At 29.4% G+C, this 72089-nt stretch overlaps 1 protein-coding gene across 1 annotated transcript; it reads left to right on the forward strand.

Annotated features, from left to right (window-relative positions):
* The first annotated feature begins 9063 nt into the window (after nt 1-9063).
* Nucleotides 9064-59657, forward strand: LOC147806289 (uncharacterized). The gene is made up of 7 exons (XM_087169107.1): nt 9064-9190; nt 18787-20523; nt 43027-43503; nt 45154-45270; nt 50394-50621; nt 53613-53855; nt 58153-59657. Exons 2-7 carry the CDS (start codon nt 19435-19437, stop codon nt 58204-58206), a joined length of 2208 nt encoding a protein of 735 aa, XP_087025233.1. The 5' UTR covers nt 9064-9190; nt 18787-19434; the 3' UTR covers nt 58207-59657.
* Nucleotides 59658-72089: the final 12432 nt, after the last annotated feature.

Here is a 72089-nt window from a genome sequence, read left to right on the forward strand (position 1 = left end):
GATATAAATCTTCTTACACTTTGTGGTAAAAATTGCTACAAAGTTCGATAGGCACTGTTAGAAGTTTTAGGAACATTTTAGGAACGTTTTAAATGTATTTTTTCAATCTGCAGAAACCTAAAAGGGGCTCTACATCTGGGATTCTAAGTTAAAATTATGTTTTCTTGAAATTTTTTTGTATTAAGGAAACTTTTGATTACGTAGTGTTCTTAGACAGAACAACACTTTCCAAAAAGATAGAAAACAAAGAGGGGTCTATTTTAGACAAGAATAAATAGTGTTTGATCAATTTTAGAACTTCCGTGAATTTTTCTTCAAAACTTAAATGCAATAAAATAATGTGATTTATGGCTTTGAAAAAGTAATTTAAAGCTGCACGTTTCTCGGTTTTAATTTTTTTTAAATGAGTTTTTATTGTAGGTTTAAACTGATGAAAACCTATTAGGATAGCTCTGTAAAATTCTTTTGATTTTAATTGCATGAAAATAAAAATACTTATAAAAAATTTGAAAACTAACTGTAACTACTTATCAAAACTATTGATTGCAGAGTTATATTGGCATACTTTTGTAATAAAAATTTCATAGAAAATCTAAAGTAGCACATGTTTTACATCGTAAATTGTGACTGGGGGACTTCCTTGTATTTTACATGTATCAAAAGATACTACCAAATCGAGTAAATATCCATCATTAGTTTATTTGCAAAAATTAAACAAGGAGGATTGCAAACATATTTAGAATTTTCCCTCCCCGTTTCCACCTTGTCGTCAGTTGAGTTTTGTCGGGAGAATAAAGGCCTCTTAATACGGGGTCAAAATGGGTCATACTATTAGACCTTATTTTTATTACACGATACGGTAGTTCAACTTCAAAGGAAACATAGTAAAATTTAACACTGTACTAACTTTGCTGCAGATAAAAATTCCATAATGGATCAAGCTATCGATATTACGTTGCAACATTGTGCCAAAAAAGTAAATGAAAATACTTTCTAATTTAAACTAGGGTAAACTAACCAGTGAAGAAGCACTTAAGCTTCGCTTGCCTTTTAAAGAATCATAATAATTTTAAAATTCGTAATTTTAGTTGACAGTGACAACATATGACGTTAATGACAGTGTCAACATGTTTGTTACTAATTACAAATTATGTAAAATTTTTTAGAGAACTTACATAATATTGTTTTAAAGTTTTGGAGGTTCACATAGCAAGTAGTATAAGAAGACCAAGTGAAGGAACAGCTCTTACCAGTGAATGAACACCCAGTAAAGGAACACTTAATTTTGGTTATTTCTTAATGCTCTTTATGAATTTATATGCCATACAAATATTTAAAAACAAGCCTATTCTTGAAATTACAACATACAAATACTTGGAAAATGTTAACTTTTTTTTTGTAATCGTAAATTGAAAATTAAAGTGTCAACATATTAACACATACTGTTCATTCACTGGGAAATCTATACCCAGTAAAGGAACATGCCTGTTCCCTCACTGGTTAGAAGTTGTTTTTTGTATTTTTGATATACTTTTGATGCGGAACATCACTAAAGGTACAAGAAAATTTAAGTTTATCTTTTATTTTTATGATCTTAGAAAAAAAAACAGTAAAGGAACGCTTGTTCCTTCACTGGTTTTTCATCGTTTGGTAATCCAGTAAATAAACACCCCCTTATTTCCGTACTTGCTTATGCTATGATGCTTAAAATAAATAAAACGCAACTTCAATAACTATATTTTGAATTCTCTTCTCCACAGTGAGAAAAATAAAACTACTACATGCAATTAATTCTACTTTAAACAGATAAATGCAAGCACTCACCTTATAATTTTATCAAAGAAACAAGGTGTTGCACAGATAATAACAAATTTAATAATTTTTCCTGAGAACACTATGTGACCAGGTAATTCAATACATTGTTAGATGACTTCCTATTAATTGGCAGTAAGCTATTGCTACCAATCAACTCAATAAGCTACCGAAAAACTTTCAAAATCTTATTTTTAATCAATATACATGAAATGTTCCTTCACTAGGTCGTGTTCCGTCACTGGTTGGTTTACCCTATAACGATTTAAATAATTTTCCTTACTATCTCGAAACCAGCCTTCTAAGCTGCTAATAATTTAAACAAAACTGAATTAAAAATAGATTTTTTTCCTGTTAGCAAACTAAATTTCACAACCCTTTAAAACTCTTTTGCTGACATTAATAGCTGGTTATTTACTCAGTTATTTGCTGCAAGTGTGATTTTGCATATGTTAATCAAATTAAAAATAATCTAAGCAATCACTAATAGTACATGAAGGATATGTTCAAATTGAAGAATTCAAACGATCTTCCAATTTCATACAAAGCTGTTCTAATCATAATTTGAGTTTTTTTTTTTTTTACTAAAGGAATTCAACTCTGCTCCGCTCAGAAATCGGAAATCAAGATTTACTGTTCCTTACTTCCGAGAATCATTTCATGTCTTAAAAATTTTAATACTTCATTTAATAAAATTAATGGTACTTCTTTTTTAGTGATGCTTATAAACTTTCTTACATTTATTTCAACTTCCTGCAAAACCTGGTATTAACATTTTACCTATTTGCGAAGTTCTTATCTTCCTGATGATATTGTTTAAGTTAGTTTCAATTTTTTCCATCCAGTAGCTTGTTTATTGCCTTCCGAATTTCTGTATTTCCTTCTCTTTGTAAGTATTTCGACAGTGATGACGCTTCTTCATTATAGTAGAGTAGTATAGAGTATGTCTTTTTATGTGGTATTATCTGTACTCTTTTCATGTATTTGGTATCTGTACTCTGTATCCGTTCTCTTTGGTTATCTGTACTCTTGGCGTATTTGTAAGTGAATTGCTCTTAGCAAAATACTGAAAAGATGATGTTTTGATTATTATCAATTTCAACACAAGTGAATAAAAAAATGAAGGGTTTTGCTGTTTTAAATGAGCGACTTTACTTAGCAGATAACATAACATCAAGTAGATAAAAATGCAAAAAAATAATTATTTGGACTATTCATTAAATCCATTAAAAAAACTCGGTTTAGGAAACTCCTAAAACCAAGAACAAAATTTTGCAAGTATAACTCGTAGTAATTTCTGAATATATTTCTGAATATTTCCTTTGTTCACCACATGTTTGGATTTCATGATATTTGCTTGCTGAATATGTAATGCAGTTTAGTGACAAAAATGGACTTTTCTAGTTCTTTCCATATTATTATTTCAAAAATGAAGCGCTGTTCAAAAGGAGAATAGGCGGTAAAAATTCTCGTCCTTTTGGAAAATAGCCAACTCAGAAATAATTTAGTTCGAGAATGTTAAAAACATTTATTTCTGCTTCGCTTTATTTTTTGAGAGAGAAAATTCTAAATTTTTACAGGGATATTAAAATTTGAATTTTTCATCGTTTTTTAAAGATTTTAATAAATTTTTATGCGGATTCCTTTCTTTGAAAAAAAAAGCAGCAACTTTTGTTAACAAGGTATCGTAGAAATAATATTACATGGGATGCTTAGAAGTTTTCACCGATTTTATCAGAAAATTGAAACGCTTAAAATATGCTGTACAGTGCGCAGAATAAAAATACAATACGGATTTCCTGAATAACTTTTGATCTAACAGTCAGATTTTCAACTTCTGGGACTCAATCTTAAATATTCAAGAGGGTTACCTCATTTAGGCTAACTAATTAGTGCAGACGATATTTCCGGTATGAAATCGGATACAAAAATATACTTTCTCTGAATAAGCATTACCTTTTTTTCCCAACGTATTCGGATTTTTCAACGCAAACTGGGAAATATGGTCCCAATAGTTTGATCAGAAAAACGGTCCAAAGTTTGGAACCTTTAATGTTAGTTTTGCCTTTTGCGTATTTCACCATATCTCGAGAATTTTTTAAGCGAATTGAAAACTTTTTGCAAGCAATTATAAAATTCGTTTATCCAACGATAATTTCATGCAAAATATAGCTTCTAGAACATATTTATTTTTTAATTGCTTTATTTAATGATAGCCGAAAAAACTTTTGAATTGAAAAGCATACGATTTTTTTACATCACTTCAAAAAATGCAATTTTAAATGGTAAAACGCAAAATTTGAGGGAAAAGTTAGGTAATAAATTCGAAAGGTTTCTGTGAAATCGAATTTTGAAAAGGGCGCATTTTTTAAATTCGAATTCTTGGGAATAGTTGGATTACGTTTGCTCAACTTTTGTATTTTTCCATCTAAAAAAACATTCTTTAAAATGATGTAAAAAATTGTATACTTCAGTATTCAAAATTTTTTCAACTATTTTGAAATTAATCAAATTTGGTAATAAACTAAATTGGTAAAAATCAGAAGCTTCAAAAATTTGCAAACAGTAGTTTTCCTTATTTTTAGGGTTCAATAACACTCAAAGTTACATTTTAAAAAACTTCGTACTGCGACTTAATTAACGCAATAATATTGTTTTTTAAGTAGTCTATAAAAATTTCAACTCGCATCTATATTAATCACTGACAAATTATTATTGCGCAGTTCATATTAAAAAAAATAAGCCATTTGAAAAATGTGATGTATATTTTCTATAACTACTTGCATTTTATAAAAATATTGAGGCAACACTAAACAAGATATTTTGATATAATCTAAAAATATAAAAATGAAAGTTTGTATGTCTGTCCTTTATAGATTCTTAAACCATATGACCGAGAACGATGCAATTTGGCATACCGACAGTTCGAAGCACGAGGAAGACACCTATCGACATTAGAACATTCTACTGCGAATCGTTTGACCGGCATGTTAGACAATGTTTTAAACTTAACTGTAGACAATTCTATTTTTTTCTAATATTTTAAAGTAAGCGTCAGTGATATTTGCTATCTATTTGATGAAAAAGGAGTTCACTATTAATTTAATTTTAGCTACACTGGTGGACAAAATTAAGAGATGGAAGACATTTTCCCAAATATCTCAATGAATACTGAATATAAATAAATGAAATTTGGTATGGATATAGCTTATTCCATGATAATAAAGTATGCAAAACAAAAATGAAAGTGCCATTCACTGGCAAGACCTATTGCCAATAAATCCAATGTAGTCTGAACTTAAGGATAAAAGATGACAATAAAAGTGAGGCTTGTACAGTGTGTGTTGCCTCTAGTATGGTGTATGGTCACCCCTGACAGACAGACAGCATGCACAACGAGTATGCATGCTGTTAATAAGGGAGTTAAGGAGGACTTGTGGAAGACCCTCCCATTTTTCCACCAGAGCAATTTTTAACTTCATAATGGTTCAGGGGGGAGGTTGGCGCATCGCAATAGCTCTCTCAAGAGCATCCCAGGCAAGTTCAGTAGAATTCAGGTCAGGGGATTTGACTGGCCAATCCATTCGTGGAATATCCTCGCTTTCCAGATACTCATCAACCATGAGATCCCCATGTGGTCGCGCATTCTCACCCATAAAAATGAACTCAGGGCCAACAGCGCCCCTGAAAAGACGCACATAGGACTCTAGGACCTCCTGCCTGTACCTCTGGGCATTTACGGAACCATTGTCAAACACATGGAGCGGTGTGAAGGTATCTTGCATGTGCAAATGAATGTGCGAAAATGATTTCCATCTCTTAATTTTGTCCACCAGTGTATATCAGAAAAATTTAAGGAACAACGTTAACGTGGGAGCATGAGAGGATTACGTCACCCAATTAATATTCCTAAAGTTATCTGAAATCACGTGTCTATTTTGCTTACAGTAATTCTTTTAAAACCTGTTTCTGTAAAAGAAAGCATTTTAAATTCGATGGTAACTGAAATTAAAAGAAAATCATTATGTACAGAAAAGTATCATCTTGCCAAGTGATGCTGAATACAGTTAACCTCTATTCTGAAGAAACGAACTGAGAAAAAACTTGTTTTGGTTAGTTTAATAACGTAAATCCACAGGGAAGGACAAGAGATAATTAAGATGAAAATGTCTGAAATTATTTTAGTTTTATTAATTATGTTGGTATATTTATTATGTTAGCCCCGTTAGTTTTGCGTATGATTTCGTAGTGCTGCTCCGTTCTATTGATTATTTTCTTTTTTCAATCACCCTATACGAAGAATGAGTATTCAGTTAGTTTTTAATTATTAAAAGATTAATAAAAAGTCATTACTTTTATATTTTTCTTTAGTTTGAAATAGCTATGTTCTTGATGAAAAGAAAAAATTTTATAACTTAAAAATGAAATCAACTCGGTACTTTTCTTGTTGAAAACACAGTTTTTTTTTCGAAAAAGTATTTTAATTAAAAATAAACAACTGGCATTACTTTTAAAAACAAAAAGAATAAAGCAATTAATTGCATAACAATACATTGCTTATTTTAATAAGCTAAAAAAATAAGCAAACATTTTTTTTGTTGAAGTAACAACTAAACAATTATGATTTTTTGAAATCTAATCTCATTCATATTCTTTTTCTATTGTCACTTAAAATGCTATAATTAAAAAGTTGTTTAAAATGTAATGAAAAAAATATCGTTAAAAAATATGTCTTTGAAACATAATACTCTAGAGATTAGTTTTAATTAAAAAGAACAATGCTAATAGTTATAATTTCTTCAATCAAAAACATTTATAATTATTATTTCAAATACACCAGCTTCAAGATTTGTTTCATTCCCATTTGTAAATGAGCTTAATAAAATTAAATATTCCGTTTTTGTTTTATTTGTTGCTCTTTTTTTTAAGCATAGTTTAAAATCATTTATTTACATTCACTCATTTAATTTCAGATAGCTCTTCACTTATCAAGAATACCGTTATCAGAAAAATGCCTCTTAAAATAAATTTTGTACAAATTAATTAAAAATTAACAAATAATCCGAGATAAATTTATTACATAAAAGAGAGCATTTACCGGATGTCAAAGTGGCTGTTTTTTTATAATCATACGAGATTATCGTTGGTTATTTACCTGTAAATATTGATAATAAAAATCAAATCACTCTAATTTAGAACACACTTAAATTCAGATGATTTAAATTGAAAGTTTAAAGAAATAATTTGTTTAAATTACGAAAATTCAAAAGTCAGCATCTCTGCAATATAACTTTTTTTTAAAATTTGTCATTTGAATATTACTAATGTAAAATACCACAGTAAAAGCAATTTCAAAAATTTCTTTAGGTTAAAAATGAAATATTTTAAAATAAACTCGCTGAGTTCACCAACCCCCAGGACTACCATCGTAGTTTCACTTCGCAATCCGAGCTCACTTTTTATCTCTCATTGGATTCTAATGTAATTTATCATAGCTTTGTACTATTTTTAAAAAGCAGTCCTTAAAATATTAACTGTATACACCCTGTAAAACAATTGATTTACGGACATTTCAGTACTATTTTGTTTCACCGGGCCGTAAAGAAACGTATCACAACACTACCTTTAATAAATACCTGTAATATTTCACCAATGAAATACATAGGCATCTCAAGCGTCAATTAGAGCTGACGAATTTTTGCAGCTCCCGAAACAGAGTAATACCTATAATATTTATGTAAAATGTATAGGAAGAGAAAAGATGTACTTGTTGGATATACTTGAAGGTATTTCTAATTCTTGTCTTTTAATTCTTCTCTTTTTTTCCCCTCTAATCAATCCTGTCTTGTTGTTCATTACATTTGTGAGATTTCTATAGTTTTTTGCCCTTTTTCCCTTGCATAGGAATAATTTGCAATTCCCAATGAGCACACTTTTTTTTTGTTTTCATTTTTTAAGGGTTCTAAATCTACGCAAGAAGGGTGACCATTACAGAACATCCTGTGTGTATTCGATTAATAATATGTATAATTCTCCTACGTAGCTCCCAAATTTTAGCTGTATTTCTTTTCCGCCGGTGGCAGCGTTTGCTTTGTTTTGTTTACGTTACTATTTCTCTTACACGGCGAATCGACCAATGATTGCCGCTAAAAATGCCTCATGACAAATCTAGCTGAGGTGGCTCAACATATAGCGTTTTAAAAAACGGAAAGTGAAATAACCAGAGAGCATCAGCTGCGGCAATCTCATACTATTAAGCTAGGCAGAAGTGAGTAGTCTTTGTCGATAGATCTCTATTTCAGTATTTTGTCGAAAGCGCTTTTTTTCACGAATTTATATATTACGAATTTATTTGACGATTTTTGATTTATATCACGAATTATACTATAGCACATTTCTAATAGGTTTAACGAATTACATGTCATTTATTTGAGTTCAAATTTATTTTAATGACTTAGTATTTACTAAAAAGATGTAATTTTTTTTTAAAAAAAAGTTTTTTTATGGATTTGAATGATTGTTTTGAATTCTTAGAATTTTGTGCATTTTCAATGTACCTAAGTCAATAGTGAGCGAAGAGATCTTGGTTTGCGAAGCAAACCATATAAGACTGAGCAACAATTTTCGGGGGTTGGCGAGCGTTAGCGAGCAGGGGGCGCAGCCCACTAGTTTTTTTATATTTTTCATCTTTTATTATTTTGAAGGTTTTCATTTAAAAGTATTAAATGCACGAGTATGTTTAAGTAAACTAATATGAGCATTAATCAATGAAGAATTTCCGAAAATATAGCCTAATTTTCTTTTTATTTCCATTGTTATTATTATTATTATTATTTTTTAGTTCGACCATTACAGTTAGTTTATCGAAAATATGTTTACATATTTTATATATAGTCCTTGAGAAGAATTAAGCTAATGGAGAAAAAAAATTACACTTTATATTTATAAAATAGGAATTAAACAGTACATTTAAATCCTTAGTTTGAAAACACTATTTACGATAACTCTGTCATTTTGAAATATCTTCTTAAAATAATTTCATTGAATCATACAAGTTTTGCAAACATTATTATTCTTTAATTAAGAGAAATTTCTTAAACAAAATTATAAAACCAAAAAAAAAGGATAAAATGTTTGAAGGGTGGGGGTGAATTGCGCACGGCCATTTCTGTCCCAAAAACGGAGTACCTGCACCGCCCTAGTGTAAGGTGGGGATCAATAAGACCGGGTCCTAGATCTTCCCCAACACCAGGGCAGATTGCCCTGCGGCATGGAAACAGCAAACACGCATAGAATCTTTACCCAGGAAGGAGTTAAAGCGTGAGAATAATACTGTGTCCGGTCACGGCGCGTGCCCGTTCACGTCCGGCAACTTATGGTAAATGACATTTCCTTATTTTAATTTTTGTTTGATCATAGATTTTTATCTTTTTGTATGTTACAGCGAAACTTTTTTTTCTGACCTTTCTCTGACATTAAACTTTTAAACAAAACTTTTTTGACAACACATAACATCATGGATATAAGTATGATACGTTTTCGACTGTATAAATATATTTAAATAGCCTAATGATGTAGGCTTTATAAATCTTAATCGATACAATATGGCTGATTAAAAGATTATGTGTTTGTTTTTTTACTAATGTTACATCTTTTAAATAAGGTAATTAAATAGCTATACGTGTCTCAGGATGTTTCATAAAGTATATGACAACCTAAGCCCTTGACAACCTAATCAACCCAAAGATTTGGTCTTTGACAGTTTTGTTCTGATAATACAAGATTATTAATACATATTGTATGTATAAGGAGATTGATTAAAAGTATTATATATGATGAAAACAAGAATTAAAAGTGCTTTGGATATTAAGGAAAACCTAAAATAACTATAATTAAAATAACTTCAAATGTTAATGAAAGCCTATAAAATAATTTAGTAACAGTTTAAAGTTATTAAGGAACAAAACATTAATGTTTAGGTACTTGAAATACAATTGCTTTAGCACATTATCGAAATAATATAATATAAACAGATGAACAATATAATGAATTATCTTTAATGGATATTTTTTATGAGTTTTTATAATAAGATTGTATCAATGAATTGATTGTATCAATAAAAATTGATGTACCAATAAATTGATGACATAAAGTTGACCTATACATACGAATAGGACATTTTTAATGAATATGAGTAATCGTCAAATTATTATAAATTTTAAAATAATAGTAAGAAGACTTATAAGAAAAGCTGCATACATAAATTAGGCAAACATAAACAAAGATAAATAAATTTGATTCAAATATTAATGAAGTTGATATAAACACGCATTATATAAATAAATTTGATACATGAAGTTAGAATTTTAGTGCATTTGGAATTTATAGAAAAATCTAATTTTAAATATAAAAGATCTGTTGATTACTTAAGAGATTACAAATGTTTTTGTCTAGCTATCAATAAGAAATAGAATAAGTTTTATGCTTAAAAAATTGATACTATAAATGCTAATAAAATTGTATACTTGAATAAATATTGATAATATAAACTGCTGTTTGTAGAAAATGCAACACCATGAAAGAATCATCAGAATCAAATGAAATTTAATGCAGAAACGACTTGTACTGATACAAATAAATGATGAAATTTTCAAAACAAAAGAAACAAATTAAGCGTCCGAAATCAGTATTTGGTGCAGCCACCACGCGCTGCAATAAGTGCTGCTATACGACGTGGCATGGAGTCAAACAGATGTTGAATATCTGCTTGAGGAAGAGAATTCCATATCGCTTGTATGCGCAACCAAAGTTCGTCTTTGGAAACTGCAGGACGCGGATCACGAGTGAGACGCCGACCAACCATATCCCACACGTGCTCAATAGGCGACATATCCGGCGAATAAGCAGGCCAAGGAAGAAGTTGCATGCGTTGTGCTGAACAGAAGTCTCTAACAGTCCGCGCAACATGTGGGCGTGCATTATCCTGCTGAAAGATAGCTCCAGGGATGCCTTGAAGGAAAGGAACGACTTCGGGCTGTAGCACTTCACGGACGTATCTGTTGCTATTGAGATTACCCTCAATTCGTATCAAATTGGATCGTCCATGATACGAAATCGCACCCCAGACCATAACTCCGGGTGTTCGACCACTATGTCGTTCAATAATACACTCAGGAAGGCAGCGTTGACCGGCATAACGTCTAACACGAACACGGCCATCATGGGTCCACAAATTGAAGCGTGATTCATCTGAAAAGACAACTTGGTGCCAATCAGCTCGCCAGTCTCTGTGCTCAATAGCCCACTGCCGACGCAGCCGTCGATGATCCGCCGTGAGGGGAATCCTGTATAATGGCACCCTTGCACGCAATCCACGGCGCAGCAGACGACGACGAATTGACGAAGCCGACAATTGTACACCTGTAGCAGTAGACCAATGTGCTGCCAGCTGCCTGGAGGAAGCTGTGCGATCATTCACCGCCATGCGGAGCAGGTGTCGATCATCGCGCTCTGACGTCACCTTCTGTCGTCCAGTGCCTGTTTTTCGAGTTGTTCGGTGCTCGTCGGTCCACTGCTTCCAAACTCGCATCACTGTGGAACTGTTCCGCTGCATACGAGCTGCTATTGCGCGATAGGAAAATCCTCCTTCTCGAAGGCCGATTATCCTCCCTCGTTCAAACTCCGTAAGTTGCTTGAATTTCTTATTCTTCCGTCGTGGAGGCATACTCAGGTCTCACTAAACGTTTGCCACTAACAAATAATCATAGACTATTTTCAACGTCCCGCTACAGCACTTTATTTATACGCTTTCAGCATCAATTCAGAGGGCGCTGCGCGCGCCACGCACGCGCGATGGCTCTGAAACTTTGTTAATTTGCATAATATCCTATAATTGACATTTGCTGCGAATTTCATTTGATTCTGATGATTCCTTCATGGTGTTGCATTTTCTACAAACAGCAGTTTAGATTGTGTTAAGGTGCATTTTGAAAATTAGAGTATTGTTAAATACAATTTATTAATTTGATACTTATTTTAAGGTAAATCAAATGTGTTAATTTTTCCTCTAAAAAAAGTATTAAAATTGTATTTGTGAATTGTCTTACTGTAAAATTTTTTTAGAAAAAAATTCGTTTTTTAAGGCAATTATTAAATGTGTGAGAGTTATTTTTTTATATTTAATTATAATCAAAAATTAGAAACTGTCAAAAATATTTGTGATTATAGTTATTTTTTGTTACAATTATTTTATTTATAATCTTATTGTTCTTTTACTATATACTTGTCAGAAAAGTATAAGTAAAGTGTTTAATTAACTATAAATATAAAGATAAGTAAATAGCTCATGGTTTGTATAGTTAGTATTTCTACGGATCGTGAATAAAATTAAACTAATGGGCTTGAACTCTGCTCACTGACCCTCCCGGATTCCCGAAGATTTCAGTGCAATTTTATATGGTTTGCTTGGAAAATCATGCTCACTCTAAAAAACTCTCTGAACTAACTTTATATCAAATTTAATCAACTGATTAAATTAGTGCTGGGAAGATTTCCATAATAAATGAATAGTTTTCTCTTAAGAAGTCATTGCAAAATACTTCAAGATATCAATTCAAATAAATAATGCTTAATATTAAGTACCTAACATACTTAAAAATGTGGATATGATTGGTTCATTAATATGCAAGTAAAACTAAATAATATTTATCATTCGGAAATTAACGATAATTGCAAACAATAATAAATGAACTATAATAAGTCAATATTAATATTTCTGCTCTATCTTTAGAGTAATAATTATACTAAAAATATTTTCAAGTAACTATTAAACACTGACAAATCCAAATATAAATGCCATTCAAATTAATTTATACAAATCATGAACTTGAATAGATATTAAAATGTCAATTAAATATTGCATGTCTATTTTTAATTATATTGATACTGAAATATAAAAAAGTACTGTTGCTGTTTATATTTATCTGAAAAGCACATAAACTAATTTATAGAGACAAACTAATTAGTAAAATACTATCTATAATCAAATGGAGACAGAAAATGTAATTATAAATAAATGATAAGTAAATTTATATCAACAATTTATAACTTAGTTGCTTAAGTACTTTCTTTAGTTAAGCTATTTCGGGATTAAATAAATTTTGAATGGTATATTTATGGTAAAAAATTAACGCAAAAGAATCCATTCTCTAAAATTTTATAAATCAACATTTTATAATTTATCTCCAGAAATCACTACTCTATTTCACTATTTGATTCAGTTTAATCTGCTAATCTAATCTAAGTAACCAGGTGCTTACTTAGAAAATAAGTTTTTGAAAATATTTACAGAATATTGACTGTTTGCTTTTTGTTGTCTTTCCTCTCTATCATTAACGAAACGTGATTTTAATGAGAGCTAAATCTCGAAAATCCGTAAATGCCAAAGTTCACCTGCATAGTAAATTGCAACGGTATAGCAATTAAATCAGATTTAATTCGTTAATCCTTTTCTAAGACTAATTCAAACTAAATGTTTCGAAATTTCAGAGAGAAAATGGTTAAAGTGTTAGATTGTTTGATAACTAAGCATTTTGAACGTAACAAATATTTCAGCAAATTAAATAGTAAGAAATTTAAATTTTGCATAAGTTTATGTTTGCATAGCTTTTTTTTATTCGTTTAGCTTTTCCCATTACGTTCCTAATTAGTGATATTTGATTATTTATATAGCTATTGATAAATTACTTGGCGAAAACAACTTTGGTAAAGTTACCGTAATGTAGGCTAATGACACTTCTGGCAAAAAAAAAAGCAAAAAAAAAAAAAAAAAATCCTAATCCTTATAAATATACAATATTTAAACCAATAATTTGGTAATTTTTCAGTTACTATGCTAATGGTTTATCGGTAGTTCTGGTTTTCAAAATTATAGTTTTTATTACAATACGTTTAGTTAGAAAAAAACAGAAATTTAAATTCAACTGGATAAATTGTTTTTATGCCAGGCAAAAAGGTATCTGAATAAAATTACCAAATTTACCAAATTATATCACATATTATAGAACCATATTTTATTGTTAATTTTTCCGAAGTCATTTCTAAAGCACTTCCGCAAAAATTTCAGAGCTTTTTGGTTTTCCCATAGACCCAGAAATCGGTAATTTTTATTTTATTCCGGTAGTTTGATCATACATTTTTTCATACATTTTTCATACATTTACATACATTTTTCATACATTTTTTCATACATTTTTCATCTGTAGTATGTGTTTCGCCGTTAAAATAAAAGTTAAATAAAATAAATTGATGTTTTTATACAAAAATATTTGAAAATATCCTTTGAAACTTAAAAAGATTTTTAAAAAAATGAATATAGTAGTATTCTTAATTTTTTTTTAAAATCACACAAGAACTCAATATTTAACTTCAAATGAATATAAAAGCAAATTCAAAGCTCTATAAAGCAGTGGTGATAAAAATATCATTGCCAGAAACAGCAAGCGACAAGTGGAAGTGAAAATCATTGATGCATATATCTAAACTCTAAAAGCTTTACTACAGTTGTAACTGATATTTTCCTTTTTTTTACATAAAAACTTATTCTATTTTATGCACCTGCATATACAATTTCTTAAAATAGTTCAAAGGAAAAAGATTTGGATGTAAATTTTATTTTTCTTGCAAATACAAAGTAATTAGTTGATCCAAAAATCTTCCAAAAATATTTCTGGTAATTTGACGCGTTCTGATCTTTCATGGTCAATTCTTCACCGATGGGGCCATTAAATTGCTAAATTTGCAGCATAAAATAATTTTTCTACATATATTTTTAAGTTAATTTTATTCATATCACTTCTTACATACTGTGATTGAAATTAAAACATACATGGAACAACTGGAAATAAATGCTTTACAAGACTTTCATATAGCAGAGCCTTTGCTTTCCTTTATTGACGTTTGATTTTATATATTTTCGTATTCCATTAAGGTGCTTATCATCAATTATAATTCCTTTTTGTATTTCTGTTCACTGATTACGTTTAAATTTTATTTTTCAAAAATAATTTTTATTAGGATTTTTAAAAACTTGATACTACAGTACAAAACAGTTGCCAGATTCTAAAGATAATTTAGTTTTTATTAGCATATCGATTAAAAAATGATGAATTCATGAGCTACTTATAAAATGTTTATTTTAATTCATTATTTCTTTACCAAATCCAATGCACTGTTCACATGACCATCTAAATGTATTTAATTGCCCCCCAAACATGAGTACTTCATTAAAGAAACACTCTATGTCCACTTCTCAATGCGTCATCACAGCGTTAAGTGCACAAAAACTGTAAAACAGCTTGTATTTGCTCCACATAACATTTGAGTGCCCGGTGAAGAAGATTTTGATGAAATTAGCTTACTGAATGGTGATGGCATTTTTGGTAAAAAATGAACAATAATTCTGGTATTAAAAACCGAAATATACATAATTTAAACCAATCATAAAGTAATTGCTTTGTTCAAATGGTAAAGATTTACCGGAAATTATGGTTTTCAAAATTATTGTTCTTATTACCAAACATTTAATAAAATATACTACACTTAAAAGAAAATTTAGCCAAGTATTTTGCGTTTAAGTCATGTTCTAAGACACGATAAAATTACTGAATTTTTCACATCTGCAAAATTTGAAATATCTTTCATTATAAAATTATATTTTATAGTTAATTTTACAAACAATATAAAAGTGCTTCAATAAAAATTACCGAGCTTTTTGGTGTTCGTATAGAGCCAGAAATGCTGCAAATTTTACCATAAACTGGTAGTTTTGATCATACTTTTTTTCTTCCTCAGAGCGGTAATAATTTCTTATCGGCATTTTCAGAGAATACAGAAACTCTGACACAATTTTGGACCCAAAATTGTTTTTCAAACATCGAGGTAAAAGAAGAGGAAAAAGGAAACAGATGGGAAACTAACCGTAAACTGATTGAAAACATTGCTTGTTGAAATGGCAGCTGTGATGCTTTATTTCGATATGAGATGATTGATAAAAAAAAAACTAATATGGTAGCCATACATTTTATCCCGGCCAAATTGATACAATAAAATAAACATTAATAATGATTACAAAAATAACTGATCAGAAAAACTATTTTCTTAATAAACCTTACATATTTTTTTAATGATTTAAAATAGAAGCTTGGCTATAATCTGTTAACCTTCAACTCTAAAACATAAAAATTATTTACACATAAAAATAAATTTTGTAGCTTTTTAAATGTAATATTTCGTAACTAATTCACACGATAGATAATGTGTCATTATGTTATATTAAATAATAGTATTTATTTTACAATACTGAAGTTCTAGTGATAACTAGGAAGTTGTTAGCATAAGTTCGAAAACTTATTTCTTAACATTTCTGTAAAAATGTAAGTATATATTATGTAATTAACATTTAAGGGAAATTTAACATAAAATTTATCATGTAAATATAAGTAAATATGATAAAAGTAAGTAAATATAAACTTATAAAAAATAATTATAACTTATTTACCGCATGGTGTTAATTAAAAAGTAACTAAATAACGTCATCTTGAAATTTTGAAAAGCAAAAGTAATATAAGCAAAAGTAAAAGCGGCACGATGACTCAGTGGTTAAGGTAACGAACTGTCATTGTGAAGAACTGGGGTTTGGTTCCCAGTGGCGGCTTGAAGCCCCCCCCATCTTCAGAACAATGCGTACCAGCTTGTCTGGGAAGTAAAGGCGGTCTGGGAGCAGTGCCACAATCATGCAGTTGCTTTCGAAATTTTATAGCTTCAACGTCTATGACCCCCTGGCCCACAATGAGCTGTTGTGGGAATGCTTTACTTCTTTTATAAATAGAGGAACGACGTTTATATTTTAAAGCCTTTATTTTTAAATAATAATCAAAATCAAGAAAATAATATTAACTAATAAAATATTACGAAGAAATGATAAATAAATGTTACTGGTAAACATCGGAATGTCTTTCATAAATTTTGTGTTGATGATATAACCAATAATATTTGGTTCTTCTTCTTTGATTAATGATTATATCATGTGATTTTTATATCCAATGAGAATGCAAGGCAACTTAAAGCTATACTTATCTTTATGACTATGCATAGAGAAATGTGAATTTACATTATTAAGGCACATTTTAGCGCACAACTTTGAAAATTTCATATAATTTATAAGTCTAGTCGTCGGTCTCGGGAGAGAACTTTAGAATAGCATCCTAATTATTATTGTCGCCAGTGATGATTAATCTCTAGTAATAATTTATATTAATAGTATTGCGATAATGGGTAATTTAATATCGATGCCTTATATAGGTAACTAATGTTCCTTAATAGGTTTTATGGACCACTGAAATATGGAAGCATCTTAATAAGCTTTTTGAACCAATTGAATGGCAATAATAAAATAATGGTTAGTGCCTCATCAAATAAACGAAATATTTTAAACTCGCTCTTTTTCTAAGAATAGTTTTTCATAACTAAGAAAAATAAATATTATCTGCTCTTTTTTATACATAGTTAATGTTTTAGAAGAGAAAGTAAAAAATATTTTGAATGGTATGCAGTAATGAACCATTTATAATACTAAATTAGTACTAAGGCAAAGTATTAGTGGTAATTTAATCCACATTCCTTGCAAACTGTTTCTAGGATATCAAAGAATGTGTCTAGAAAATTAAAAAAACTCAAAAAACTTTTACTTTCTTTTTGCGAATTATATTTTACTATTCATTAGTGAGAAAAATTCTAAATTAAATACCTCGTCAGATATCAGTTTGGCTGATTCCTAATGACATTTTAGATGTTTTAGAAAATCTTTTTCTAATTATTGTTTGATCAGAAAACTCTTTTCATTCTGTTCTGCGATATCTTTTTCCTTCTGCTGTCAAATGGAAACAAGAACTTTATGTCGTTTGCTTAATTGGATTTTAGGAATACTTCTGTTTTGTTTTACTTTGGAAAGAATTTATATCATGCTTTAATTAAAGAAGAATTTTTATACAGGCTGCTCTGATTCGCTAAACTGATCGGTCGCTCTGATTGGTTAACAATTTTTGCTGTTTCTCAATCCTCATTTTTTTTTTTTTTTTTTAAAGCGAAAATTTTATTGGTGTCAGAAATACTTTCCGTTAATTAGTTTTTTTTTTATCCTGTTAAAGATTTATCAGAATGGAATTTTTTTGTATTAAGCAAAAATTACAAAAAAACATCATAAAATTTTTTTTTGAGAATTTTCTGTTTTGAATTGCATAAAGTAGCTAACTATATTTACATATGATCAAAAATGTATTTATCATATTTAAACATAATTCATGTAATTGAAAATGTTTTCCTAATTTAAGGTTCTAAAGAATTGGAAAGTAATAACCTTGTTTTAAAAGTAGTATATTTTTCATTGGAATTTTATATCATACACGGTAAATTTTAGGTTAACTGTACTAATAGAAGTAGATATTAGAGATGGTAGATATTAGGTATATGGTAGATATTAGCGATGTATATTAGAAGAATTATACTCAAAGTGGTCTAATGAAAAACAGAGGTTTCTGATTTTTTTAAAAAATGTTTTAATCACTTCTTTCTGTGGCTTATCATTTATTTCCCGTAACCATTCAAATATTCCTTTCCCTTTTTTATTTACTCTGAAAGTTAAATAATCTTTTTCCAATTTCTGTTAAAGTGACTTAAAAGAAAAAATGTCGCGGTAAAATTTTATCCAACATATCATACTTAATATGTAATTTATGTCGTTTGCAGTATTTCTTGCTTGGAAAGAAACGTAAGCTTCAAAAAGAAAAAAAAAAGTCAGTGAAATTTCACGGTTGATCTACATTGATCCAATCCATCGTTTGATTCAAAATGTATAAAAAAATATATCAATCATTTTAAAGGGAAATGGCAATGATATGTTTTCATTTTTTATTACAGGTTTTCAACAAATCGATGAGAGGACCTCTACAGCGTCGGTACTCGTCACCATAGTAACCAGATGTTTTGTTTAGAAATCTATCTTACTATCTCGATCATTTCTCCCTCACTCAGCTGGGAAAAAAGAAAGGCAAGCAGCAAAAAATATAGCAACGAATAATATCCAAGATTTCCAAACACGTCGCATCATTTTTATTTTTTTCCTTGTCCCAAGAACAGCGAATAATTTACTCCCTGGTGAAGGAAAGTAATGATTTCTAAGAAACATCTCATGTCCCATCCGTGGAAAACATACATGCAAGAACAAGAAACGCAGAAACCTAACCTGTGATAAATAAAAAGCAAAGTAAACATCTCAGTATAGCTCAAAAGAATGACAAAAAAAAATTCCCATTTATTCGCATGGCAGTTAAAACTTCTTTAAAAATACAATGAGGGGACTCGTATGATTCACCACAGCTTCTTTTACTGAGCTAATTTAGAGCGTATGGTGTAGTGGATATTATGAAGCGAGCAAGTTTAAATTGCTTAAAGCACAAACTAATCCATTCCTTATGACGAAAAGCAAAAGTACTTAATTAGGAAAGCTTTTATAAGTATTTAACGTTTTTCACTTTTGTATTACGTATTAATGTTTTGAATAAAAACATGGAGGTAAGCGACGGAGAGGAGGAAAGGGAATCTCCAACAGAGAAAACCGCGTTAGAAAGTCCTGTTGTTATTCCGCAGTATATGAAAAATGTTCCTGTTAAAAAGATACGGCATCCAGCAGAACGTAGTATTGTACCGACAGTTATTATATCCACTATATTTGTGGTTGGTGGCTTTGCCTTTGGATTGCCAGTGGTAGCAACTCTAACCGTAGCTGTAGTTGTGGTGGGTATGATTAGGATAGCAACAACCGTTTGCTGCGCAAGTCGATTGGGCTATGGCTTTGCTGGCTGTACTGGATTTATGTCTGCTACAGATGCATTTTGGTTGCATGATTCCCGCTTTAACTGCTACGTCGCACATTGCCTTTTTTTCGTAGAACGCGGACTGGATGTTCGAACTGCGCGAGAAATTCTACAAAGCAGAGTGATTGAGAAAACAACTGAAAATGGCGAAAGAGCCTTCGCTCGTTTCACTCAAAAAGTGGTCTCAGTATCAGCTGGTTACTGCTGGGTTGATGATAGTGAGTTCGATATCGAAAAGCATGTGTTTGAAGAGGCTCGTCGCATCAGAACTAGACATCAACTAAGAGACCTGATATCGTCTTTGATGAGCCATCCTCTAGCTCCGAATAGACCACTTTGGGAAGTCAGAATGGTGAAAAACTATGGCGATGCCCGGGACACTGTGTTAATAGTTCGTGTCCACCATGCCTTGAGCGATGGGGTAACTTTTATAAAATTATTAGGTAACTTCTTGGCAGATCATCCACAAATGTTGCGAATCAAACCTCGAATCGGTGGTACGACTTTTCCATTGAATGTATTTCGAGCTGCTGTTGTTGCTCCATTGACTCTTCTGACATGGCTTTTAACGCGTAGGGACTATAATCCAATATCTCATCGCCAACCTCTTTCTGGAAAAAGAACTATTGGATGGTCTTCGGGCATCCGTTTTGCTACGGTGGATCGTATTCGTCAGGTGACCCACTGCAGTGTTAACGATGTTCTTATGGCCGCTGCAAGAGGTGCGATAAGGGATTACTTTAAGAAGCATTGTGGATTGCACTCACCACCAGATGTCACTGTAAGTATATAAAGTAGTGTTCTCATAGTGTTTATTAATTTTTAGATGAACATTTTTACAGGTATTAGTTGCACTGGTGAATACCGCTTAAGAATAGTATGCATTTTCTTGGTACCTCTATCAAATTTCGTCCTATAAGTCGAATAATCCTTAAAATCAGCATTAGAAACATAAGTATAAAACTTCAAATTTCTTTAAGTAATACCTGAAAATCCATCCTAATACGAATAAATGTGATTTGAAAATTAAAATATTTTTTTCTTTGACTGATATTTATCTAGAGTTTGTAAAAAAATACCTTTAGTTTTTTTTGCAAAGCGTTACCGTTAGAATTGTCTCTCACATCTTTATTCTATTGTGTACACCAGATGCAGCTACTATTATCAAATATTGTTGCTTTTATACTGGTCCCACTCTAAACATTGACATAAATGTATTCAACCATTTTAAATAAAGTTTCAAATAAGTTTTATGATGAACATTGAAATGTACTAAACATAAACTGAATTTTACTGTAAGATATTTCAAGTTTTTTGTTTAGCCATTGCATGATTCATTAACAAGCAGTGTATCAAATAATCAAAACACACAAACAGAGTCAATACTTTATTCCAAAATGTGAACCATATCTGGTTAGCTCAAATTTCTTATGCACTGTATCAACTTCACATCACTTGCGTTAATAACACTTTACTGACCTCGAGGTTTAACGCACAAGCAGCATATAAATGTTCTTTTCCATTAGAAAATTTAATTTTTTTAATTAAAAAAAAAGAAAGAAATGGCATTTATATAAAAATGAAATTAATATTGAAGATGTGATTACTATGCATATTGAATGCAATATTTAGTAAAGATTTATATTTAAAAGAAGTTTTAAATACACGAATGAAAAAAAGTAATTCCATTTCTCATGACTTGAACGATTTCTGCGATTTGACATTTAGCATTTTAGTTGCATACAAAATATTTTGCTTTGGCTTGGATTTCTTTGTTCATTTAATTGATTTCTGGAATGTATTAAGTAGTTTCAAAAAAGGAAGAAATAAAATAACTATTTGGAAGAAATTATCTGGTGGTTTACAAAGTTAAAAACTTTAAGAGCAAATATTATAATATAAGTTTGTAAGTTTTGAGTTTTATCATTATTTTAGAAAATATTGAATCAAACTACACCACACCAAAAATTACAAAATAGGAAGAAAAAACTTAAAAGAACAGAAAGATAATAGTAAAATAATTTTAGTAAAATAAAGAGTAAATACTTTTTAAAAAAAATTATCATTGATGTTTTCATGTGTTTAATGCAAAAATGATAGAAATATTTTCTTAGTAAATCTTAAAATTAAGCTTTTTGAATATTAATTTTTTTTTTGTAATTTATAAGAATGACATATTTCCTGACTTCAAATAGGAAACAAATTATATTTTTCAAAATATCAAAACAATTTCTTCAAAAAAGCATTTATAGAAATTCCGTGAAGAAGCATAAAATTGATTTTCAAGAGTGGTGTTGGAACTAATCCCCAGGATTTTGATTGGTTATAAACCAGGTTCTTAAAATTGTACAAATGTTTCCTTAATTTTGAGGCAACCATTGATGATTTTAGTAATGGATCCTACACAGTAATGTTCCTCAAAAAGAAGCATGACCAGCAATCCTTAAAGAAGCATAAAATCGATTTTCAAAATTGGGGGTGCTGTAACTGATCCTCATGACTTAGATTGGTTATAAACCAGGTTCTTGAAATTGTGTAAATGTCTCATTAACTTTGAGGCAAGTATTTATGGTTTTAGGAATAGATCCTTCACAGTAATGTTGAGGCCGTCCAGGATGTGCTCGGGAGTAGCTGAGATGTTGCAGTTTTAAGCATGGTGGAGAAGTTTTCATTCCATTTTCTGATCTCATGCCCTTGATGTGACTAATTCTGAGTCTGTAAAGCATTGTCGAGATGCTTTGAAAGACCTCAAACTTCAAAAGTTCCCCAACAGATTTGATAGCATACCGTTGAGGAATAAGGGCTTGACGTTGGCTTCTTTTCTCTCTTAAAATGGAACAATGATAATTTTCATAGAGAGGTGCCATGTTTTCATTAGTTCCAGATAAGTCTTTGGCTTCGGATTTCGCCAAGGCATCAGCCCTTTTATTACCTGGTACTACAATGTGAGAAAAAATTCACTGAGAAACTAGATTTAATTCATCATAAAAAATATTATATGGTTTCATTTTAAGGAATGGAATGAATAAAATTGATGTATGAAACTTGAAACTTTTAAAGCATTGAAGACTGAAAGTATTAAAGGCATTTCCTGGGTAATGGAATGACAGTTTTTCTCATAAAAGAGATTTTTTAATGAGGAGAAAAGTGATTTTTTCCTCATAAATTTTTTTTTTAAAGTTTGGCCAGTGAGCATTACAATTATGAACACTAATTATATGAGTTGTTAATTTGAAGTTTTATTTAAATAAGTTATGAATATTTATTAATGTTTTACGAGATGCCATTTATAAAATAAATTTTTTATTTGTTTTAAATTATAAAACAATAAAGTTTCGGGTTAGTTTTTTTTAAATAATCTATGATATAATTAAAAAAAATTTCTTATTCTTTGCAACTTTGCACAGGAGAATTTGTAAGTTTAAGTATATTCTGCATGTACCAAAAAAGCGCTTTTTTTAATGCTTGGAAGTGTTAAAAATATTTTTCAGGTATAATTTTTTTCTTTAAATAATTTGAAGAAAGAAAAAAGAAATATAAAATAGTGAAATTGCTTTGCGACTTCTTCTACCATTTAGAGTACATTAAATTGTTTTTTTTAATAGTTATGCTATATTTAGCATGACAATGTTTTTTATTTGGTTTATAATTATTCTAATATGATCTATCCTGAGTTTATATTGTATAGTAAGAGTACTTTTCTCGCATTTAGACAGTATATGCAAAATGTCATACTTGGTTTAAAAATTAAATTACATCCTAATAAGGATAGAAAGTATTTAGAAATGTATATTTTAACAAAATAATTTTTTTTTATAAAATATTGTTTTTAAACTAAATTTTGTAATAATTAAAGCAATTAAAGTTTTCCATAAATCAATTGAAGTGTTTTGGGCAATATAATGATAAACAACGTTTTGAATTATTCAAGAAGTTGTGATAGAGTTGTTTTTGTAGTGTTTTGATAATGAAAAACTGTATGATTTATATACAAGCGTTATAAGATATTTCTGTGTATTATGATCTGTTGTAATCTGAAACTCTCTGAAACTTGTAAAATACCTATCAAGAAAGAATACTAAATAATAGTTTCATGAAAAAAATTATACCCCTGGAAAAAATATGCCTTATCACTTCATTTCAAAAAGTATTTTAATTTTGCAGTAATTTTTCTCTTAAGAACACTTAAGTTATTTTGTTAAATTATGCCCTAAACGTTGGAATTACAAATTCTGAATACTAGTTGATAAATACAACCTAGATTTGTTAAAAGTTTATCTTGTTAAAAGTTTTATTTTTTAAAATATTAATAATACTAAATGTTAATTAATTAACAACTCTAAGTGCTTACATTTTTTTTGGTTCAGTTCTTAAGTATTTAATTCTTTTTCATGATAATGTTGAAGGCAATACCCATTTGGCTCATTCCAAATGAAATCGATGAATCGTGATGTCATTGATTTTCATGAACTTCTTTGTAGAAAATGTCTTGATGAAAAAAGGCTAAAATAATTTTTTCAGAATTATTTGGACCAAAACAACGTTTAATGGGGAGCTTTGAAATTTTACTTGAATTTAGAAAATGGCGTAACAACAGATGGTGACTCGTATGTTCCAAATGTCTATAGTTTTTCTTTTTTTATTTATAAGCAATTTTCTTAAATTTGATGTCATTAGAACAAAGCACTAGTCAAGACTGTGTATTTAAGTTATTAAAATGATCAAATATTTACATAATTTTTAAAAAATTTATTAAAATGATTTTAAAGAATTTTTTGGGCCGAATTTCATAAATTTTAACTGGGAAGTAACAACTTTTATTACCTCTGTTTTTTTTTCTCATAATTTTGAATATCATACTTTCAACATGAACAAAATATCAAGATCAGCGAGTGGTTTTTGAGAGGGGATACAAAATTAGTTTTCAGCCAAAATAATTCGAGTGTTATGAATAAAATAATAAAAACCTGAGTTCGATTAAAAAGATTTTATTTGTTTTAGCTGAAAACCACTTTTTGTTTTTTACTGGCCAAATACAAAACTAACCTTTTGATTTTTTTTACATAGAAAACTACCTTACTTAACGTTATGAGAAAGAAGATTGAGTTCTAGAATTTTTGTTTTTGTGCTGCAAATAATTAGCTCAGAATTTATTTTAGCACCGAATATTTATTTTAGCACAGAAATAGTTCATGCTTTACTTTATATTTTGCACTTTATTCTATACCTTAAGCTTTACTTCATTTCTTACTCTACATTTTACTTGACGTTTTACGTTTTACTTTAATTTACATCATTTTACACTTTATTTTTTACTTCACCTTGCTTTACTTTTTTTTATCTTATTTTACATTTTACTACAGGTTTTTTTTTTTAAAAAAAATAGCGCTGCTATCCATGTTAATAAAATAACTAATAACGCGCACCATTTCAAAACTTACTTTAATTCTGCATTTTTTGAGCTCATAAAAATTTGTAAAAATTTGGAACAAAGCAGTAATTTTGATAATTAACTTTGAGGTGGATTGGCAATTTTTAAAAAGAGTTAAATAACTTTTTAAATGGTTAAGTTATTCGTCCGTTCTATAGTCCAGATAGTTCTCCTCAGCAAGATAATATACCTGTATATAGTTTACAATAATCGTTTTGCCTTAAGTTTAAGGCACTTAGACTATGGCTTTCTTATTTTCCTTGGCGACAGAGCTTTCAAAAACCAAGTTAAGGGTGAGAATCACGAGGCGAATAAAAGAACGACAATGCTGGAATTCTGGATACCCTATGCTTCAGCCTATCTCAACCCTAACGTGAGCTTCAAGTTAGAGGCATTGCAGAGAAAGCCAGTTATATACACCGAAGACCCATTACATTATGATCACTCTGCTAATAACATGTAGGACCACCTTTAGCCCTCAAAACTGCTAGCACCCGCCATGGCATTGATTCCACAATGTGCTGATAGGTAGTCTGAGGTATCTGGCACCAAGCGCTCACCAACTGGTCTGCAATTCCCTCACATTGCGAGGGGGTAGCGTGGCAGCACGAATTTGGTTTTCCAATTAGGACCACAAATGCTCTATTGGATTAAGGTCAGGTGAATTTGGGGGCCAAGACATGACTTGAAGGTCACTGAAATGTTCCTCGAACCAATCCAGGACGATTTGACCCTTATGACATGGTGCATTATCCTGTTGGTAAACACCATCCCCCGCAGGAAAAACTGTTGCCATAAATGGGTGAACCTGATCTACAACTTTGTTCAAGTAGCTAACAGACGTCAGGGATTGTTTTATGAGGATTATGGGTCCAAATGTGCCTCATGAAAACATTGTTCCTGGACGAGAAACCATGAAAACCTGGGCGAGCTCATTGATATAGATGGAGGGTGGTCATAATGTAATGGCTCTTTGGTGTATATACGCGATTAATTGGCAAACTTTGTCAAGTTTGCAAGTTAAATAGTTCTTTATTTTTTTATAAAAACTCAAATCTATAAAATAACTGGATATCTGAAATGATATCTGAAAGTATTCTTTTTTACCTAAATATGCAGTTTAATAAAACAGTCTGATAATAAAGCTCCCTTTACATAATCGCAGATAAAAACACTCTAAAAATAAACAATGATTATTTTTTTATTCAGAGTAAAAAGAAGCAGAATAATTAGAAAATTCCATCTCGCTGTAATTTTAAAGATCCTATCTGTCCTTGTTGACTTTAATTTCGATATGCATTTTCATCTCCCCAAAGACCTCGTGTTATTGCGAGCTTCTAACAATCCGTCCCACATACAATGGATTCCATTAGTTGGACGAACTGATCTATCCATTATTTATTCTGACAAGACAACTTTTGCTTTTCAATTTTGTTGTTCCATGGTTTTCTTGCGCCCAACAGAATTGTAAAGGATTAATGAGTTGTCGCCTATAAATGGAACTTTTCCTTCGAAAATGAGCTGCATCGTTTGCGAAACGGGGTGAAAGAAGGAAAAATCCTCATTTTCTTGCATCCAAACTAGATTCTAAGAATTGGCTTCTTTAGTAATTTAGAAAAGTTTGCTTGCTTTATTTTAAACAAATAGGCTTTCTGGAACGAGTAAAAATAATTGAGTCTAGCCTGAATGAGTTGGGATGCTTTCGAGAAACTATTTTCACGAATATAATTTTACAAAATTTAGTTTTGAATAGAAATAACTTGTTTTGTAAAAGTATTTTAAGTGGTTTTAATTGTAATACAAATGGGAATTGAAGCGAGCTTTTAATTGATAGTCAAAAATTTTGCTAACAGTAGTTAATAGCAATTAATAGTTATTTCGATTTAATAATAGAAATCCTAATAAGAGTTAAAATTTACAAACTTAAAAAGATCTATTATAATCAATCATTCCTTCGCTGTTGTGAATTGTGCAACGACACATTTTGAATCTTTTCTGATAAATCAGTTTATTAAACTCTTGATATCATTAACTTTCTCAACACTGTTGTAAGTTCAGGCTAAAAATTTTACTCTTCTGTCTCTCAGCTGTTGTTGGTTTACGTTGCACAGGATCTGCACAATGGGCTACTGGTAACGGTCTGGGAAATAACCTTCAGGATGATCCAAAGCCATGCCATCCCAATTTTGATCCACTACAGAAGGGGTGGCTCCCCTGCTTCGGTAGCTCGACAGCCTGCACGTGAAATTGAGAACTTCATGGTCGAACAGTTTAAGAAAGACCGATACCGTACACCTTCGTTCCCTTTGTAGGCTGATCAAGAATATCACCTACATGCACACTGACCGCAGCCAGTAATGCTTGACTTCGGTGTTCTTTTGGGAACCGTGTCTTAACGATCAGTTCAATGCGGGACCTTTCTCTCAGAGTGTGGGATCGTAAGTGTCGCTATTGAATTAAATAATATGGTATTTCCGTTCCTCTAATTATATTAAACAGTTTTAACTCACAATTCCTGGCCCTAGATGGCGCCACTGGAAAATAAGAACAATCGCACCCCTTCTGCCTGAACAGGCATATGTCAACAACAACAGTTTTAACTCACCCTTTATAAACTGAGTAGTTAAAATGCTGTATTTAAAGTTAACTTGCGTAATTTTTTAATGAGTCCTAACTTAATAGGTTATAGACTACCTAAAAGTCATTAGTTCTATTTATTAAAAAATATAAATGACTTAAATGAAATGATAATTTATGATTTCAGTGTTCCTATTTACATCTGGAATGTTTTTCATTTTCAAATTATCGATAAAATAAATCCTTCCTCGTAAATTATGAAAAGGAATAGAAGTGGGACTCATGCCCTTTCTCAAATTATTGATTTTAATTATCTGGGAAAACGAATTTTCTCGAGAATAAAATATGATGCTGTGACACAATACTATAAACACTAATTTTTACCTCCCTTTAGCATTATTATATCCATATGAGATATTCTAAGTTCAAGGAAGCGACATTTTAGATGTAAAAGATTTTGTTAAAGCGACTCATCTTCATAAGATTTCGACGGTATGATAAACGGCAATTTCGACAAACATTTTACGCTTATTTTCTTTTTTAAAAAATTCACTTAGATGGAAATACATTATTAGTAGATTATAATTTTCTGGTAATGCATTTAATTTTTTCTACATATTTCAACCATGCCATGTTCGAATAATATTCCCAACATATATTTTATTGATTTACGTTTTGAGTCATTCTATATCAAGCTCTATTTTTATTCTTTGCGGTGAGGTGTTTAAATTCTTACTTTTAACTTCTAGAATCTTTAACCAAGTAAAATTCTAAAAATATTTCATTTTAGTTTCTTCCTTACATAGCAAACAGCACGACGCCATTTGGCATGCTTCGAATTTTGGCAAGTTTCAAATAAAAAGTTAGCCGTTAAATTAATTAATATACATGTAAGTTTACTTACATAAATGTAGTTATATAATTAATATAGATGTAGTTATAGCTCTATTGATTTGTATTTTCATTAAAACTTGTTTTCCCTATTTTGACGGAACGAGAAAAAAAGGAACTCATTATGTTAAATAATATTTGGATTTAGCCTATTTACGCTCAGCAAGGATTTTTATTATTTTCAAATGAAGACAAATAATGTTTCTCGAGCCTTTCATGATATACTGGAGAAAAAAAGTAATGGTGTTGGCATATTCGAAAAATTTTAATAAGCCGAGTTCCAATAACATTATTGGCAGAAAGCAATTTTCAAAATTATTAATGTGTTTTCTTATTATGTTTTTTTTCCTACTTAAAATTAAATTTTTCAATGTTGCTTTTAAGTGAAAATGAAATCTAACCTTCTTTTTAAAATAATGTTACAAATCCATTTCGTAGGGGTAAGTGATAAATTTCCAACTATTATTGATGTGATGTTTAATGAAATGTGTTTTGCTATTACTGTGGTGATATTCAAAAAGTATAATTTAGCAACAGAACTTAATACACTATAGGTACCTTATGTACGTACTGTAGCAATAAGTTTTCAAGCCCCTCCCCCAAAAGTACCAGAAGATATTCAATTAGTTTTCTATACTGTTTTTTTTTGTATATTTCGCAATCGATTTAGCACTATATAATAATTATATCGTCATTTAAATTCTATCATTGCATTCTTTTGATTCAGTAAAATAATATTAGTTACAATAGTTATCAGAATTGAAACAAACGAAGACATATGGTAACTCAATATTCAGTTATTACTGAATTTTAGAATAATTACAAGTTTTCGGTACTTTTCGGTTTGATGGTCGCAAGCTGAAAAACGCCAAAAAATGTAGACCTGTACCAACTTTTTTAAAATTCTCTTTAACTTTATTAATTTTTTTAAACAAAAAAAATTAAGCAAAATTTTAAAAAATCTAATTAAATAAAAAAATTTATATAATAATTGAATTTCCTTGCCAGCTTACGGAAAAAAAGCACCAAATTTTCTAATATGTAAACTGCTTATAAACATAAAAATTTCAAACTGTACATCTTAAATATTTATCGCTTTTATCATTTCAAGATACTTAGTAGCAACTGTTCGTGGACGGTTATGTTTCTTTTCCCATCTCATTATGAAGTCATCACCTAAGACTGCATTCAACAGCTCAATTATACGCTTCGTCCCAACTTTATCCATTTTTGTGCGCGTAGCAACAGCTAGAGCCTCTTCCTTAAACACCTTTGAATCTTTAGCACTACCGGATCTTATCTCAGAGAGTGCTTGTATACACAATATCTTGAAAAAAATTAAATCAGAAACTGAATCCATAGTCAGGCGTCTAACCTTTTCGTACATCCACTTGAACACAATTTTACTCTCCATAAATTGAAATTCCAAATCTTCGACACTGCTGCCAGGTTTTATTTCAGTTTGTGTTGCACAACGCATTGTATTATTCTCATACTGTGCTAAGAGATACTCCATCCATTTATCCGCCGCTTTATGGAAGAGTGCCATAGCACCGTCTATGTCACTTAGTTCAAGAAGGGAAAGGCCAAGGCAAGCATAGGGTATAGCAATTCTAATATCGGGAGCACCATGCTCTGTCGCAGTGGCGTATACAAATTCAGCAAAAGCCCCCTTTGCTTCTAGCCAGTTCCCAGAAACCATGTAAACCAAGCCTTTCAATCTGTACAACTGAGACAGTATTATAGGATTGATAATGTTATGTTTTTGCGACGTCCAGCAAGCTACTGTCATGTAATCTTCGGCCGCTTTCAAATTTCCTAAACCTAAAAATACTTCAGACACTAAACACATTGGATAAATGACTTCAACGCCATCTGGTGACCATATATCTTTAGCCATGTTCCATGATATTAAAGCTGATGGATAAGCAAAGCTGGGGTTTTTTTCTAGGACCCATTTTCTTGCTGTTGACTTGGCTAACTTACAAATGTCCTTCTTTTTCTGGAGAAGATTATTTTTCTCTTCGTTTCTGTCAGTCTCTGAAAATGGTACTGGTTTTTCACTTTTTATTTCTTTCATCATTGTGCATACAGAAGGATGAAAGGCTTTCAAATCGATTAGCTTGTGTTCTTGACTGCAGTAAAACGTGACACGACATTCCTCACATTTAGTAGTTGATTTGTTACCGCATAGGTCGCAAAGAGGCACGAAACTACCTTTCGGAATAGCAAGCTCTTGAATTCTAGCGGACATTTCAACTGGAAGATCACCTTTAAGTAATGTTATATCAAATCAAAAACGCAGAGTGGTTTGATACTATCGCTTGTATTTTTAACAATAACAAGCCAATTGCTTTATTTTTCTACACAGTTAAGTTTTTTTCCGAAGCAGTTTTGTTAGCATATGAAAAGAAAATGATGTTCTTTTGATTTAGTTTTTACATAGAGAAGAAGAAATTTTAATGTTTTTTCAAACCGATTTATTAATACTTAAATAAAAACGATAAACATCATTTTGAACTTGCTATTTCAATGGTTTAAGAAGTTAGCTTATAGCTCAAATGCAATCTATATGATATAAACTTAGTGATGAATACAATAAGCCAAAATTTCTACCCATAAAGTTGAGATTCGCGATCGCAACGAACTATAGGGGGCGTTGTTGTATGAGACGCATACCTGCGATTTCTATATGAACCGTCATTCAGTTACTCTGGAGACGTCGTTAATGTAGCGTGTAGCATTGCAACGTTCCTTCTTTAATATGGCTTATTAAATTTAAAAAAGAAAAATGCTTGATCTTCTTTCTTGTACAACCGAAAACAAAATGGTATCTCTTTTTATTAGAGAAGGAACATCCAAAACACATCGGAAAAATATTTGTACATTAACAGAAAAAAATATGTATATTCTTATAAGAGTTAAAACCTAATGCCCGAGAAATAGTATTACTAAATTTAATGATATAACATGAAAGGCCCATTTAAACTTTACATTCTATAGTTTTAAGAATCATATTAGTTCAAAAATTAAAATGAACAAAAAGTATACATAAGCCTCATAATTTTATGAAATTTAATTTTGTAAACAACGTTTTTTGACAACAATTTTTATTAAAAAATTTCAAGTTTCAATAAAAATCATTATTTAGAAACTAAGAAACGTAAAATAAAGAATGTTGACGAAACAAAAACAAAAAAAAAAAAAAAACAATTCTTTTTTGTCGCCATTTTTAGTGCTACGAATATTCGTCTTTGGGATTTGCCAAAAACAAAACAAGATGCAATTTTATTTTTTCAGGAGGGAAATATTTTACCGAAAAAAACGAAAATGTACCAATTCCCACAACATAAAACTTTATCTTGGTAAACGTACGTTTTGGAAATGTTATTTCATTTGGAATCTTATTCATCAGAGTTCATATGGCGATATGATTGTTTTGAATCTATGCTAAACTCTATATCGGCTCATTTTCCACCGAAATCCGATTAACTATTTTGATTTTAAATAAAGTGTTTTATTTTATGAATTGTCGCAAAAATTTTAAGTGTAGATTGGCGGCACTTAAAAACCGCCAAATCTGTAGCGGCGGTGGCGTTAATACGTAGTACCGAATTTTTATTCCATACTTTTCTGAATCATATTATTTCAAACATTGGAATATACAAGAAGTATACATAAACACATAATGTTATACCATTTAATTTTTCAAAAGTATTTTGAGAACAATTTTTATCAAAAAATTATAAACTAAAAAACGGAAAATAAAGAATTCTTAGGATTAAAACGATTTTAAGAATTCTTAACATTGAAATAAAAACTTTCATATTGTTTCTTTTTTTATTATTCTTATAGTTCTTAATCAGACGTAAAAAACCATTCTGTAGAGAACCATCATCAAATGAAAAAAAATATATTTACAAGCAAATTTTTTATTGTAAAAATCATTGCACTTACCTGATTTATGATTCCCGGAGAATTCCAAAATGATAAGTTCCTTGTTTGAAAACTGTATTCTCAAATAATAGATACATAGTTTATACCTTCATTACTTTTAGATAACATACTACACAGCAAAATTTTATAATTGATAAGAATTTGAATATGTAGCTAAAAACAGAATAGCTGAATTCTAGTTGAACTTATTCTTTCAAAATTAAAAAAAACTTACCAAGAAAACGATTTTAATTAATTAAGAATCAGCACAAATGGTACTATTTCAAGTAACTTGGATAATTTTTTATTGTTGTTTTCCGAATTATATGGATACAGAAATATATACTATTCTATAACGAAGAAGAATATGCTATAACTATTACAATTCTGTATGTTCTGAATTCATATTTATTCACTGGAATGACGAAAGCAATGTTGACTTCACTTTAATTCGTAATGAATTGAAGACAGAAGAAATGCATTTTACCTTAATACACACATCTGTAACAGTATCCGAAATCGGAAGTCATCAGTTGCAAGTTTGTTGATGATAGAAATTAAAAATTATTGAGGAATTTTTCTTCAAATGTTTGGCGTGTTCTGTTCCTGAAAGATTTACTAATATTCTGGAGATTTTTTTCAAGTTCTTCGGCCTTTTCCTTAGGGAAATTTTGTTTCTTATTTGCTGCTAAAAAATTGCGTCTGATTCAGTCAATGACTTTGATGGAACTAAATGAAAACGTGATAAATTAATGTCCGATATTTACAGGCTCCCGCTAGACGGCGTACTCGAGCGTAGCGATCGCGAATAGTTTTGTCAGAATGATAAGGTTATATTACCCAATGCAAAACTTGCTTTTGTGAACCAATTGTGAATCATTGCTGAACCAATAAAAAAACAAAAGAAATTATGAAAATAGTACGATTTTTGCTATATTTTCTAATCACAGGGTTACTACCCCTATGAGAGAGGATTTTTAATTTTTTAATGGGGTGCTAAATGCTTCCTTTCATCATGCACATTAGGCGGAATTTAATTTCGATTCACAATTTTTGATTCTGAATGTGGAAATCGAAAATGAACTTTTTCTTTTTTACAATATTACAACACCTTAAGTTCATCATATTCTGAAATTATTATTATATTTATTAAAGCTTAGAAATATCCATCAGTGTTGGGAATTCTGGTAAATGGATCTAAACTTAAAGAAAAAACATTAGTGTAGTGCAAGATAATCTATCCTAGGTGTTAAATTCATCTCTAGACGAGAATTTTTTTTTCAAATTCCGAAATTAACAACAGATTTTATCTAGTGAGCCTGCCTGGAAAAAAAATGCAGACATACATTCCCTACCTGCAAGACAAAATAAAATTTCTATCCTTTTGGCAGGAATTTTTGCAAGTTTAGGTTAGCCTGAAAACGAAGCTGATTTCTGAATAGCAATGCATTGTGACATCTGGATTAGGGGTTCCTGAAAGATATTTTCCGTAGAAACTTAAAGTTCCCTAAAAAGGTTTCAGGGGTTCTGAGAGTCAAGACTTTATGTTAAAACCAGTAATGATTTTTGAAATATGTAACTATGTTTGTATCCAACTAATAATTCGTGCATTATTGAATATTTGGCTGCTCCAATGCAATTATTTAAATAAAAATCCTATGAAAAAGGAAATAACGAAAATTTAAAAATATATCCTTCTTCTAATAACACTACAATATTTCCAAAACCCATCTGTATTTACTAATAATTGTATCAGCATTTCTCATTGAACTTATTTAAAACAGAATAACCAAATTAAAGAATAAGGAATTAATTTCTCTGTTGAACATTTTCACATTTTAAAATAGCTCTTTTTCAAAAACCATAATTCAGCCTACTTTCAGCTTGTAAAGATTTTTTTACCGTTTCAAATTAAAAACATATCCCAAAAACAAATTAGCAAGCCATTCCAAACCTGTGAATTCAATTGCTTGACATTGAATCTAGTTTTTGGATTGCTATTGATAAAACTTGGTAGAATATTATTGATTTCCAAACTTACTTGCAGTCTTTTTTTTAGGATAATATATTTACCGCTGCTAATAAACTGAGGTTATAAAATCGGAGCTCCATTAAAAAAAGCTCGATGATTTAGGGTTCCATACCAGGAAGAAGACAACGGGAATCGCTGTTCTACACTTCTTAAGATTAAATTTCTCTATATTCTGAGCGATATTCTCTATATTCTTGCTTTCTTACTTAACCAACTCACACCCACATGTTATTCGAAAAGAAAGTGTATCTCATACTCTCGATATACTCATATATAAAGAAAAATTACTGCCATTGTCATCACTATTGTTTCAATAAAATTTTACCGGCAGAGCTTCCTTCTATACTAACGCAAGAACTATAAGATGAAAAAAATACAAAAATTCGTACAGTTGTAAAGGCAAATTTCAAGTGTAATTTTGTTTAAAAATGTTATGTACAAACATTCTGACAGAGAAAAGTTTTTGAAATGGGAGAAAAAGATCCCACGCCGAATGCCATTATGACTTCTTAGGATATCGTTTTATTGTTTACTTATTGATTTTTCTTAAACTTATTGATACTTACTACTTATTGATAATACTATACTGTTCACTTTCTGATGATAAAATACTTTATATTTTTGAAGAAAAGAATTGAAAAAAATATGAGATTGAAAATATATGATAGATGAATTATTTCGAAAAAAAATCACTTCTCTTGAAACAATGAGAACGATTTACCTTCTAACATAATTTATGGTTGACAAACAATACTATTCACAGAATAAAAGCTTTTGTTTCAGAAAATAGCTTTTATATGTTATAAAGATGTCTGAGGACAAATTTAAAGGGAATAAGTATCAAAGCAAAGAAAAAAAATCCAAATTTTTTTAAAAAAATTGAGAATTGAAAAATGAAATACTAAAATTTGCATACATAATTGAGCCAGTAAATTTAAATATATTTTATTATTTGAACAGAATTGTCATAAAATTTGTTTATGAGTTTTTCTGCTTTTTTTCTCTTTTTTTCATCAATGCTTAGAAACACCAGTAAGACATCATATATGTCAGAAATCATTATCACGTGAAAATGCTTCTCTATCAAACATATCAACGAAATGTTGAAATACTTAAATGTATTAAAAAAGCGAGGCAATTCTATTGAATATAAAGTTTGTATTGTAAAGAAATTTTAGAAATTTTCTTAAATCCTTTTTTCAGTATGAAAAATGTTTTATTCAAGATGGCGATTCTTAATTATAACAAACATATTAAAGAATAAAATAAATGAACTAATCCTTGTCACAAAAAAACTACATTAATCATAAAACAAACTCTGGCAAATGTGTCAAAAAATCTATTTTTAGGGAAAATTTGACATAATTATCTCTTCTAAGCAACTGAAAAGAATTTTACAAAATTCATTGTTTTTTCTAGACGATGTGGAAGTCCCCCTATATCAGAGTAAATAACCATGCCGAAATCTTTATGTGACTGTCTTGCTTGAAGAGAAATTTTCTCTAAAATTCGAAATATAAAAAATGCGCAAAAAAATCTACAATGCCGAAATTCTTTGCAAACTTAATTTATAGCTTTACGAGAGTCTTTACATATGCTATAAAAATATAAATTTCAATGGTGTCATTTGCGTGTTCATACTCACAGTCACAAAAAGTTGTGCTAGGAAATGAGGCATATTTTAAAAATAATGTTAAATACATTGAAGCAGTTGATCCAGCCCTATGATGATTCTTATTTAGTTTCAGAAACGAATGGTTGCTATAGTAAAAGTAAATGTTAAATAACTCCCACTGTCATCAATTAATCCAAATAGTGAAAGCAAAGTTTGAGGGAAGAGTAAAAATTGAAGCTCGGTTCATTATGAAAATCATACTTTTTTTTTTACATTTTAAGTCGATTTTTCTCAACTAAAATGCTTCTTAACAATTTTTAATCTTTTAGCTTTTTTTTAGCCGTTGCCAAAACGTTTGTTTCTAGGAATTTTTTTTTCTTTTTACATGAAAGAAACAAAAATATCAGCGAACTATGCGTTGCTTGACTTGTATTTTTAGTGGAATTTATCAGTAGAAGAAAAATAACTCCATAAATTTTACAAAACTAGCAGAGATGCTCCGGATAAATAATTAAAAAATGGTAAATAACTACAAACTTAATTTTATTTTACTATTTTTGCTTGCTTTTTGAAAGGTATAGCATGACATAACTACTATAAAGCGGTGAACTATACAAGCCTACGAACTATTCAGAAATAGTAGTATAGATAGTATATAGATAAAAATCTAATAAATTGAATTTATTAAACCAAGAATCACAGTAGATAAACTACCACTTTAAAATATTTATTTGCTGTCCGGAGCAAGTTGGCATCTCTGAACTAGTAATAAATTTAATGTCATATAGTACATGCAGTCAGTACTAAGAATAGCCAGGAATAAATAAAAATTTATTTTATAGAAAATTAAATTATTACATTTCGATTAAATTATTACATGTCATATACATATAAAGGAATTTAATGAAATATATTTACGTATTGCAAAAACATGATATAAAACTGGTTCATTTTATTAGAACTTGATTTGAACTGGTGAATTCGTAAAGCATTGTAGCATAATTTCTTCTACTTAAAATACGAAACTCATTATTCAACTACACAAAGACATGCCAACAGTGCCTCCTCGAGCGAGATTTCATTTTGATGTCCCTCCGTTAATTACCTTTACCATTCTGAGAAGAACTATTGTTGTTTAAAATGTTGTTGAATACCAAGAGGCTTGTTTCGTTGCAAGTTTGAGTAATTTAAGCATATCTGGCTCTAACCCAGTATTTGCAGTGGGATTGTTTATGACTTTATGAGACTAGTTTTGACATAAAAGATCAGTTCAGTACATTAATTATTAGCTGAATATCTGCTCTTTGTAGAAGGTAAAAAGAAATAGTGAATGATCAATGTTTCTCTATTTAATTACTACTTAACAATTAAGTATGAAATTTAGAGACATTGTATTTAACTAAATTTCGCTATGGCACTGGAAAAAAGGAATGGACAAATCTAAAAGAATAAGGTATCTACCGTGTTTCTAGCAATATGGAAACCCCATGAAGCTCGGTCATTTTGTATGCACTGGTAATGATTTTGGTAAGATTAGCAATAAAATATGATTTTATAATAGGTAATAAAATTTGGTAATTTTATCATGATGCCTTAGCATGGCATAAAAACTATTTATTCGGGAATAAGTTTACTTTTAAGTTTTGCATTTTTTACTGAATATGTGGTAGTAAGAACTATAATATTGAAAACCAGAATTTTCGGCAAACCCCTCACCATATCAACTGAAAAATTACCATATTAATGGCATAAATGCCGTATTTCTCAGTGGAAACTCTTTTGAAACTAACATGCATATGGTGACACAATTAAAAATAAAGTAACTATAATTTTTAATTACTTATTTTCCCCCAGTTAATATGCATTATTAGATATATAAGAAAAGGTTTTTGAAAATTCAAATCTTAAAAAAAAAAATGAAAAAAAAACCTGATTTACTATACTTAGTATGATTTGAAGCCAAATTTATTGCTATTAAGCTCAGGCTACATAAATAGTCAAAATTTATAACGATAGAGCAATACATCGTTACGATAGAGCAATACATCGTTACGATAGAGCAATATATCGTAAATATAGAGCAATGTATATTTTTATTTACAATTTTGTATTTACTTTTTACTGCTGACTTCAAGTTATTTAGGTTAATAGGAATACGTTGCAAAAGTATAACTGTAAACAAAAATATACACGTAGTTTAAGTCAACTTTTATAATATTAATGGTAATTTCATTTCCATATGTTAATTATACTTAATCTTACGTGATGTAATGAATCAAAAATAATTATTTTAAAGAAAGTGCAACAAACTTCCAGTGAAATACGATCCCATTAAGCTGCTACTGGAGTTATCTTTTAAGAACTGTATAACAAAATTGTCTAAAACTTGTATGCATCAATGTATAATGTTAAACGTATAGAAAAACTTCATTATTCACATAGCTTTCGCGAGCAAACTAATTGAAATTTTTCAACAATTTACGAAATTGGGTGTTGAAATTGCTCCACGCATCCATTATCTAAATTTCAGAATTTAGCGAAAAAGGTTCGGGCAGACAAACGAACGCACTAAGTCTATCTTATCTTTACTGTGAAACAAATAGATAGTTGTACTTTAAAGGTAAATCCAGATATTTTTTCTTCTGAAAAAGTTTTGTAGCACTTATTTATAATTTATTTCATTTTATTGCTGTGAAAATCGAATATAGTTCCAAAGCATTATTTGATTTAGACTTTTCAAGAACAACGAAATAAACCTCCGAGTATATGTTATATTTCTAATTCAACCTAAAAAACGAAGGAATTCACCTGCAAGGTTTGGAAAACATTCTCTTTCGTGAAGAACTTGGTTGAGGATTTATTTGATTACAGTGCATATTAATCTCACAAATAAAATGGGATTCATTCTTTTGAGATAAACCAAGGAAAATAATGGAATATGCTCGCATTACCTTTTATGTTAAAGAGTCAGAATGGGTCAAAATTATCTGGCCAATGCACATTGTTTCCTAAATTAGAACCATGCACTGATTTTTCCAGATTTTAAAGTAAATATAAAATCAATTGAACAAGCGGAAGGATAGTACAAGGAGACGAATCTATCTAACATATCTACTGGGCGGTTACATTTAAGGAAAAAACACGAACAAAACCTAAGTTCAGCACAGTAATGTGGCTCTAACTTATAAGTTGAGCGGACTATAAATGAAATACTACATCATTTAAGTGGAGGGCGAGTTGGCCAAAATCGAAATTACAAATTACGAAATTAAAAATTGTAATTACTTGGACGCTTTCTAATTTTTTTTTATTACCAGTGCATAAAGTTTTAACTATTTGAACTTGAGAAAAAATATTTCAAAAAAGTACATTCTTTTAAAGACAAATAATTAAAAAAGCTATGGGGGAAAAGGTATACCTTATTTCTACAAAAATTAAAGAAAAATAGCACACAATTTGTGAACAAAAATTGAAAAATATAATATTCAATACTAACTATAGTCCAAGACATAGTCCAATTACAGAAATATTTCAAATTTGAAAATTCAAACGGGAAAAGATTGTGTAAATAAGTTTTAAAGATGCAAATATTTTATAGCTTGTGAGAAAGCCAAAACCTGCTTAATATTTCATTTTATGACTCCAAATTCTATTTCAAACGATCATCATATGCAGTTTCCTTCTTTTTAATGGCTTTCTAAACTTTTCCATTAAGTGCAGGGTTTCTCGGAAATCTGAATCAGCGAATGGGAAATTTTTAGAGGTAGGTGCATAGAAAATTAACATTTAATGGGATTTCGTCTGGCAAAACTCGCATTAGCGTGAAGATTTCCTTGAAATAAAAACTTCTCTTTGGTTAACCGTCTCTCTACGAAATACTCCTGACACCTTGGCATGTACCGATTTCATGAATCTTTCGTTTGAATAAATTATTTTATAGCGCGCTTCATAAATGGAAGTGAAATGTTGATTTTTTTTAAAATTTAGTGGTTTATGTGAAATATACTAGATTTGTGATTATGGATACTTATGTTGCCTTCATTTTTTATTTTTTATTATTTTGATTTTTAATGTTATTTTAACGCACAAGGCAAGCTTAATTATTAATTAATTATAAATTATGAATTATAAATTACAAATTTATTATAAATTAAAAATTTATTATAAATTAAAAATTTATTATAAATTAAAAATTTATTATAAATTATACATTTATTATAAATTATAAATTTATTAAAAATTATAAATTTATTATAAATTATAAAATTATTATAAATTATTTCAGCACTGGCCACTAAATGGCTGACCCATTTTTAATGTAAAATTTTTATACAGAATTTCAAGGGAAGAAAAGGCATTGCTGCATTCTTATTAGAAAAGAAAAAAAATTAAAAAAAAAATTAAATGGGGTAAATAGTTCCAATTTCCACCACAAGAGGACTGCAACTTTTTGTTAAAAAAATAGACAGAACGTCTTGTTTTTTCCTGATTGCTGTTGAGCAACCTAATGCTAAGTTTGTTTTGCAAAAATTCAGTATTCTGTGGTACAATAAATGCATCTGCAGCTAAAATTTCACCGCCTTCCTCATAGTGATGTGGAAAGTAGTCAAAGTTTCATATTGCCAGCGAAGAACAGCGAAGAACGCATTTAAAAGCCACAGAGTAATAAAACTTGGAACTATTTGAATACGATATAATTTAATTCAAATTATATTGCTTTTCTGATAACATTGCAGTGATTAGCTTATTTTTTTTTCAAGTCACGTTATTTATTTTTATATATTGTTACACCCACACACTCAGGCTTATGTTTTTATTACAAAATACGGCTTATAAGCTTTTGTCTAATTAAAAAAAAATCAGAAGTTGTAGAAGTATATCACAAATATACATTGAGTTTCCTGATGTGATTCGAACTTGCTATCTCCAAGCTATTGTTGAACGGCGAGACCACTTGGCCAAGAAAGCCACAAAACATTGCTAATTTTATTTATTTTCAAAATGCAACTGATGGCACTGAAAAGTATTTACTTTTTTCATAAATGTCTAATGAAATGTTTGTATAGTGCGTAAAATCAAGACTTCATTTTTTACAAAGTAAAAATAGGGCTTCAACCAAATCGGAATTTTTTTTCCCGCTATCAATCAGCTAACTGTCAAGTACTCTTCTCTTATAAGAAACAAAAGTTGCACGACCCGATGCTTCGAGTTTTGATTTGAGGAGGGAAAAGGGGTAAAAATTGGGAAAAGATTAAACATTAGTCAATAGACAGCTGAGATACTGTTTACGGTGTATTTACTAAATCCAGTGAGGTCAAGTTTCCGACGATAGGACTAACTATATAAAATGTAGAATGGTTTTATGCATGAAAATGCATTTTGCTATTTTGGACTTTTAGCTATTTATCTCTTTGATAATGATATTTGGAAAAGTGAAGTATTGTTTAATATGTAAGTTTCACACTGAATTGAATAAAACAAAACTCAACTAATTAGGTCATAGGTTATATAAAGATTGTTATGAATAAAAATTGCTATTTCTAACTTTTTTTATTGATATTTTTGGCGTTTCGATTTAGTTGAAACCCTAAATAAATAAGATAAATAATTAATAAGTTGTAAAGGTTTAGTTTTGTTAAAAAACTACTCAAACTGCTTCAGTTGTTCTTGAGATTTTAATAATTCCATAGATTATAAAATTCATTCTGATGCAATTTCATCCTACAAGCAAAAAACCTTATACATTTGGATTATCTCACAAAGGAACACGAGGAACATTACAGACACAAAAATTCTATGCAGTAACCCTCTTTATATTTTCGGCTAATTCTATTGTAAGAATGACTTATTTATATTTACACTACGTAATACACCTTATTTGCATACCATATAATCAAGTCAAAAAGACCCAGACATTTTAGTTAGAGTGTAAATTTGATTTTAACACAAGCATTGATTTAAAACACGATACAAAGCAAGCATCTCATGACCACTTACATGCTACTTGCCCTTTTTTTCATATTGCAATGCATCTGTCGTAGTTAGTAAAGAAATGTCAAAAAAAAATTTCAAAAGTTAAAAAATACTATTAAATGAAATAAAAACTAAATTAGACTGGAAATTTTAAAAAGGGACTTGGTAAAATTTCTCTAACAGAGAATTAATTGGCTGAAAGAGAGTTAAAAATCAACGAATCTATTGGAGATATAGACGGACACTGAAAAAGATTTCAAAGTGATACTCTTGAAGTACCTATTCTATGAAAGAGATAGCTTAGCAGTTAAACAATATCCAAAGGATGAATGAATGGATGTTTGGGTTAACAGACCTTTTGTCCTATAGAGTTTAGTGGGGTAATAAACAAATTAAATTTATATTTCGAATAACGTGCGCATACTTCAGACATACCATTGTTCTCGAATTGCTCAAAATCCATTCTAGTTTTGTTGGTGCTGCAAAATTATTTTATTTTTTACTGTATGTATATTTTCATTTTTTAAAATTTCTTCACGTTTTTGTTCGAATCAAGTATGTTTCTGTGTGCTGGATTTAGTGCAATTAAATTGAATACACATATATTAGTCATTTTTAATTTAAAAAAATAAGCTATAGTTAGATAAATAACATTATAAATAAGTTCTCACCATGTTTACATAAAATAACTGTAACGATAACTAAAAATTACATATTAATCTTAATAATCCTAGCATGCACTGTTAGACATATACTATAATTTAAGTAATAGATATTTCAAAAATTCGTATGCTCAGAAAAAAATATAAACTATCATGTATGACCTTAGGTAAACATACCACTTGATCTACGTTATGAGCCTACGTCCATGGAGTCCTACCCAGAGCTTGGTACTGGTTTTGCTGTCGTCAATGCCAAACTACCCACCAACACTGAAGGCGCCATTCCTGGTCTCTGGGACGTCCATCAGTGCATGGACGAACTAAAAGGTTCCTGTGATGCCGTCGTCATGTACAGCACAATCCACTACTTGATGACCCTTCTTCCTGCCTGCGTGTGCCAATGGCTGGTGCGGACCGTCCTCAAGAATGCTAGTCTTTCCTTTTGCAGCCTTCCTGGTCCCGAGAGGCAAGTGATGCTAGCTTCCTGCCGCCTCAAATCCGTCACTTTCTGGATGAACTCACATCCAGATGTTCCTGTGGCCTTCTGTATATTTTCTTACGCTGGAAATTTTTATGTTGGTGTGTCTGCAGACAGTGGCACCATTGCGTCGCCGAAGATTCTAGTGAAAGGCTTTACAACGCATGTAAGTATTCTAAATTCGTTCTGATAAATCATGAATCGAATACTGCATGTCCAAAAGAATTTCCTTTCCTATATGATCAATGCCAAACAAAAGTGAAGTTTGTTTGATTTGATTATTAACTAGCCCATGACTAATCGCGGCTTTTATGTTGGTTTAGAATTTACTCATAATTACTAGGAATAATGCATGCACTACACTGTTACAATTTAAAACGGAGAGCAGGTGGTGGTCGTATTCACTCGATTTCCTTAATGCGAAACTCAACCAAAGAAAATACATAGGGGAAGAAGACTTGCTTCGATAGATATATTGTAAACCATTCCCCCAAGGTGATTTAGTGCGATCCCTGTGTATAAAGGAAAAATACATTATTTAGGGGAACAGCAGCAGAAGTTCTTGAAACGGGTTGTAACCCTGCTCTCCGCCCAATCACTACTGTGGTTAGGGATAAGTAAAAAAGTTTTCTCTTTCTATTTATTATTGGTGTGTTCTGCATTACATAACGCTATTGTACTTTTAATGAAGATTTTCCCTTAGGAATAAATGTATATCACCCATGTTGATTACATCTGCTTACTCATGTTGACATAAAAAGAAATGGTTGTGTGAGAGGTACCATACCCAACCATACATTTAGATTTGCCCTACAAACGGTTCACAGGTGATGCACCTCCTGACAGTCACTTTGCTTCTTATGCGTATGAGCTGGATCTTCAAACAAATGACACTCTGCTAAATCTGAGTATATTGTTGACTCTGTAAGTTGTGCCTGCGTTAGTTACGTATTCTAAGAGCCGTACTTTTTCTCCTTTCTATATTTGTCTCAACCATGCATGGACTTTTTCTTCTCTAGTACTTCCTGGAACATAATATTATGGCGGATTCCTAACTATAAAGATACAATCGATGAAAGTGCAATTGAATCAGACAACAGCTTCCGAACGGGGAATCGAATTTTGGCTATTAGTCTTAGGTGAAGACTGCATTCACCATACGATAAAATATTTAAGTTTCTAACATCTGTTCTAAAGTATCTTCAGTGAAATTTCACGTTAGATTCTGTGATAGCATACTAGATTATCAATCCTTTAATTCTTCCTTATCATTCTCAAATCATTATTAAGGTTTGCTAATTACGCCGTCTCCTTCAAAACGAGTTTTTCATGCAAAATATTTACATAAAAAGGAAATCATGCTTTATATTGAGTAAAATGGAATGCTAAGGTATTGATCCTTCGTGACAAAGCTATCTTTAGAAAGACAAGCCACGAAGCTTTTTGCGTTTACGTTGCATCCTGGTAAACTCACAGTTGATATCAGAGGGTAAAAAACCATTTTTTGTTGTTGTTATTTTTCTTTCAAATTTATTTAATAAAATTTTTTCTGTAACTTTTGTTATCCTTTATATTAATAAAGAAAAATTTTAAAGGACATCCTACAAGCAAAATGTACAAGAATTAACTTTAACACTTTAATCAACTGCAAAAAATCCATAAGATTTGGCATTGTTTAGTTATGACAGCTACTGTTATTTTCTTCCTTCTTCTTAGCACTTGTAAAAGATTGTGTTGCAATTGTATGTTTAAACAACGTAACTTTATTCAATTAGACTACTTACGTAACTTTATTCAATTACGATTACCATTGCAGCTAGACAGGATGTACAGTATTATAGCAAAACGTAAAATCCCTGGTCAGGAAAGGAGAAGGAGCTCGTTTACTGCTGAGCGGAGGAGAGAAGAGATATTCAAGCCATCTGTTAAGGAGGTAATAATTATTTCTTTTTTTTTATTGATGACTGTTTTAAGAAAAGATCGTTCTAGAGCTATCAAGTCAATAAATTTAAAAATGATAAATTTTATTTTTCTTGTCACTTTTTATGTAAAAGACATGTTTAAATAAATCTTCGTTAGTCCAAATTCTTTCCGCTTCCAATTTGATTCTTTTTTAGCTAAATTATTTTTGAAGTGAAAAAAATAACTTTTATACTTAAAAAAAAACAAGTGTATTTATATTGATCGATTTTATTTTAATAAACAATCTAATAAGTTCAACCTTTTGAATTTGGATAGGATTCTTGTTTGCAAATTTAAGCATATGATTTAATGCTTCTGTAAGTAATAAATTAAAAAATTTTACGAAATGAATAATTTAATTCATTTTTAACTTTTTGCTAATAATTTTTTATAAAAGCATGATTGATTTTCGATTGATGCCCAAAGAAATGTTATGACAACAGACGCAACAATTAAGAAAGAATGAAAAAGTCATTTCCTTTCCTTTCAGAGACTTTTTTAAGAAATAAATGTAAGTACATAAAATAAATTAAATTTCCTAATAAAAAGTCGATGTAAACTATAAAGGTATAACTGTTTTTCTGTAAAATGTCAACAATTAATAAGGTCCAAAAGAAAGAAAACAGTTTAACTTTTTTCTATGAAACATTATTTTTCTATGAAGCATTTTAAATATAAAACCAGTTTCATCTCAAACTTTTAATTTTCTTTTTATATGCAATCTAAGTTATGCATATACGTTATGCATATTTTTTAAAAATTGACATTTGAATGGATGACTATTGACTTTTAAGCATTGCGTAGCAAACAAGAAATAAATTTAATTGCCATCTCTGAAGCAAATCGATATTATGTAAGAAATGAGCTTTTTTAAGTCCTCTATAGATTCTTTTCCAACATTCTCTTTCTAATCAGTGATGAGTTAGTTCTAATCGTAGTCGTAATCGTCAGTCTTAATCGTTAACGTTTTCTTGAGAAATGAACTGATATTTTACTTTTATCGAGTTAAAATTGGTGCATAATTTTAACAATAAAAATTGAAATTGATTATATGTTTCATGATACTGGTGTTTTAAGAATTACGAATGATTCTTAAAGTTTTGCAAGAAATCAGTTTGAGTTCTCTTAGATTCATCTACATGTGTTTTGCTTTTTTGAGTCAAAGTTACCTTAAAGACGAAAACGTATAATAATAGAGGACATTGGACATTGAAAATTAAGAAGCATTCTTGATAATTTTGAACAAAACATTACGGAGAAGGTTCGGTTCATCTAAAATCAATCTTCTTTATAACTATGCATATAAGTTCGTTAGAATTGAATCCAACGTGTGTACTTATATCAAATCACAAGTTCTTAGAAAAGTACCAAAAATAGAAAAACACCGTTAATTGAACTGCATATTTTAAAATCTTGATATCTGATCAAGCCAAATATTTAGAAAATAGGCCAAAGAAGAAGCCAAATATTTAGAAAAAAATGTATAAACTTTACATTATTTTTATATATTTCGGTTCCGAATATTGCAGGGGTAATTCAATTACTGTTTACTTACATAAAGTAATACTTAAACATAAAAGAAGAATATTTATTTAAAAACTAATATTTAGTATTGAGGAAACTAATTAACGTGAAAGAAGTTTGGAGTAGTATTCGGTGTGCATTTTTTTCATTACTGTTCTATCTTTTTTAATGATATTTTCAGAGAGTAATTTAGTTGTAATTTGACTACATTGAGTTTTACTGATTTTAGATAAAAATTTCAATTTCGCCCGTATTGAAAATGTTGTTGTTTTGACTGAAAATGGACATTTGTCGTTAAATCAAATAGTACTATAAAATTTTGGATCATAGTGTACGCATTTGTAACGTTGCTGTCATATTTCGCTTTTGATAACTGCCGAGAATGATACAATTGATGATTGTTTGCATAAATTAATAAACCTACTAATTCTGACAGTAAAAAGTTGACTTTATTAAGACTGGTGGTACTAATTAAAATTCCTGTCACATTGAACGAAAACAAATATTTTGAGAATACTGAAGAGATCAAAATGAAATTTAGCATTTTGAAATTAAAAATATTTATTTTCTACAATTTAAACGAATATAACATCCTTTTGAATCTCCTGTACCTATTAGGCATTAAAAGCTTCGATAATAATTCCAAAATGAAATGGGAAAAGTTTTTACATTGGATGTCGTTTTTCTTTGTACCTTCCTTCTTAATTCATTCAATTTTAATATACGCCAGTGATTTGCTAATATTTCCTAACGACATTCAAAGTAAAAAAGCCGTTATGTGTTTATTATTTTGGAGAATGTTTATGTTTGTTTGCTGGGTATCCCTTTGCATGAAAAGAAATGAGATTAATAAACTATTTAAAACAATCAAATCATTAAATCAATTTTATGGAGACCTCATGAAAAAATATAATTGTATTGCTAACTTTGCTACCATTGTATTCTTGCTATTTATTATAATTTTATATGCTTTTATTTCAACTTTATTTTTTATCAATCACACTGTGGCAGACACTTGGTTTTTGTCCATAACGTTTGGGTTCAATACAACTTTTGGTTATACCACCAAAGCAGTAGGTTCATTGTGGTATTTTCTTTCCTCAAGACTCATATCTACTTTTGTACCCTCAATCTTAAGCATTTTTTACGCTTATTGGTCTTATATGCTAAGCAAAATGATAAAAAAATGCGAAAAAACTATAATTATTCCTTCCAGATTTAATGAAAGACGTGTAGAAAAATTCATTTTTCTATACAAGAAAGTCCATAGTATATTTATTGAAACGGAATTAGCACTGGCGTTACCAATATTTTGGCTCATCGGATTTTATTTTATTTTGTTGTTCAATTTCTTTGCAGAACTTATCGGATATAGATTGTACTCAGATTTAATTTACACAATTGAAAATAGTTCATCTTCTGCTGTGCAGACTTTGTTATTTTTTGCGATCATCTTTTTTGCCTCTCGAGTAGACGAACAGGACCGATCCCTCAGGCACAAAGCAGATGACTGGTCTTTCTATTTAGTTTCAGAAGTCAAAGCATTTGATCAAGGTGACATGCTTTCAAGATTTTTGCTTTCAAAACGAAGAATTATTTTAACAGCTTGGGGAGCATTCAATTTTACCAAAAGCTTCCTTCTCACTTCAATTGGACTTATTGTCTCGTACAATTTACTTGTTCTTCAGGTCAATATGTAATCGCAATTTAACTTCTTTTTTCATTTAAATTGATGTAAGACCCCTTTTTTTCTGCTAAGCTTTGGTATGTTTGCTCTTACCTATTTTGCGTAACCTATTTTGTTATTTCCACGTTGAAGAACAAAATTGACCTCTTAAACACACAGCTGATGATTTGGCTTTCTATTCAGTTTCAGAAATAGTAGCATTCGTTAAAGCAGGAATATTTTCAGTATAATTTTGGATGCATTTAATTTCAGCAAAAAGCTTTCTACTCAAATCAATTCGGATCATTATCTCATATAATTTACTGGTTTTTCAAGTTAACGTATTAGCTTCGTAACTTATCAAATTTCCATTGTTTCCATTTCGTGCAACAAGCAGTCGTTCACTGCTTCGTCACTTAAAAGATTGATTAAATAGTGTTATTATGTTTTTAATATTTTGTTTTAGTAGGTGCAATCAGTAACAAGAAATCCATATTTACTTGCACTTGCTGCCATTAAGACACTTCAAAACTAACACTGCAACATTTGTTACCACTAAGAAATTCTTATATGCTAACAAGTATTTTGTTGTAAGGATAGAGAAGAAAAAGGAACTGAAATTAGGTAGCGATTGGTATTCAAACGTTTTTGGCAGAAATTAATCTAAACTAATAACAAAATAAAAAATAGTAATCGTTGAAAAATATGGCTATCTGGAGTCTAAAGGAGATAAATATCAAGATATTCATTCAAGGAAGCAATATTTAGTTTATATTGAGTTATTTTAATGCTGCTTCTATCTAATATTAAGTGGCCAACAATTTACATTTTGATTTAAATATTCCAGAACCTTTACTGCAAAATTCTATGGTTGTACTTACGGTGATAGATTTTTTTTATAAACAAGGTCAAAGCTAATTAAAAAATTATTTTTTACAAGAATGCATGCGAATGCTTATATCGTTTGTACCTCTTGCTAGTAAATTGAATATATCTTAAATGAAACAACCATGCAGTATTAGTAATTACAAATTTAAGGATGATGAACTATTGAAAGCATTCGTTTCAGAAAACATATGATGTATTGTATAAACCAGGTGACAATTACGCATATCTTTCTCTCTCAGTTGAAAAATACTCCTGTTGGATTTATTGGATGAATGACATGAATAGCCTATGACTTGACCTAAATTATAGTTTAGTGAGATTTAGTAAATAAAAATATTTACAATAAAGAAGTTTTTAAAATCATGCAGAACTATTCATTGTAGATTTAAAAATATTTAGCTGTTTTGAGCATTTTCTACCGAAAACTATGACTTCGCTTTATGAACAAGCACTCTAAGTGGTAAAACACTGCTGTCGTCATTATTATTAAATCATCATTTATTGCAAGACTATTTCAATTTAGCGTGATTTTGAATTTGGATATAAATTATGAATGCTACCAAAAGCTAACTAATAACACAACTAAAACAACTCTCATAAAAATTGGGGGGAAAAAAACCATGTTAATGAGATTTATTATGTTTTAGTAAATTTAATGGAACTTTTATTAATCTGTCTTCAGTTTATAAATCTTTTTTTCTCGTTACAGTCTTGGAAAACCAGTTTTTAATATCAACCAGTTTTTAAGCCAGATTTTAATATTAACTTTACGGAGCTGAAAACGTTTCATTTTGCGTTATTAAATTTAAAAACGCAAACTGTAAATACACTTACATTTCAACACAATATTAAAAAAGTTTAAAGAAAATTGAGTATGAAGCGTCATATGCTTTTTAAAAGCTTTCAAACAATAAAAACCACTTATCATGTAAGCTATAGAATGTGTTACTCTCCGGTTTTCAATTCGAGAATGGCTCTCAACGCTTACTACAAAATTGAAATTCATTTTTACATAGATCAATAGCAAATTGCACGCAGTACAAGATGAACTACACGAAATCACGCGGAAGCTGGAGATGATGTCGATGCCAGGCTATATCCATCCTCCGGAATACGCCCCGGCACCACTCTACCAGAAAGCTCTAAATCATCGCATGGAAGAACTAAAAGAAGAATTCGTGGAACTTATTACAGAACTGAGAAAGAGAAAAACAGTAGCTGGTGGAGTTGTTATTGATATCGAGGTAAATTGAGTTCCACTGTTTAAAATATTTTGCCTCGTTTTTAAATACATTGTTGTATTAATAATGTTAGATACATTGTTATTCCTAACAATCGTGCAAGCAAGAATATAAAAATAAGCAATAATGTGGTCTAATTTGTCACTTACGCAATTTTACCATGTTATAGTTTAACGTGAATCAATAATTTTAATTTTTGTAAATGGTATCCAGAAAGAAGCTAACATAAATATGTGTTCTGAACACTTAGGTACTCTTTATTTATTATTAATCATTATTTTAAGCATAATTGAACAATTAAAAACAAAAATATAAAGCATTTGAACTAAAGCAATAATCTTAATTTTCAGCAGCCTGTTTTCATCATTTTTAAAAATAATTAAATATTAAATTAAAATAATGGTGTAATGTTAGTCATGTAAGAAAATTATAAAATTTAAAAGAAATTTTTTTACAAAAATGCTGTTTAAAATTCGAAAATCGAAACAAAACACACTCATACATTATTTTGTATTGCGTATTACGAATTTATAAATAAGTAAATAATTACATTACAAAATTACGAAAATGAATTACAATAGAATAATTGATTAGCATAATAAACAATTGATTTACCTAGCAATAATTTTACCAACAAATTATTGATTACGTAATTAATTTACAAGAAGTTAGAGCTGACGTGTAATCATATATGGCAACGTTACTTTTAAAAAGTAACTAGTAAAAGTACAAGTACTTTTAAAAAAAGTAACGAGTAAAAAGTAAAAAGTTCTTATTTTAAAAAGTAACGAGAAAAAAATACAAGTAAAAGTCCAAGTACTAAACAAAAAAAGTAACAATTTAAAAGTACATTTCTAGGAAATCGAAAATTCAAAGTAACCTAAATTTTATTGAATAATATTCTTATGTTCTTTAATGTTTTTGCGAAATTGTTGTTATTTATTTAATTCTTTTTAATTTTGAAAGTTATGGACATTAATTTATTTTTAAATTCGGAAGAATATTATAATATAATTTTATAATATAATCGTATAATATAATTTTAAAATCAAATATAATTTTAATATCAAACTTTTTATGGATTTGCAAGAAAAAGAAATTTTATCTATTAATTTTAATTTTTATTTTATTATTTTTATTTATTTAAATTACCATTGGTTTAAAATTGTTTTACTCTATAGAAACGCGTTTTAAAAGCACAAACATAAACAAAGCAAACACGGGGTTTCAGATAGCTTTGTGAAAAATAATTGAATGTGCAGTATAAGTTGAAACAGAACAGTTTACAGTTTTATTTGTAACAATGGCTAATGCTGAAGTCATGCGAGAAACTCATTTTCCAAACATTTCTGTCTAACGGAATAATTAAAATTTGTAAACGAATTTTAGTATCAGCGGCTAAATTAATACCTTCGAGTTTTCAAGAGTTAAAATAGTAATTATAATAGTTTTCAATAGCACAAATAGTTCTGAAGTTCTTAGAGATTTGACTGGGCTTTGTTTGACAAGGTCGGGCATCAACATAATTTCAGTAAAAAATGTACTAGGTAAAAATTTATTTAGTAAAAAATGTATTAAGACAAAAATGTATTATTAGCGAGTTCAAAAAGAAAACTGAAAAACGCAATAAAAAAATCCAACATTTTTTATTTAAAATGTATTAAATAAATGCATAAAACTCGAAAATGAATGAAAATAACTTGCTAATTAATATTTTTATTCATTTTGCAAAATAATTGCATTTCGAAAGTGGTGTCACTGAGTCTGCTGCGAGAATTTCTCAGAACGTGCTTATCCACGCTGAATAAACGCTCCACGGGAGGTCAAGGTATTTAAACACGAAGTTAGCTGTGAATGCATATATATTGCACATTAATTTTACAAATTAAAAAAACATAAGCATTTTTTTAAAATTAAATTTTTTTTTTTGGAAAAATTTTCCGAGTTTTAGAAAAAAGTAACGATTTTATTCGACATTTCCGTTACAAATACTTGTAATTTTTCCCTAAAAAAGTAACGAAAGTACAAGTAAAAGTACTAAATTTAAAAAGTAACGAAGTACAAGTAAAAGTACGTACTTTTTACTTGTACCGGCGGTACAAGTAACGAAAGTAAAAGTACTGCCAGATATGCAAGTAATAAATACTTTACGAAACCAAAAATACAGTTCACCAAATCTTAGTAACACACATTCATATATCGGGATGTTTGGAAAGTTATTTCCATCTTAAAGTAAAAATTTGTTCAGAAAGTAAAAATGTAAACAGCCCTTTTCTTGCCCCTATATGCGTTGACGTTTTCTTGACGTTGATTTTCTTGACGTTTGAAAAGCAAATCACAGACGTAAACGCAACGGCTCAAAATTCCTTACCCATATGTCTAGCTTTGAGAATAAACTTCGGGTTTTTCAAATGATCATGGATGATCGAATTTGATAAATTTAAATCTGCAGTAATCTCCCTTGATTTTACTCACTATTTTACACCAGTTATTGCTTTTATTTTGTCGCAATATGCTGAAACAGACGTAGTGGTGCATGCATCTCAATCGCAATTTTTCCGGTTCTGTAAACTAGCAATGGCTTCCTGACAACACATCTTCTTCATACGCATCAGATATTTTTTTTTCTTGCTTGTGCATAACTCTTACCTTTTCGATTGAAAAAAAGTAAATTATGCCGACAATTGTACTTTTCGCTTTTCATATTCAAAACGGCATCAACCACATACTACTGCGTAGAATAAATTTTTCACAATCAATTCTTGCTATATCAGCTGTCAAAATATGTGATGATTATGCTGTTTAGGTGTGAAATTGACTGTGACAAATTACAATTTCACTCTCTAAAAGTAAATTTTCTATCAGGGTTTGATAGAAAAATTGTTGACAAGACTAACCATTAGTTCTACATTGCTTAACAAAGCTACATGATTACTAAATGCAAAATTTAATTTGTTAACTTTTTCTTTTATTTTCTGATGTTGCAATCCGTAGGATGTACATTACGACCACGACTTAGACGGACAGCTGAGGCGACCGAAACGGATGCTCGCCAATCAAGGCAGGCGGCCCAGCTTCACCGCGCTAACCACGCTTCTGTCTACCTCGCGTCCTCTGCTCACACAGTATGCCCCAACGGCCGCCCAGCAAGCATTGTATTACGTCCCATCGGACCCCGATTTGGAAATACGACGAACACCTGAACAGCAGAGAGCACTCCTAGCAAGAAGTAATGAAGTAAGTTGAAGCGTTGAAATGCAGATTAAAAGGTTTAAAATGCAACTCTTACTTAAAAATAAGGAATATCACTGTCGCCGGTCTTAATATGTATATTTGCAATCCGTATAAAAATGAAAATATTAATATACACTTTCGTTTACAGCACAGAAGACCATAAATAATATAAAAATTTGTCAAACTTGTATCGATGTTAAAGGAAAAATTAACTGTAATCGCATAAAAACTAGCATTTCAGCATTAGTAAGGTAACGGCAGCCATTTCTAACGGTTATGACATTATTTCTCTCCATTTTCTAACAATTATGACAAATAACGCTTTTTTTCACAACATTTATCGAATTTTTAAAATAATTCGTGTTAAATACATTTAATTAAAATAGAACGCTTTTATTAAATAATAGTCAAATGAAAATCAACATCCAGTATTTACAGTTTCTCCAATTCATTGAAAGGTGCATTTTTTTATAGATTTTCTTGACATTGATGAGTTGTTTATAAACTTGATAACCTAATTTACACTGAAAATAAGGGTTTCTCAAGATTGAGAAAAATGTGCCTTGAATAATCGGAAGCAAGCAATAGTCACATTGGGAAAATCCCATGTATTCAAAATTGAAACAGCATATACTCATTTTTGAACAAATTTCATGACCTCCAACGTGATGTGATGGGAGAAACGTGTGACAGAAATGCTCGTTAGCAGTCAACAGTATTCGAACCAAGGACTTTCGGGATTATAGCAGGATGATCTAACCTTCATAGTTGTAGTACGACAGGATGCATCATTGCCAACGCAATGATACATCATGGCATACATTTCATTGTCTGATTTTTTTTTTAAAAATTACGCGAAATAAGGAAAAAGTGAAATTAAAATCTTCAATCTTCTAATTAAGCTTTTCTGAACCTTACTTCCCAAATCCTAAACCTTTGAACCATTAAAATCGGAAATTGGTATGTCATGATCTATCATTGCGGCGGCCACTATTCAACACTTCCTAGCTGTCTTTGGACTGGAGTATATACCTATGGAAGTTATGGCATCATACTACGAACCCGGAGATCTTTGATACGAATCCTACCTGCAACCAACGAACATATCTCTCACTTCCTTTCTCCCTCCACATGCATTTTGCTCAGAAATGAGTATGAGGGGATTTAATTTATCGACTATGTCAACCTTCATCTATCACAAGGTATCTTAAGATAGAATCAAGTTAACATGTCATATATACTAGGGAACTGGTGTTTAACATTTATAGTGGTAGTTACGCCACATTACTCCCCTTCCAGAATTTTATCTCTGATAGAATTATATGAACGATTACCACTAGTTGATTCATGTTGATGTTTGTTCAGTTGATTCATATATTTAGATCAATTTTGCTCATTATATTTTTTCTTCATTTTTTTTGTTAATAGCATTTCGCTCATTTTTTTCCTGTCATTTTTTGTTTATAGCATTTCGCTCATTTTTTTCCTTCATTCTTTGTTTATAGCATTTCGCTCATTTTTTTCCTATATTGTTTTTATTATCGGGAGACTTTATTTACTTCACCGGATCATTTTTTGAGCAGTTTTATATGAAGCAAATCAACTGTTTAATGTGAACCATCCATCATGTTATCGAGTTCACATCACGTCCAATCACCAATTGAGGGGATTTAATTTATCGACTATGTCAACCTTCATCTATCAAAAGCAAGATAGAATCAAGTTAACATGTCTTATATACTAGTGAATTGGTATTTAACATTCATAGTGGTAGTTATGCCACAAGTATACGCTGTATCAATTTTGAATATATGGAGTTTTCAAATTCGACTATTATTTATTTCTATTGGAGTTATTTTGACACATTTTTGCTCGATTTTGAGAAACCCTTTTTTCCAGTGTACAGTTACTATAGTCATATCATAACCACATATTATAAAAAGAAGTGATGCAATATTATTTGGCAGGTTTCAGTTTTGAAAAGTACTTAGTGCTGAAATGATGGGAAAATAGGTTGTAAAAATAGTAAGGAACATCATTCAGCTTTATTCGACGAATAAATTGCTTTCGAGGATTTATAACTCTGTTTTTACTGTGATTGCTCTCCAAACTGATTCTTCAATTTTCATTGGTATTTTCTCTCTAACTAAAATAATAACTTGAGACTAGTTTCTGATGGTTTTATTGAATTTGAAACTTACGAATTTATAATTTATATATATATGCAAAACGTGCGCGCGGTTTCAGTGATAAAAATAAAAAGTTCTTGTATAATCTCTGCTATGCGCTGAGAATGTTCATAACATCAAATCGGACATATGCAGCGAAGTTATAATATTTGCTCCATACGTTCTGTTATCACTATTTTTAATTTTTCGTCATAACCAAAAATCATATTCAAATGTTTCATAATTTTGAAACATGAGGCTTTTCTTTTTAAATTTTATTCCGTCCAAGCTTAAATAATGACAGAAATTACTTTTAGAAGCACATAGATTAGAATAAAAGTAAACTTAATTAACTTCTGGACATTTTTAATTATTACATAGAATTATAATTGTTAATTTTTGGCACTGTTATGTAATGAAATCTACTAAACTCAAATAATAAGATATTTATATGCCTTGAAACTGTTACTTTAATCATATTTCTAATGATGCTTCGTTGTATCCGATTTTTATATCGACAATCGCCTTGTAAAGGCGTATAAACAAACAAAAAAGTTTAAATATTATTTAAGTTATAAAACATACCGTAACTTGCTCAATATATTGAACGTTGGATCACACAAAAATATTTATGCTCTGTGTAAGGCTGATGTTCGCCATTCATGGAACAATTTTACTATCTACATTCCTATGATAAATATAAAAAAATTATAAATATATACTTATTATAAATATATTAAAAATTCACATTTTAAACATTTCATTGCACGTGCGTTTCTTATTTATTTATTTATTATTATTATAATTAAATTATACATGTTTCTGACGAAAACGAACAGCTATAGATTAAATAAAGAATCCGTGTGATTTCGACTTATTACTACAATTGTTATAAAATAAATTTTACAGAAAAAAATTTGCAAACTACAACTTGTATAAAATATTTCTTATTACTTTGGTTAAAAAATGAAAGAAAAGTAATTTCTGTGAATATAAATATTCATACAAGAAATATAAATTGTAAATATTTTCTTAAGAGTTTTCAGTTTACATTTCACAATTACTTGAAGCTCTTAAAAATCAGTTTTTCTATTTATAAAAATAATTAAGTTTTATTTTCTTACACTTTTTTTTAATCTTATTTTAATACTTCTTCACTGCTAATTTTTATCTTTATAGATTGACAATAGATGGCACTATCAGCGATTTACAGAGCAAAAATAAATATCATAAATGATCCCCAATCTTGCTCATAAATTAATTGTCTTATTAATTTTTTCTAAATACTGATTTTTCTAAATAGTTAATTTCCCACAGTGCGAAATTTCTAAATATCAGCCTATTTCGGAAATTTATTTTTTCGAATTTATTTTCGATAAAAAGCATAGTTTAAAAAGCATGCTAAAGTTACTTAATACTTCACAAATGACTTTTGTTTACTTTTAAGCTTTTTGCTGCGAATAACGATAAGTCCAACAACGGCTACTAAAAACATTCAGTATGCATTGATATTGAATATTGAATAAACTTAGATTTTTGTTGTTTAGTTTCAGAGGTAATTTTCAAGAAATCATGAAAAATGGATTATTGCGTTTGTGAGTTGCATTGAAACTGAAAGAATAACCAGAAAATTCTCAGTAAATTTGTTTTGAAAAATAATAAAATTTATAACACTAGTTCGATTTTATAAAGAAATAGGAAAAATAAGAATTAGAAACAAAAAAGTTTTTTTTTTCTAAGAAAAATATTACTGTAACTCACAATATTTCTAAAATAAAATAAAAATATAAACTTATGAAATCCAATATTTTAGCTCTTTTAAAGTCAATCTAATAAAAATTTGGAAAAAATAAATTCTACAATAATTTCATGTATATCCAGTCACTTTTGTTAGAAATTAACAAAAAACTACGCGTGATTATGTTGTGGGAAATTATCCTGTAATTGAAATTTTACTTATAAACAAACAAACGAGCCGATAAAGTTTTTTTATCCTAATTTTTTGGAAATTCTGCTATTTAAAACTTTAAGTTTTTTAACTGCATTTCTTAAAATTCATTCAGTTTTAATTTTCAATGCGTATTTTTTATTAAATTCTTCGTTTAAAACAATATATTTTTTATCTTTTTCAGGCATGTTATATATCTCGAAGTGGTGGTTTGTATCGAAGAGAAAATGCTTATTAAAACTTAACAGAGTGTTTACTTTCTTTATATTTTTTTATGTCATTGTACTTTGATGTTATTTAAGATTCACCTTAACACTGTTTTGACGTCTATCAGTTAAAGTTATTCAGTTCTTATAAGATTTATTGGCATCAGAAATATTTGTATTTGAAAGATATATTTCGATAATTAAAAGAAGTTTAATTACCGATATTCGACAGTTAAAAAAGTTTAACCGAAATGCAGGTTAAACATCTGGTACTTGTTACTAGATTACCATACAATACAATACGAATTTTTTTTATTCATTTGATGGACGAATTTGAGTTAAAAATTTAAAAATGTATATTTTAGTGTCTCAAATCTTGCTCATGAAGGGCAAAAACCAATATTTGTAAAAAAAAAATGCATCTATAATTCTTGAAAAAAGGTTTTTAATGAAAAAGTACTAATTTGTTTAATGAATTCCATCAGAACATTAATATATCGATATTTTAGTTATCAATGCACTGAGTCACGTGACTTCAAAATTTTCTTTTGATATTATTATGCACATCTCTCCCTTACTTGTATTCTTAATTTTTGCGCATAGTTATTTCATAAACACATTTAATCATCTTACGCATTCTAAAAGAACACTCACATTTCAGTTTTTAATATAGCGAGTCACGTGACTTCGGAAGATTCTTCTGGAACTGACTATTATGTATAGTACTATAGAACTCCCTAATTTCTATACTTAAGCTATTATGCCTCGATACATTACGTTTGAAAATTATTAATAAAAATTGTCATGCACATAATTTTGCATCAGTATTTATTTGAATGATAGAATCATGCTGATCTTTTAAAGTACCAATTCTGATTCAGTGTAAAACCATATGCTTAATTTGAAATTGGAACTACTTCAACCCATTTATAAATTTTGTGAGTCTTCATGTGTGTTAAAAGTTAATCTACTCCATATAAGAGTAAGAAAAGCTTTTAATATTGTTTTAAATGTAAGTAAGAGTTCTAATATTGAACATCTTATAACTTGCAAATGAGCTTGAAAAGAAATTGTATGAGTAAATGATTTTAAGAATGGAGCTTTAAACTGCATGAATGTAAAGAAATGAAACGAAAAGAAATAGATTTACAAATGGAAAGACTTTTTGAAAATGAAAATTTATTTTCTAAAGAGAGGACTTTATAAATGTCTTTAGAGAACATTATAAGTGTTTCTTTAAAATTATTTTTGCTTGAAGGAGCCGCAATATTTATTTACAACTAACTATTATATTAAATTAATATTTTAGAGCTTATATATCTGAATATTGAGCTTTATTTAAATGAAAGTAAATCTTTGTTTTTATTTTAATTAAATTAACCTATAGAATTTGGGGTATTGCTTAAATTTATTATTATACATCCTTATGCAACTCTATTACAAATTAATTAAAAGGAAGAAAAAAAATAAAAAAAATAAAAAATTATTAATAATGATTATATATGACACCATTTTTGAGTTGCTTAAGACTATCTACAAATAGAATGGGCAAAAGTACTATTTTAAATTAAATTTATAAATTGTTTTATTGTGTTTTGGCAAAAACTTAAAATTTGATTTGTTATTACATATTGTTACTTTATTTTCTCTGGTCAATAATTTCTTTTAACTAAAAAATTCGAATGAATGCAATTTAAACATAAGTCTTAATCAATATTCGAGACATTTACTTCCTTTAAAAAATAATTTTATTTTGCTTCTACTTGTATTTCTTATTCACACCATGAAATAAAGTTAAAGATTATTTTATTTGCAAGAATTTGAAAATTTATTGCTGATGTTTTTAATAATTAATTATTTTAAAGTGTGTACAAAGGTACAAAATTTGTATAATTAAGTAAGTTTTAATATTTTCTGTTTTTTTTTAATTCAATATATGATTAAATATTCTTTTAAATTAATTTTTTTCTTATTTTTAATATTTTAATAAGTTTTCTCTCGCAATTGTTTCCTTATGGATAAACAATTGTTGTGTTTTCTTAAAACTTTTGAAATAAGAGTAATTAAATTAATCATGTAAATTCCAATCATGTTTCTATAGATTATAAATGACTAGAATATAGTGAGAATTCAGAGAAGTCTATAGTGTGATGTTAAGTTCATGTAATTTGTAAGATTCTGATTTGTGCATGAGTAAAAGAAAGTGTTTCCTCTGTTAAAGAAATATATCGTTACAAAGTTAGCTTTGATACAGATTTTGAATAACATGTAACTAGTGTGCAGCTTATCCATTTATCTTATTATACGGAAAGTTGTAAGTTATTTATTACAAATTATAGTTATAAATTCTTACTAATCTCCAAGCATCTAGAAAATTACATATTAGTCAAAAATTAATTTACACTTTTATAAAAACCAACAAACCTTGATTAGTTTAAAACTACGAGTAGAATTAATAAAGTAAACAATCTATTACATTTTTAGGGAGGTTAGAAATTTGTAAAGTAGACATTTTATACAGTTTCTTGCTCAAATTGAGTGACAATCAGATAAAATAAGAATAGAAGTAACGAAAAATATAGGTAATTTTAAACATCGAAATAAAAATAATGAATTAACTGAGTCAAAACAAAAATTTTTAATATCTAACCAATGCGGAAAATAATTCTCGTTTATTTTCTAAATCAATATTTTTTACTTATTTTCTTCTTAATAATAATGAAATTCGACTTAATATTACTATGGTAACTATATCACTGTAAAGGTTCTTTATATGTGATTTATTTTTACGACGAATTTATAGAATTGTTGATTTTAATTGATTTAATATAATTATAATTATAATTTGAAATTTGAATACATAAAATCGGCTTTATTATTATTATTTTTTAAAGTTTTAATTTATATACCTCCTAAAAAGTTACTCCCTTTGAGACAATTTTTAACACTGAAAATTACAGCAGTAATTATGTTTGAAGGGCTTTTTTTAAAGCCAAATTTTTAATTTAATTAAAATTAACTGGCATAAATTAGTAACTGTTATTTAAATTTTAAGTATATGTTTAGTAACTGAAGTACTACTCGTTAAAAAAGGAAAAAGATTTTACTCTAAAAAAGGAAATAGATTAACAATTCCGTTTAACTTGTAAGTTCAAAAATGCATATTATTTTCATTTTAAAAATCAGCAATGATTTAGCTTAAGTCTGAGTGTTAAAAGGAATTTTTTTTGAAAAAAGAACGGATCGTTTGAAAAGAAAAACTCCTTTTCATATATATTTCATCATATTCGAGCTTTCATCTTTTTAGTCTTCCTCTTTTTAGGAAACTATATAGAATAAGACAAAGTGCAAATTACACGAGCAGACAACGAAAGATAAACTCTTACGGGATAAATGCACTTCTTAAAAATCTTTATAGCACACTACAACAGAAAATTAGAATTATGACTGCAAAATCAAAGCTATTTGCTTGATACTTACGTATCGAAAATATAGAATCTAAAGTTAATATATTCTCTGAAAGGGTAAAACAAAAACCGATAGAGCCTTTGCATTATTTTACTCTTCGTAAAAATAAGGAATGAAAAGTTTAACGTATTATTATGATTTTTGGCTTATTTTTAATAAACATTTAAAATCCCTTTTCAAAATATAACGATCAGAAATACAATTTTTTAATTTCATTTTCTATCGAATCGTTTTCTAAACAAAGTGACCATTCTGTGCCTGGAATCTGGTCATTTAACGCAAATAAATAGACAAAGCAAGTGGAACATCTGATAATTCTGCGCAAATGACTTTTTTTTAATCTACCGTTTGCCAATTTAGTGAAAGCTGTTTGCAAAGTTTTCACTACCACTCACCAGTTTTTCATCATAACCCTGTGACAACTTCTATGATAATATGCTACCATTATTGCATTACTTTCTACCATTAAGTTGGTCAGTACAAAAACTATATCAGACCAATTTTTCAAACTTGATACGATTACAAAAAAACTTTTATCTGACATTTAACTTTGAATGTGTTTCATAAAACGGTGTGTTCAAAGACTAAGTTGTTTCTTAGAAACCATAAAAAATATCTTGTATCAACAAAGGGATGTGAAAACACTTATCCAAGTCTTTTCAATTGGCTAGCAATTGAGAAAATTTTGATATAATTTCATCAGAGCCGTTGTTTTCTTGAACAAAATTCTTGAAACTTAAATTTTTTAAATTTCCAAACACAGAAAGCTGTCGCTCACTTAACGAACATTACAACAGCAACTATCCATCGATACAGTAGCAATTATTCATCGATAATCCATTTACCAAACAATTACGCAAGGCAAAACAAAATTAAGTTATTTTTAAAAAATTATGAATTTCCCAGGAAAGTAAAGCAAGATACCGATTTTAACTCTATAGATATTTATGTAATTTTCTTCGTTCCGCTGTTTATTTCGCTGGGTACAAACCTTTCACTTTATCGGTTTTTGTTTAACCTCACACACAAACATCTTATTCCAGTATTTTTTTATATTTCATTTGAAAAACTATTTAATACTACTTATTTATGTAAGTATTTTGTGCATTCGTGTGCAATTTTACAGAGAAAAAAAATTTCGTTGACAATTTGTTTACCTGCAAGACGCCAATGTATATAATTGTGCTAATGTTAAAAATGTTAATAAATGCTTGTTAGCTTTGTGTACGGTTTGTTTCATTATTATATCAATACTTTATATTATTCTTTCAGTTTTGTCAGCAGTATAGGAGTCGAACAAAGGAGAAATAAAACCTAATGTTTGGTCATGAATTTATGCTTAAGTTTCACGCTGATTTCAAATATCAACTGCAATATTAATTAATTGCAGATAATCAATACATGTAAATCCATTGTGATTTGAGATAATCACAATTTTTAATTAATATTGTAATTGTTCTTACAAGATATTAATGGCTAATCACTACACAAATAAAAAAAAATTTTATTCCTGTTGCATGAGACTTTATGAGATTTTGTATATTTTCATGTCACTAATTTCAAATTTGCAATTGGTATCTCTCACCAAGTTACAATTTGTTTAATAAATTATATTCTTCGTCTATTCTTTGTCGAAACATGTTTAAAAACGTTTTATGCATCGGAGTAGCATAAATGTTGCTACAAACTTCTACAACAATTGGGAGTTAGTTTTTCGGCATCAATTTGTTCCTTCGTGTGCTTCTGAACAAGTCAAATAAGGGAAGCATCTCTAACCACGTTCGACGACATTTCTGAGCATGGGTTTCTACGCAGTTTTAATCTTGATGATGTATCCTAACAGCCTTAGAAGTTTGTCGCAACATTTATGTTACCTTCTGTTACATATTACGTTGTTCATTTCCACAAAAAAATAGACTAAAAATGTCATTTAAGAAAAATCTGTAGTTTTAGGAGCAAAACCAATTTCTGACTTGAAATCTCCATACCCCAATTAGGCAAGATCAATCATTTGTATATATGCAACAAAATATTTGCTCTTCAGAGTTATCAATGACTACAAGTAATCAACAGATACTAATTATCAGCGATTACAAGTAATCCAGATATGAAGGAATCATTTCAACACATAGTGAATCAAAATAGCAATTTTATTGATTACACTGTAAAAACTTCTGGATCAAGTTACTGAATGAAGTACTGGGGCACTTTGGGGGCCATTTTTACTGTAAAATATTATACCGCAACTTTTACAGTACATTTAATTTAAGTTATTCAGTGATTTTACGGTAATTATTACTTTAAAATTTACTGTATATCAGATTTTCTGTTCTGGTATAAATGGATTTTACAGTGAAAAATTCCGGCAACCTGAGTACCGGTACTTCTTACGGTAATTTGATCAGGAAATTTTTGCAGTTAACATTCACTGTGGTTTAAAATAGTACTACAATTTCTATCGAAAATTGTCAAAAAAAAACATTACTTTGTGTTGCTGTACAGGAACCTCATAGTAAGTTTGAATAAATATCCAACTGAAACATCGTAATTAATAATAAAGGATATTTAAATCAGAGTTTATTATTCTAATCATCATGATTACAAGCAATCAGAATTACAAAAAATGAAAGCAGTAAAGATTTCTCGCAACTGCCCATAGTAGACCAAAGGAGCCATAGAATTTAATTTTATCACAATTTCATGCCCAGGGGCATGATGGTATCAATATGTACAGTATTGCTTATCACCTGTTTTTACTTCACAAGCAAGCTGGCAATTATCGATCTGAAGCTGATGGGCTTTAAGACACCAACGAAGAAAGAACCTCAGTGCTTCACAATGGCAGTACTGTGCCATCATAGATTAGAACCTTATGCCTCTTGGTCGGTATCTCAATGTAGATATAAAAGCAGAACAAGTTTCATACAAAAGTTAAAAACATTGAGAAAAAAAGTTTAAATTAAAAAACCAGAGTTTATTTAAAGGATGTAAGAAGAAAAAATTAAATAGTTTAAAATGTTTCTTATTTCTTACATCATTATGTGTAGTCAACATTGTATGTAATCATGATCCATGATAAAGGTTTATCATGATTACTTAAAAGGGTTTTTCTTATAATTGATGGCTTGCTTTTAATATGAAGTACATGCCACCGGTATTACATGCAATCACGATAATGCTTACAATCATAAATCATATGATTACTTGTAATCAAGATTCTTTGTAAATCTTTATCATAATTGCTATAAAATTATGATACCTTGTAACGGTATTTTATGATTGTTAGTAATCGATATTGCATTTAATTATGATAACTTGTAGTCATGAGGCATGTGTTATTTGTAATAATGAGTACATATTTGAAGTTAAGGGAATCCGTAGTTAAGGGATCTATTGAATTTTGACATCCAGATTATGCAAGATTGGTACAAGTGGTAGAAATGTGGTAAGTAATCCTCGGAGAGAATAAAAGTTTGCAGGTATGCAATTGTAATTTGATAAATTTCAGGGCAATTGTAAGGGCAAGTTATCCATACAAGGAAAGTTGCTCCGATCTTAAAATCAAACACAGATTAAAAACTGCTTGAAATTTCTGCATGTATCAATACAATTCAATTACCTTTCACAATTTAAAACAAAATCTAATGGAGAAAACTTTTGAAAATAGCTGATTACAATTACATTTTATTTTACTATTTTCATTCATAAATTAAAGCATGTTTACAAACAGAAAATTATCAATTGACAAAAATACTCTCATGATTTCATTGCGTAAACTGTTTCAATAAGGAACTACGTCTTAGTTTGTATCTTCAAGAACTTTTCAGTATTTTCCGAGGTCATATTTTTTTTCACGCGGAAATTCAGGTAAAAAGCGGAACTCTTAACTTATGTCACGTTTTTTATTTATTTATTTATGAATCATCCAATAGTAATAGAGTAATACTAATGTTATCTCTTATTTATTTTATGAATTCATTGATTTTTACCTCTTCAAACATTTTGACATAAATTTATGTGAAAAATAAATTCAGTAGATAAGGAGTTAATGGTGCTACTTGATTGTCCTACATCCCCTCCTATATCCACAAATTAATATTTAATCCCCTTAATGTTCTTTGGTGTCAGGTGTATCAATTCAAAAATACGATAATAAGATAACAAACTTTATTTAATACTAATCAAAGCACTTCAAAAACTTGATAGACGATAATTTGCCACTTAACTAACAATAAGTAGAAGTGATAAAACATTAATCTTATTTGTTTAATCTAAAAGCAAGGAGGTCGTAAGGCTCCACACACACTTTTCTCAGCACAAAATAGCGTTATCAGGGAAATGACCCCTTCGACATTGCTCATCTCTCAATATATTTGTACTTTAGTCTGCTTAAAGTTTCAGTTTCTTATTATTAATCATTAAAACTAATTTAAACTTAATGCAAAACTAGATATATTAAAATTAAACGTTTTTACATTTAGAGGAGGCTATTCAAATGATTATGGTTTATAAGCACCCATTATGGTTTATTTTGTCTTTTTTCTACAAATAGATAAAATATTTTGTATCTGATTTGAATTAACGTCAAATGTTGTAGTACTTAGGATCCACTGCCCCTTAAAATCTTTGTTACAGCATTTAATAAGTTCAAAGGCAGCAAACATAATGCACGTTTCGAAATACCCACCTATAATTACTAACTACAATTTTATATTAAAAAGCATTGTTAAGAGGACAAATATCTCCACGGGCCAGGTTCATTTATGTGAGTGAGAAATATACTTTGATTAAACTGTGACATTTTGGGTACATGTTTTGCTAATTTTGAGCATTATCGCACTCATTTTTTCCAAATAGTAGATATAAAACATTGCAATGAAAATTAAAATTCAGAATGTCTGCGGTACATTTTTAATCAAAGTTACTAGTTAACAAGACTTGAAATACAAAATCATCTTATGTCTTATGCATTTTTAAATTATTTAGAGCAACAACGAAAAAAAAAATTCTGAAATATGAACAATTTTATAACATTTTCTAAGTGTCTTTCTTTAGCATAAAGTAATGCAATGAAACAGGATAACTTTTGAACATATATCTCGTCCCCAGAACAAAGCAATGTTACAGCTGAACAGTAAAAGAGAATTGGCTATTAACTTTAAAGTTATTAAATAAAAGTTCTTAATGTTCTGTAATAAGTAATTGTAATGTAATGAGTAATTCTTAAATGTTCAAATGATAAATTTATATTTTAACCAATAATGTAAGGAATCATTTGCGATTTTTGTTTTTCTTATCATAGATAAAAATCACATAAAGAAAGAAACTATAAGGATGCACTATCTTCTTTCCTCTCAAATAAATAACAACTTTAGATAAAATCAAAGTATCAAAAAAATTTGTGGTATAAATAAGTATTGTAGTCAAGGATGTAAAATAAATGTTTTTTTTTTAAAAAAAATAAAAGAAATGAAAAAGAAAGCACTTTATGTTATTTGACTCCCTTGACGTCTTTCTTAGAATAGACATACCATGTAAACAATTATTTAACATTACCTATTCTCTATTTATATTACCCGGATTCTATTTTGTGATAAAAACAGAAAAATAAAAGAGTGTTCATAATCTATATTTATAAAAATGAATGTCTGTGTGTGTATGTCCTTTATAGAGTGCTATAGAAAGTGATGAAATTTGGCATACAGATAGTTTCAAGCACGAGGAAGGTTACTGTGAACATAAGAATATTCTACGACAAATCATTCAAACAGGATGAGCGAAAAACGAAATGGAATTTTCTATTTGTTTAAGCATTAGCAATTGTTTTAAATTTAACGAATCAATTTTCATGTATTTTATAATTTTAATGTTTTCATGTATTTAATATTTTTTATTTTAGTGTAAAATAAGTAGAAAAGATACTTATTCGCGTTTTGGGTGATCGTAGAAAAATCTGCATATTATTATTGACGCTAATGCTCAATTAGTATTGATAATGTGTATTAATCGAAATAAAATTTAGAAAAAGCTACCATAAACCGGGGCGAGTCTACCCATTTTTTCAGTTTGTCAACTTTCAAGTGGTCAAGCTTTTGTAAATATTAAAGAAAAAAGGCTTTTAATAGGTGTTTCGGAATCGCTATTTATCCCTCTTTAAAGCTGTGAAATCGATTTTAGAAAATATTAACAGTTACGTTGTTACTGTATATTTTTATAGAACTGCTGACAAATCTCTCGTATGGGGCGAGTCTACCCATTCTACTAAAATGAATGTTAATATTGTAAATAGTCAAATTTTACTATTAAATTGTTATTTTAGTATCCACTATATAGGATATTTATGAAGTAAAATTCATAACTTTATTATATATTCCATTTTTTTATTCATAAAATAACACAAATTGAGTATTTGATCGATTATCACATTTTGATCACAGTTTTGCTTTTATAATCATTAACATTATAAAATAACATTTTTTTCTGATTATTGTTGATAAAAATAAATTAAAATTAATGTAAATTTACAATTAAATAATTAATAAATAATAATAATTAAAGATTATTAACAAAATCGAAATTCAAACATTGGGAATCATGAAAAATCCTTTTCCCATTCTTTGGGAGGTGTGATTTTTCTTACAATGTTTTCTCGTTGAAATATAATATTAAATAAAAAAAGTTAATTTTGTAATATAAAAATTGAAAAAAATAGGTAAAGTAAACATATTTTATATTTACATTTATATTTAACCTATAAATTTTCTTATTAATGATAAATTTATCAATGCAGAATTAAAATAATATACTCAAATTCATTTAAAATGACTTAATTTTAATATAAACAAAGTTCTAAATTATATTATTATGCTTTATTAAAACTAAATACGAATGGGTAGACTCGCCCCTCGAATTCTGGCTTTTTGTTTACAACAGCAAAACTTACATTTTTTTTTGTTTTTTTTTTCATATAAAATTAATGTAATCTTAGTCTTAGATAAGTTTATCACTTAACTAAACTAACTCAGTGGCGCGACAGCCCATTAAGAGGGCCAAGGCCGACTGTGCCCATCTCAGTTTTCTTGACCTTGGGCTCTGGGGTGCGGGAGCATATGTTCCGGTCAGGTGGTCAGCCGAACGCGGAACCCCCAGTGTTAGTTCCCAAGCATGCTTGGTACTCATTTTATCGACCCACTGAAGGGATGAAAGGCTGAGTCGGCCTTGCCCGGCCCAAGGATCAAACCAAGGACCTGTGGCACGACAGCGCGAAGCGCTACCGCGTTTATCACTTAACCAAAGTGAAAATAGTAATAATAATAATATACTTACGGAGCACCAACTAAAAGTTTGCTGATTTTCTATACAAATCTCTCAAAAGACGTTTGAACAGGTCGGTTAAAAAGACACCAAATAAATAAAAACGGATCAAACTACTACAGCGCCATCTTCCTTAGAGTCTGAACTAAGTCCTCCGTCGGTAAAGAAAATTTTATTTGCAATTTAAAATAGTGAAAATCAAGTAAAACTAAAATGGGTAGACTCGCCCCTGGATGGGTAGACTCGCCCCGGTTTACGGTATGTGATAAAAAGCCAAGCTCATGGAAGAAAAATGAATAGGAAATTCGTTTAAGAAAACCGAAAAAAATCGTCATTCACAGATGAAACTTAATTCATATATATCACTGTCGATAATATGTACTACTGGTATTACGGTAATTGTCGAATTGGTTTTGATAAGAATTCAACAACTGGTTTTCGGTAGTTTCAGAAAATATTTTTTCAGTGGTAGCTAAGATAGTGTATTAATATTTTAAAGAATTAGAATTAAAAGAAATTTCCCCTCCCGCTACTTATAAATGTTTTAACAGTAAATTAAAGGTCAGATAGAGAAATGCTCCCAAATCCTTATAAAGTTCTGATATATATTCTTTTTTTTTTTTTTAAATTTCTGCTTTAGATGGCTGCCAGTGACAAATATTTATAAACTCAAATGTTGAAGGGTTATGTAATAAGTACCAAATATACTTATATAGGCATAAAATATTATATTGATATATTTGGTGATTTTTAAGACGCACCAATCAGTTTTGACATCAATACTTTGGAGTTTTGCGGTACCTCGAACGGGATATGTACCTGAGAAAATCACTTAATAGCGGTAAATTTTAACTATTATAAATCGGCCGAGAGCAATAGCATCATGTCAAGAGATACTAAAAATTCATTTTATCTTTATTCCAATGGTATGAACAACAAACAACGAGCTTTGCTAACTTCAGTAACATAAGGCCACTGAGGATTCGAACATATAACAAAAAAAATTGCGATTATTTTAGTTCTATTAATTGAAGAGTTTAGAGGAAGAACAAGGTAATGGACATTTTCAGAACAATAAAAGAACAGATGTATCCGAATTATTTTATTACCAATTTATTAGAAGGTGGGAATAATAATCCTTTGCTTTATTTCATTTACCACTGCCTAATCTATATATACAGAAATGAATATCCGTGTGTGTGTCCTTTATAGGTTCCTAAAAAATCCAACAGAAAGCAATGAAACTTGGCATACAGATAGTTTGAAGCCACTGTAAAGTCACTGTCAATATTAGAACACTATACGACGATCTGTTCACGCGGGATGAGTGAAAAACGAAATGAGTGAATTATCTAATTGGTTAAGCGTTATTCATTGTCTTAAATTTTACTATAAGTGATTCAGTTTCTTATATGTTTTAAAGATAAAATTAGTGATAGTTTCTGGCTTATAGCTCTATTTGACAAAAAAAAGTTTACTTCGCTGATTTAAATATTTTTTTTTCATATTCGCTGTATCAGGTAAATTAAATAAACAACATTACACGGTAGCATGCGTGTTCTACGTTACCAAATTTATACTTTTAAAGTTGTCTGATACCAAGAGGTTTGTGGCAATCTGTTAAACGTGTTTCTAAAAAAATAATTATTTAAAATCTACGGTAATTAAATAAAAAAATTATTTATGTATTCAAAGGCAAAATTAATGGAAAATGGGTACTAATTCGCTTAGAAGAAAAGTAAAAGGAATCGCAATATCATTATTGACAACAATGAGGCTTAATTTAGGTAATATATGCATATTGAAATAAAATAAATTAACTATGCATTAGAACGCAAAAGTAATGGTGTAATGATGCTTAATTATCTATATTATATAAAACGCTAATAATGTATCAATAAAACCGAAGATATTTCTTTTCTCGCGTTGGCAACAGTTTTCATTTTTAAAGAAGTACTTTGCACAACTAAATAAGAAGGGATTTCAAGTTTACAGTTTACCTTTTTAGAAGGAAAGGAATTTGAAGAAGAGCCTTAGAGTTCAAATAAATCTTGTTTGTTATTAATATGTTAATTGATATGAAAAAATACGTAGTAAAAAGCAAAAATAATGGAGAAAATATATTTATTCTATTTGGGGAGCCTTAAAAAATCATGATATTATTATTGACACTAATGCTTTATTAATATTGATAATATTAATTAATTGAAGTAAAAAAAAGCAAGCTATGTGCTAAAAAGTGAAGTTAAAGGAAAAAAAGGTTGATAGGAAATTCGTTGATTTATTGTGCTCTACTCACGTTAATATGTACATGGTAATTGGTGCGGTTTTGATAAGAATTCTACAGCGGGTTTTTCGCAATTTCAGAAATTTTTTTTTTCAGTGGTAGCAAAGATAGTGTATTAATGTTTTAACGGATTAGAATATAAAGAACTTTGTTTCTTTACTACTTATAAATATTTAAGTAGTAAATTAGAGGTCAGATAGAGAAATGTCCATGCTCCAAAAATCTTATGAAGTTCTAATAAGAATTCTATTTTTTTCAAAAATTTCGGCTTCAGTTGGGTGTCACTGATCAAACGTATTTTTCACAAAACTTAAATGCTGAAGGGCTATGTAATATGTTCCAAATATACTGATATAGGTATATCATATTGATATATTTGGTGATTGCTAAGACAGCACCAATACTTAGCAGTTTTCATACTGATACTTTGGAAATAAGCATTTTACGGTCATTGGAAGGAATATGTATCTTAGAAAATTACGTGATTGTGCAATAGCATCATGCGAAGAGATACTAAATACATCCTATCGTTGTTCTAATGGGATAAACTACAAAAAACGAGTTTTGCCTAATTCAATAACGCAAAGCCACCAGAAAGGTCAACAAATAATATTAAATAAAGAAAATTTATTTATAAATTGAAAAACTTAGTGGAAGAACCTAAAAAAAAGTTACATCAGAACTATTTTATTACAAATTTATTAGAAAGCGGGATAAATATTTCTTTGGTTTTATTTATTTACGCCTAATTTGAAATATAAAATCATGCAAGCATGCTAAAAACTGATGTAATTAGTTACGTTGAGATTTGAGTGAAGGCAAAAACAGTTCTGTTACATTAAACAT

The sequence above is a fragment of the Parasteatoda tepidariorum genome, chromosome 8 (assembly GCF_982258835.1).
Source record: "Parasteatoda tepidariorum strain Cologne lab strain chromosome 8, Ptep-v5.0, whole genome shotgun sequence".
Classification (NCBI taxonomy): domain Eukaryota; kingdom Metazoa; phylum Arthropoda; class Arachnida; order Araneae; family Theridiidae; genus Parasteatoda; species Parasteatoda tepidariorum.

Bases quoted from the DNA above. Each gene is read 5' to 3' on its own strand.
- LOC147806289 (XM_087169107.1), top strand. From the start codon at position 19,435: ATGGAGGTAAGCGACGGAGAGGAGGAAAGGGAATCTCCAACAGAGAAA. The intron at 43,504-45,153 runs GTAAGTATTCTA...TTACCATTGCAG, and splicing joins TGAAAGGCTTTACAACGCAT to CTAGACAGGATGTACAGTAT. The intron at 53,856-58,152 runs GTAAGTTGAAGC...TATCTTTTTCAG, and splicing joins TCCTAGCAAGAAGTAATGAA to GCATGTTATATATCTCGAAG.